Here is a 72,089-nt window from a genome sequence, read left to right as displayed (position 1 = left end):
TCTAAAACTGAAATTGTTAAATCTGTCATGTGGAGGAAGAAAACAAGGTGATGAAAGAACCCTGAATTTGTGAAATGACACACAAAACTAATTTTCCAGAAAAACCATTTTGATTAAAACAAACTTAAGTGTTTTGAAATCTAAATGGGAAAATAGTTTGTTGTCAGGGGGAGTTCTGATTATTTATGCCAAATGAATGGCGAATTGAAGTGATTCGATATCAGTTTGTCATTTTATTTGTACAACTTTCAAATTTTCCTTGAAAATCAAAATTGAAACATATTTTGATTTTAGGGGGAGAAAAATTAAAAAAAAAATTAGAAAATTTGAAAATACCAAAAACATTGAAAAATTAAAAATGAGTTTTGGTGCAAATAGGGGAAATGATAGTACATCAGCTAGACTGGAATAGTACGCTAAAGATTTGTAATGTATAAATGCAATTAAGCAGTCTCGCTAAAGATGTGTCGATAGGTTTTCACAGAATTAGTAGATCAGTTTGGGATATAAACATAAATTTCACTTGCGTCTACGTGGGGAACACCTCCAGGATATATATGTAACCCCTGAAATCCTGTTTGAAGGGTCCCGTATTCTGAGATACTAGGTCTTTATGCTCAGTGATATCTGGAGTATTATCCCGGGACTTCTGCTGTATGGAAGTACTGACCTAGTCCCCAGATAATACTTTCTGCAAAAAGCTTTGAAATACAAGCTCGCCCTCAGCAATTTGATTAAACAATAAAATTGATAATCTTTGCTGTTGTAACAAAAGATCCTCTAAAGGGGACCCACTTAAAGTCGAAGCCGTCATCTCTCTGCGTATACGGAAGTATCGACCTGAGCTCTCATGACCCTCGCACATAACCCCTTAACAGATATCAGCAGTGGTATACTCACCTATAAGACTGAATACTGGGATCTGGATACGGGAGTATATACTGAGGTGGGACATAGGTAGATGTTTAAGTTCTAAAACACTAAATCTGTATCCCGAACAGGTTGAACATTTTGTGAGAATTTTAGTGGATCAATATATCGACAATCAATGCAAACTGTTTAAAAGCTTAAAATGAAATAACAGCTTAACGGTGCTAGTGTCTAGTCGATAGCTGATATGATCCTCTTACACAAACTCACAAAAATATTATTTGTATATATTTGTTTACTGCATTTCATTCATAAAAAAAAAATCCAAAAAGATTTTTGGAGTGTTTTAGCATAAATTTTTGAAAAGTCAAAAAGATTTTTGACAACTGATGTTGAAGAGCTAATATTCAAAATTCGAGTGCTAAACATGATGAACAGGATTGGGAAATTGTGTTAAAAATTCTTTGAATGTCATATACAAATATTTTGAAAGATTGTGAGGTTAGTTAATCAAGGTCATTCATTTGAACTTGATGTAACTAATATATTTGCTGTAAATGATGTCTACCAGTGAGTTTACTAATTCAGTTGTCATAAATTTGTGAAACTTATGTTGAGGTAGAGAATGTGCAGGATAAAAAGGTTTGGACTTTATCATTCCCAACGGAAGCTAACTGTCAAAGCTTGAACCAGATATTTCAGATTCTAGCATATTGAGAGGGGGAGTCAATGAAAGGAGGGGAGTCTGGATCAATAGTCAAAGGGAAGATGAAAGTCAGAGTCCGGTAATGATCCTAAAACCTGTGAAGAAAGATTGAATGATGTGAAGACAGAGAGTTGAAGAAAAGACTAAGACCGAAGACTCAGGAGCTGAAGACTGCTGAAGACTACGTCAACATCCAAGGGGGAGTCCGTTAGTGCACGGAATGTCTGTTGACTTCGTCTACATCAAGTCTTAGGTCAATATAGGTCAACATAGGGTTTAGAAAGTCAAAATCATGAATTATGTTGTAGGTTCGCTTATATGAACATATGTTTGTAGGAGGTCCGCTCATAGGGTCTTAACAGGTTCGCTTATATGGTAATCAGGTAGGTCCGCTTAAGTGTCAAAGTGATAGGTTCGCTTATACGTCATGTCCCTTAGAGCGAACCTACTCACACTATAAATACCTGATGTTTGTGATTCATTGGTAACGTTGGAGCGGACCTAGACCATTGCTTGTGGAACGGAACTCTGTCAAATTGTAATCAGAAAGCAATAAAAGAGAAGAAATTAGAAAGGAATAGCTGTTGTAACTTCCTTTACGTTGATTCCGCCTTCGTACGTGAAGATGAACTGTCTCGGCTGACTTTTCAGGGTCGGAACACGGTCCAACAAAAATCGATCCTGGAAGCTTCACGATTCCCTGCTCGATCGGGGACTCCCCCATTCGTAATGCACTAGCTGACCTTGGGGCTAGCATTAACCTCATGCCTTCATCAATGTTTAAAAGACTCGGCCTAGGAACAACGAGTCCTACAAAAATGAGCATACAACTTGCTGATCGATCCGTCAAATTCCCGCAAGGTGTCATCGAAAACGTCCTAGTAAAGGTAAACAAATTTGTCTATCCGGCAGATTTTGTCATACTCAATATGGAAGAAGACACCGAAGTCCCCCTCATACTAGGGAGACCATTTCTCGCCATCGCACAAGCAGTGGTAGACATGAATGACGGAACGCTCACCCTAAGGTACGGAGATGATGAAGTAAAATTCGGGGTTGGGAAGAGAATAGAGGATGACGACCCGGTCAAGTACATGAAGGTTATTGATTCAAGTTTGGATGCTGCTCTCCGACGGTGCAACATGGGATGCCAAACATCCCACTCAGAAAATATATAACCTCACATTGGGTCTAGCCAAGGACCCTTATAAACGTGGCGCACCACGGAGGCATTCCGCGGAACTATCCTTAGTTTAGTTTAATCTTTTATTTTTAATTTGCAGAATAAAACACACTCATGGTGGTAAAGGATGAAAAAGGGGAACGAGAAACATGACCCCATGCACAAGAACAAGGCAACCCGACATCAATTTCTCCAATACAGAAGGTTCAACACGGGCCGTGTCCAACCAACACGGCCCCGTGCTAAACCCCGTGCAGAAAAACGCCCAATTCAGGTAACTGGACACGGGCCGTGTTCACCAGACACGCCCCCGTGTCCAGGCTTCTGTTTCTTTTCTATAATTTTCGTTACTGGCACCTGAACACGGGGCCGTGTCCAGACTGCCAGTAACATAAAACCTTTGCTTTTAAAACCATATTACACATCTAATCAACCTAAAAATTTATTTTTGGGACACATTGAGGACAATGTGTAATTTAAGTGTGGGGGGGGGGGGATGCTAAAACCTTGAAATTTTGTAAGTCCTAAAAACAAGCCTTACACAAAACTCTATTGGAACCGCTAATCACCCCAAATTTTTTTCAAAATTTTCAATTTTTCTTTACTTGTCTAAAGTTTAAGTTGGGAATTCTAAGATTAATAAGGTTATATTTTTACAAGTTTACAACCAATAGCGTCATGATAAAAAGAACCAACATACAAAAATTACGAAACGACATGACAAGCTTAAGTTAAAATTTGATTATATATACTTGATCACATAGAAAAACCCATTCCCACAAAAAGTGAGTTTTGAGCCTTTATTGAGCATACAAATACACATCTTTAGACTAAGTGCTCATTTTTCGTTTCTTGTGTGAATAGCCGCTTGGTTCTTACGACTCTAGAACTTGCCACGACGATTCATTCCCGGTCCGTACCAACTTAAACCCAAGTAAGTAAATGATGGAGGCATTAGGACTAACCCTTTTTCTTTCAAAACCATTATTTTCAATTTTCTTTTCACCCACCTAAAAACTCCCCCTAGTTAACCCCTTTGAGCCTAAACCTTTCATTTCTTTACCCTAAAAACCCTTTTACCCACCAAAACCCTTTTTATTTTTACCCTTTATTTTAGTAACAAGCTCGGTTTTCGTGTGACTAAAAAAAAATGATGATGAAGTTTGAAATAAACAAACAAATCTCTTAAAACAAAAAGCTTGTTTGAAGAAATACTTCACAAAAAAACAAAAAGTCACTAAAACAAAATGTTTTACGAAAACCGACGCTTTTACGCTTTTCGCCCTTTTCTACTAACCACTAACCCATTCACCCACCTTTAGTCCAAGCCTTTACCCAAAAAGCCCTCTTGATATTTACAAAGGTAACAAGTTAAAAAGGAGGAGGATTGATTGCTTGGCAAGCTTATGGTAGGAATAAGTTCCATGCCGCTCTCAAGTGATTCATTAAAAATACACCTTCGGCCGAGTGTGAGTGATTTCTCCCGTGAGGTATGTGAACTTGTATATAAATGGAATTTTTTAAAAAAAAGGCATGTTATGCCCAAATAAGTAATTTATCCTATGAAACGTTCTAAATAAATCATAACGAATAGGATTGTAAATAAATAAAAATAAAACCTAAAAAATCTTTGATTCCCGACACTCTATGACAAGCCAAAACCTTCTCTTCTACCCATTCCATTTGGGAGTGTAAGCCACATATTAAAGAGTTTTGCTTGAGGACAAGCAACACTTCAAGAGTGGGGGTATTTGATGTGTGTAAAATGCAACATATAAAATACATCAAATAAGGCATAAAACTAACCCTTTTTAAGTACTAATGTTGGAAAAAGAGTGCTTTTGTCTTCCTTTTGTATTTTTAGGATTAAATGAGCTCAAATTCACAAAAGAAGTAAAAAGACAGCTAAATCTAACATAAATACAAGAAAAGGAACACAAGTGGATTGCCCGACCCCTCAACGGCATCCTCCCAAGCAAAATAGAGAAGACAGAAGACTGAACACGCCCCATGCTCAGCCAGCACGGGGCCGTGCCCAAGAAGCAGCAGAAAAGACAAACCTATAGAAGCTTCTATTGCCCACCACGGGGCCGTGTCCAGCGGACACGGGGGCGTGGCGAAAGTACAGCAGGCGCATTAATTGTAATTGCGAATTACAATTAATGAAGAGAGAGAGAGAGTGACAGACAGGCACGGGGGCGTGTCCAGCGGACATGGGGCCGTGCCCAACCTTCTATTCAGCCTATAAATAGGAGTGCTTGGTTACATTGCAACTCATCCCTTGGCACACCACCTCTCTCACACTTCATCCACCACCCCCACCACCATAACACCATCATCCACCACCATCATCCATTGTCCATCATAGAGTGTGTGAGTCGTCTCGGGATCCAAGATTGATCGTAAGAGTTCTTGACAATCAAGGCCATGTTTGCCTAAGTCTCTTATATCACTTGGTGAAGACAAGTGTTTAGTGTAAAAAGGGCTTAAAATATACATCAAAAATATATTACACTACACGCACATCAGGTCCCAAGCAAGAGGAATCTTTTCAAACACTCAAGGACATGCTTTCCAATGCTCCTATTCTAGCCCTTCCCGATGGAAACGACAATTTCGTCATGTATTGTGATGCATCTAACCAAGGTCTTGGTTGTGTCCTCATGCAACGATACAAGGTTATCCCTTACGCATCCAGGCAACACAAAATTCATGAGAAAAACTACACCACTCACGATCTTGAACTTGGTGCAGTTGTTTTTGCTTTAAAGATGTGGTGACACTACCTTTATGGTACGAAGTATGTGGTCTTCATCGACCATAAGAGCCTTCAGCACATCTTCAATCAAAAGGAACTCAACATGCGTCAACGTCGCTGGGTGGAGTTGTTAAACGAGTATGACTGCGAGATTCGCTGTCATCCTAGTAAAGCGAATGTCGTGGCCGACGCTCTTAGTTGTAAAACTCATATCAAGGGTATTCACTGTCCCCAACTCATAGACGATCTTCGAAACTGGATTCGTAAAGCATAATACTCATCCGTTAACGAGGGTAATCTCTACAATGAGATGAATATTGGTGCTGAAGATCAACTTGTAAGCAAATCCGATGGTATTCTTTACTATCTCAATCGCGTTTGGGTACCACATCGTGATGACCTCCGTGAGCTTCTAATGATGGAGGCACGCACGTCTCGACACTATATTCATCCTGGTGCTGACAAGATATACCACGACCTTCGTACGTCTTATTGGTGTCCTGGCATGAAGAAGGATATCGCCACCTTCGTTTCGAAGTGTCTCACATGCTCAAAGGTGAAAGCTGAACATCAATGTCCCTCTAGCCTACTCAAACAACTAGAAATTCCTATCAGGAAATGGGAGAGTATCGCTATGGACTTTATCACTAAACTTCCTCGTACTTCTTCTGGTTATGATAGCATTTTGGTAATCATTGATCGATTGACCAAATTCGCTCACTTCCTCCCCATTCGTGAAGACTACAAAGTCAAGAAATTGACTCGTATCTACACAAATGAATTCATTTGTAATCATGGTATCCCCATTGACATCATCTCAGACCGTGATGGTCGTGTTACCTCTTGTCTCTGGCAAACGTTTCAAACCGCTCTTGGTACTCATCTCTATATTAGTATCATTTTCCATCCTCAGTCTCATGGTCAAACCGAGCGCACTATCCAAACTCTAGGGGATATTCTTCGTTCATGCGTAATCGATTTTGGTGCCAACTGGGATATGCACTTGCCTTTGATAAAATTCTTGTACAATAACAGTTATCACGCGAGTATTCAAATGGCACCTTTCGAAGCATTGTATGGTCGTAAGTGTCATTCGCCTATTTGTTATCACGAGATCGGGGAAGCTCAAATCATCGGTCCCGAGCTCATACAAGAGATGACGGACAAGATCTAGCAGATTCACGACAACTTACTCAAATCCAGAAGCCGACAAAAGAGTTACGCCGACAAGCGACGCAAGCCCTTGGAATTCAACGTTGGTGACTATGTACTTTTCAAGGTATCCCCTTGGAAAGGAGTAGTTCGTTTTGGTAAGAAAGAAAAACTCACTCCTCGCTATGTGGGTCATTTCAAGATTCTCAAAAGGATTGGCAAGGTGACGTATCGGCTGGACCTACCTCAAGAACTCAACAACGTAAACCCAACATTTCATGTTTCAAATTTTAAGAGATGCTTAGCTAAAGAAGGACTTCAAGTCCCACTCGAAGATCTTCAAATCAATGAAACCTTACACTTCGTGGAGAAACCGGTCGAAATCATGGACCGAGGGGTCTAGCAACTAAGGCGCAGTCGAATTCCCATAGTTAAGGTATGATAGGAAGGAAAGCATGGCGCTGAGTTTACTTGGGAACTCGAAAATGTAATGAAGACTAAGTACCCGAACCTGTTCGTTGAGTCTTCCTCTTGAATAAATTTCGAGGACGAAATTTCATAAAGTATAAAGTATGACAGATTGTAATTCTTCTCTTTTTTGTACTTTCCTTATTTAGAAAGTCTATTTGTATTTCTATTTTTGGAAACTTGTAGTTCTTTTGTATTCGTATTTCCTTTCCAATCATTATAATCTGAGGCTTTGATCATAATAAAACTCAATTGTTTCATACGTCATCTAATACATAAACCCCGTCTTTTTCATAAGAAGCTGCTTAGTGGCGTCCTGTTTTTTGATGTGATATTCTTGTTTGGTGGCATGTCATAAAGATCAACTCTTGCTTAATGCTATTTGTAATAATGGAGTCCAAAATAAGATTTTATTCTTGTGTTGAACCCTTTCTTCCATGCCTATAATCATCAAGAACAAAGCTCACATGATGGCATATCACTGTCATCGGTCTCTTTTTCTTGAATATTTGTCCATCTCATTCAGCAAAATATTATTGAGTTAACCCCCTCAGAAAAAAGGATCCATTTCAGTGAAACCTTTGCCATCTGTGGCGTTTTAAAGTGAGTGGTTTCTAGAGGATATGACGTTTTTTGTGTTTTTCTAGGTGATTAATTTCATTGTGTATAGACCCCTCTCTTATAGAAGTTTTTTTGGCGCGTAGTTTAGACGAGACTTTTTATTGTAATAAATGACAGTAATAAAGTAACTGTCTTTTCAGTTACTGTTTTTGTATTTACTGTGTTGATCAGCTTTTATCAGTTTTATAGGTTATAGACGTCCCATCTTCTAAGTTTGGCGTTTTTTTAAATGGCCTTATTGCAGACCAACATGACAAAATACAATAACGGAGTAAATAAAATATTAAGCAGGAAAAATAATTTTTGTTATTTTTGGCGTTTTATTAGGGTTAACCATTTTTAGTATTATTTTGGCGTTTTGCTAATAAAGATAGAAATATATCATTTAATTATCTTAAAAAAAGAAGATTACATAGAAGAAAAAAAAGAGGAAAAAAAATTAAAATCCTTCGTTAGAAGGTACTTTATCTGAATAGTATCCATCACTTGTGTCATCTTCTTCCTCCTCGGAGTCTTCATCTTGATCTTCATCCATGTCATCACATTCACCTTCATCAGCTTCTTGTTCCTAAAGATTCTAAAGCCTCCACCTGAACATGCCTTGCATTAACTCCAATTTTGAGTCTATTTCTGTGTTGGTACAAGTGACGTTATGCAATTCTTCCCTGAAACCAGTCGCTTCTTTGTCATGATGTTCTCTAGCCAGTAGACTTCCAGCTCTCCGCTATCGTATGTAACCGTCACCATGTCTGTTTCATCATCAAAACGCCATGATGTCATTATAGGGTCTGGCTTCACATCTCCTTTGATTGGTCCAAATTTGCTGGTTAATGCTTTCATAAGCATATGCATTTCATGGCGTTCGTTGTCTAGAGCGATGCCAATGGATAAGATTTGCCTCTGTATCTCTTCTTCCATCATCAGAATTGCCCTGACCGTCTTAACATACACCCTCCTTCTGTTGTCAAAATGGAGGACGTATCGCCTGATTCCCAGAGTGTATCTCCACGAAACAATTGTTGCCATTTTTGGTGTTTTGTTTAAATTGGCGTTTTTGGTTAACGATTTTTTTATTTTTTTTTTTTGTAGAAAATGGATAGATTGAAGTGATTATGTAAGCTATGTTTTACCTTTGTTTATATAATGATGTTTTTGACGCGTAATTTAGGGGGGAATTTCTTCTAATAAATGTTAATAGCTGAAATTCAGTTATTTGTGTTGTTTCATCTTCCTGTAATATTCAACGCGTTTTATTTTTAATTTTTGGCGTTTTGTTTTTAATGGCGTTTTATCATTTGATGGCGTTTTGAAAATATGAGTGGTAAAAGACCCTTTTACCCTTAATGAAGCACGTCCCACATAATAATATTGATGTTATTTACGAAAATGCCACTGCACAATCTAGTCCATGGATTGTTTTGATCGGACGATCCACAAGCGTTCTCAACGTTCTCAACGTTCTCACACTTTTCACCGTTTTCTGTAAATTCTGACCCTATATATATATGGTAGGATTATTGCAAGAATCACTTTTATTGCGAGAACCACGAGAACCAATGTGAACATAACAAAATAAACCCACTACATAACCCAAAACCTAAAAAAACCTAACCCCCACCCACCCCCCCAAAAAAACCCAACCCCCCCCCCCCCCCCCCGCGGAAAAAAAACAAAACCTAAACCCCCCAAGCTAAATGTTAAAAACTAAACCATAAAGCTAAACCCCTCAAAAACCTAACCCCTCCACCCCCCAAAAACCTAACCCCCCCCCCCCCCACCACCACCACATCCAACCTAAATGCTAAAAACTAAACCATAAATCTAAACCCCTAAAAATCTAAAAACGCACAATTTTTTTTATTTTTTCATAAAAATCGCTAGTTTTAGGATTAAAAAAAATAAATGTTTTTAATTTTTTATTATTGACAGAAATTAGCGATTTTTATTAAACTATATTAAAAAAATTGTGTGGTTTTTTAGATTTTTTAGGTATTTTGGTTGTGTGTTAACATTGGTTCTCGCGTTTCTCGCAATAAAAGATGGTTCCGAACGGATCATACTACTATAACTATATATATATATATAGGGAGCCGCTAGAATGAAAACCACCCCGAGTTGTAAGAACCGCGAGAACCACACCATCCGGGTCGCCGTTTACCATGATTTTTTTACAACTAGATGTGTATATTATAAACACATCCGTCAAAAAAAAAATTTAAACGCCCCCCCCCCCCCCCCCGAGGGGGTAGTTTTTTACACCACAAGTTCGGTGAAAAAAAAAGAAAACAAAAAAAAAAACACCAAACTTGTGGTGTAAAAAACTACCCCCTCGGGGGGGGGGGGCGTTTAAATTTTTTTTTACGGATGTTTTTATAATATACACATCTAGTTGTAAAAAAAATCATGGTAAACGGCGACCCGGATGGTGTGGTTCTCACGGTTCTTACAACTCAGGGTGGCTTTCATTTTAGCAGCCCCCTATATATATATATATATATATATATATATATATATATATATATATATATATATATATATATATATATATATATATATATATATATATATAGGGAGGGGCTCATGCGAGAACCACCTTTATTGTGAGAACCTTGAGAACCAATGTGAACACAACCTAAAATAGCTAAAAAAACCCTAAAAAAAACCTAACCCCACCCCCCCAAAAATCCTAAACCCCCCACCCCCAAAAAAAAAAAAAAAACATAACCCCCCCCAAAACCTAAACCCCCCCTCCCCCACCCCCCAAAAACCTAAACCCCCCCCCCCCCCAAGCTAAAATGCTAAAATGCTAAAAACTAAACCCCCAAAAAACCTAAAAAAATCTGAAAAAATTTTTTTTTAATATTTTTTATGCTCAAATCGCTACTTTTAGTGCAAAAAAAAAAAATTTTTTTTTAAATTTTTTTGGCTTCGAAAAGTAGCGATTTTTATATAAAAAATATTAAAAAAAATTTTTGTGTGATTTTTAGCTATTTTTAGGCATTTTTGGTGTGTTCACATTGGTTCTCGCGGTTCTCACAATAAGTGGTGGTTCTCGCATGATCTTCTCCCTATATATATATGTGTGTGTGTGTGTGGGGGGGGGGGGGGTAGGGTTCAGGCGGAAACCACCATTATTGCGAGAATCGCGAGGAACAATATGAACACAAAAAATACCTAAAATAATCTAAAAAACACCCACAATTTTTTTTAATATTTAAAAAAAATCGCTATATTTCGTTACAAAAAAAAACCTTTTTTTTCAAGTAACAATTATGGATGCAATATACATATGTATCATTTCTTGGACAAATTCGGTGATATATTACTAGTAGTAGCAAATGCACTTTCATTTACATTACCATCCGCAATACACTACTTTTTACATTACCAATATTAAAAATGCACATGTGCATCATTTGTATAACCATGATATAACGTGTTTTGTTACAAAAAGTTTGTATTTTTAAATGATGAGGCCCATATACCTGTTTTTTGGTTAGTTATATCTACCGGTTGATGGTTTGATTATAGTTGTCACTTTATGATATAATATGTTGTTTGGATGGTATAAAGGGTGTTGATGTACATGTAATAAAGTGAAATGTTGGTAATGGTATTGTATTATGGATGGTAGGAGGTAATGGTATTGTATTATGGATGGTAGGAGGTAATGGTAGTGTATTATGGATGGTATGATAAATGAAAGGGAAAGTGTATTCAAAGTGTTGTACCAAAACACATTATAACATGTTATTACATATAGATGCACATATGCATTTCTAATATTGTTAATGTTATAACAAGTTAATACATATAGATGCACATATGCATTTCTAATATTGTTAATGTAAAAAAGTAGTGTAAATGAAAGTGCAATTGTCTAATATTAGTAATGTATTACGGAATTTGTCAAAGAAATGATACATATGCACATGTGCAAGGATAATTGTAACTCGATTATTTTTTGGTTTTTGTTTTTTATGATGAAATATAGCGATTTTTTTTAAATATTAAAAAAAATTGAGTTTATCTTTTTTTATTTGCTTAGGTATTTTTTGGTTGTGTTCACACTCGTGCTCGCGGTTCTCGCAATAAATGGTGGTTCCTAACGGATCCTTCTTCTACAAACACACACACACAAATATATATATATATATATATATATATAGATAGATAGATAGATAGATAGATACTAGTCACTTACCCGCGCGATGCGGCGGGAGTGGCGATTTACAATAGGATACTCGTTTACCGTTAGTTTATCCGTCGTCGTCTCGTGATATATCGTATAGTACTTAAGTTAGTTTTCTTATTGGTGATCTTCTACAAGAATAGTACAAAACAAGGAAGTAGATGTAATTAAAAACAAGAAGAGTTCAAAACAGTCAAGTAGCTGGACAAAACAATAAAAATAAAATGCGGGGAGTCTTGTATCTCTTCCTGTTTTACCAATACATCCGTTCGCTTATGACTTTCTTGTATCTTCTCCTCTCCTGTACCAGATTTCGACACATAAAAAAATGTTACACGCTTACAGGTGCTTTAAAATAGTAATTAAAAAGTAATTTCTGGAAGCAAATAAGGCACAAAATCTACTAACTTACCTTCGTTATATGGATGCGATTAATTAATCACGCAACACTTCCTGGTAGACAACATTTGATGTGTAAACTCCGCGTTGTTTGAATTCTTTCGCGAGATGTACCAACACCTTCGTACTTTGTCTTGAAATCCCTCTTGATAACGCGACATAAAGTTGTCCATGTGAAAATACAGAATCCGGTAGATAAATACCAACGTTCGGAATTGTTTGACCTTGAGCTTTATTAATCGTCATGGAAAAGCTAAGTCAAATTGGAAATTGTTTTCTTTTCAGCTTGAATGGGAACATGTCATCTTCAGAAAGGGTTAGAGGGATTCTTGGCAAAAAAACTCTTTTTCCGGCATGTTGACCAACTGCAATTTCCGCATCAATAACATTTCGCATGAAACCCTTACATATCAACCGCGTGCCATTACACAGGCCATGTGATGGATCGATATTACGTAACAATATTATTGGGCATCCAATTTTTAAATGAAGCTTATGAGGCGGCAAACCACTAACATTTAGCAAATTTAAGAACTCGACCGGATAGAAGTTGCGCTGATCGTCTTCAGCTTCATCAAAACTGTAATAAACTTTTTCCTCCCCTTGAAAAATTTCAATCATTTGATTATTAATCTCGTCAACACTATCATTTTTAGTGGACAATATTGCTCTAGAGATTTTATAATCTGAAGAATATACATTATCTTCAATTGATGGAAAGATGGCATGGATCAATTCTTTTATAGCGTTTTCTCTGTTGTTGCACTGAATTGTCATGTCATCGGGTATGCGGATATAGTTTCCTTCGATTGGTAATTCAGTTCCATCGCCGACTCTTAAAAGAATTTTAGAAAACCATGGATCTTTCAGCGCTCTCATATTTATGGTCAACCGCATCTTCTTAGTCAAAGACCAAAGAGGTGACATTCGTACGCTGGAGTCTACAATCTGTGCTCGAGTGCCACGTTTAATAACCGGAAACACCTGTCTGAAGTCACCTCCCATAACCATTATCTTTCCACCAAATGGGAGACTAACACCTATAATGTCTTGGAATGTACGATCGACTGCCTCTATCGCTTGTCGTTTAGCCATCGACGCTTCATCCCATATGATTATTTTGGCAGAGCGAATCAGTTTAGCGGCCCCACTCTGTTTTTTAATATTGCACATTGAATTATTTTCAAGATTAAGAGGAATCTTGAATCTCGAGTGAGCCGTTCTACCTCCTGGCATATTATTAGCCGCTGCACCTGATGAAGCTGTTGCGAGAGCAATAAGAACACCTGACTGAATTTCAGCAAGCAAGGCAATGTACAAAAATGTTTTTCCAGTTTCACCTGGACCATCAATAAAGAACACGCCTGGAAGATCATTATCAACATGCCTCATGATCTCAACAAACACGTTTTTTTAGTCCGGATTAAGTGAATGTTTGGCACTCAAGTGTTCAGGTTCCAAAACAATCCCATACTCTTCTTGTAACTCACGATAACCTGCATCTTGTAAGTTAACATCGTCTGTTATCTTAGGAAGGTCGAATTCATTGAAATTTTTACCCATGGATTGTACCAAGACACTTATTTCGGTAAGAACCATATTTTGAACTCGTTCTATACTTTGACAGTGTAACCGATGATCTTCAGATAGTGAATCAAAGTGGTCATTCCATAACTTTCGAATATCTCTCCAGGTTGGCAAAAAATCATTATGGTCGCAAATAACCTTCTAAGAGCATTGGGAAACTAAAACGTAGAGGCTTCTTTGAGACATTGTGATAGATATTCATCGTCTTCTATTAAGCCTAACTCAAGAGCTGCTTTCCGAAATGTCGCACACCGTTGACCATTAACTGTGCAAAGATGTTCAAAAGAAGTAGGCCCTCTGACATTTGTCAAAAGTAGGCGTAAGTAGTACCTTTCTCCTTCGGCTGGATTAGCGGAAACGATACGACCTCTTTGTTTTTACCGAAACGACGACTCCAACGGCGTGTGCTTCCATTCCAAGTAAAGTGTTTTGGAAAATCTTTATACAAATGTACCCTTGCTGTTTCATCGTTTCTATTCTGATCAAAAAATGCTGTTAGCATGGTTCTCTTATCCCTTTCCCTATCAACAATATTAGGCATCAAGTCATCATCTCTAAATCTAACCATCTGATTATTTGGGAGATGAAGTTGTAAGGCTAGAACAGCAGGAAAGATTTGAGAAAGAGAGAAGGAAAAAGTGCGCCACATAGCCTCTGGGGGCGATATGTAGCGTGCATCTTGAAATCTTTTTATCTCATTAATAACAACCCCTGGCTCACTTTGATCGACTTGAATAACCTGTTTGTCATGTCCTTTATAAACATATTTGAAAAGATATTTCACAGATTTTATACTTGAGCAAACTTCAACATTCATGTGGCAGTTAAACATCATCAAAAGCCTTGGGTTATATGGGACCACCCATCTATTATCAAGTGTTTATCCTCGTAGGTCCACTTCTATCCCGGTGTCTCTCCTTCGATACAACGGATACGAATCTTCTCCTTGTGTCGTCTGTTCGTTAAATTGTCTAGGATAGCGAAAACGACAAATTTTAGGATCACCCTGCATACAAGGACTGCTTGATCGTAAATTGCCGCAAGGACCGTGAATCATGTGCTTGACAACCATCTCATGCAATCTGGGATTGTTAGTTTGTTAGGAATTTCAGCACACACAACCTTATCATAATGGTCCGCGTTATTGATCTTGTGTTGCGGGTACATGATTAGGAGAAAATGTGCGTGCGGCAAACCCCGCTTTTGAAATTCAATGACATAGACGTATGCCTTAACTTCCCCGAGGACATGTTTCTTGAAGAGTTGATCCTTAAGATCTTCTAATTTAGCCCGGAACACTCTTGAAACAAGGTCTGGACGATCTGTAGCAGTTTGACCAACATGTAAGTTATCACATATCTCAGGCCACTTAGGATTACATGTCATTGTAAGGAATACATCAGGCTTGCCGTCGTCTTGAACTAACGTCATCGCATCTAGAAACCGACGTCGCATGTCGCGAGGCCCCCCGATGAAAGATGCAGGCAACGCAATTCTTTTCCCGACTCTGTTTGCATGAACCTCGCCAGTATTGACGCAATCCACAATACCTTGGTACAATTCGGCCCGAATCTTATCCTGGTTTCTCTCACAAAATTCTAAGCGTGACGTCTCAATTTTGATGTAAACATCAACCACAAACTGCTGTAGCAGCCTACCACCGAACAAAAGCACATTATCGGTAGATCAAATCTGGAACTTGTAACAGTAGTACTCTCGCATAGCCACGGTTGTTCTACCACTTCGTGTGTTAGCCTCTGAACGATGAAGATGTATTAAAAACAAACAGTTAATAAAAATAAAACGCATTACGCTATTTTTATGATCTTCACTTAAAAAGGATAACAAATTGTTGGTACCTTCCATTTCTCCTTCGATGTTGTCATTGTTGCGAACCTCATTGATTGATACTCCTTGACGTGGTATGTTAGCATGCCAACCCGACTCACCATTAGGAAAAAATAGAGGATACGACAATGGATCGTAACAACTGAAGTACGGCTGAATAGTTTGTCTATATTCAGACCTACCGTACACTACAATACTTCGTTTATACGAAGTGATATTGTCATTACCTTCAACCCAAATACCAGCAACCTATATAATTGTGAACTATAAGTAAGTAAAATAAGCAATACTATTAAATAATTGCAATTAATATAATATTATATACCTCCGATGTCGTTGGTCGGTTGTACACCCTTTGGTCAAGTTCAACCGAAGTATTCAAAGTGACTCTATAGTTGTCCAGAGGTCCTAGTTCCGCAAGTCTTCTAAATGTATCGACATATGGGTTTGTAGAAAGAACGCGTGTTAAAATCTGAGTAATACGCCGATCAAGATTTGGCCATCGGAATCTGTGATCTAACTCAGTATCAGGATCGTAAAAATACAACTGCAAGTACCTAGGAGTCCCATCCCTCGGAACTAATTGGTCGATTCTGTGATATATTCCTTTATGTGCACGAAAAGTATATACGCCGTCTCTCATATTGTTCAATGTATCATCCAATGTCACACCCATTGAGGCAAAAGAAAAATTGGTGTTATAAGCACAGATGTTTTGCCTAAACATATCTCCAATTTCATCTTGAGACGTGAAAAGTCGGTACAATTCCTCTGGAATTTCTAAGTTTGCTAACACGGTTTTCCCACTCATACAACAAAAGGTATCAAATTCAAATTGAAATCGTTTTGCTCCACAATTAGGACATGCGCCTCGTTCCTTTAAAACACGATGCTCTCCAGGTACACCATTGTAAACAAAATTATAAGGATCATCTTCTACGCTCCCATGTTGGAGGGAAGGTTGATCAACTACTTCAGCAAATTGGGGTAATAAAGTACGCGGATGAATTTGAATACCTAAAAAAATTGGTGTATTAAGTAATGAAGGTTGTAAAAGATGTCAAGTTCGAAAAAGAAATCATTGTTAAATAAATAGAAACCTCGTGATGTTCTATGCCTGACTACGTCAATTACAGATGGGAATGTGGTTGTCGGCGTAACATCATCTATCGGGGTTTGGTTGACTTGACTGCCATTTGAAATACGCATTCCATTATCGTTTGGTGTATTAGAACATCCTTTATTGTACTCCTTGCATTTTGTAGTAGAAACACTTGAGGCGTTCTCATTTGTTGTTTGTGGAAATTGAGTAATGTTAGTTTGTAAACTTCTTAACGGTGTCCTTTCTGTTGACCTATTATTCATTAAAGATATTGATGAAGCACTTTGGGGGGCGTCACCACTCCCAAATTTAGATACTTTGTTATTTTCTTTGCGTGCAGCATAGTATCTTTTTTGATACTCTTTTCATTTTTCAGCTTTAGTAGATGCACTCGAGCTAGAAGCATGATTTCGAGGGTTTGAGAGTCCATTAGTCATTGTAAATTGATAAAATGACAAATACCTTGCAAATTAAATAAAAGAGAGTTATCATAGATGATGAAATTCTCAAATCATAACAACATTCCAACACATAACTTAGAGAAAAACAAACCGAATGATAACATTGAAATACATAATGATAACATTTAAATACATGACTTAAACGGAATATCATGACTTAGAGAAAAAAAAAACACAAATCCTTAAAACATTGACATACATAATGATAACATTAAGTGAAAGCCAATCTAAATACTTGGTGAAACAATGGTCTGCACAAACACCGCACCCTTAAAACCTCGAAACCAAGAAACGGGATAAAAACATTCGAAGGGCTTCATATCCATTTCAATTGTAAACAACTTCCCTAATTTAGTCATCACAAACCAATTACCATTTGTCACATAATGTGTTATATCGCACCACAATGATAATGATATCGGGGGGATCGGAGGACATGATAAGACCTTAATCCAGTAATCCCCTTGTAGTGTCCATAGGTCAATTGTCATCTCAAACATGCCAGTGCTAGCAAACATGTGAAGCACATTTTTTACATTAACTAAAACACCTTGAACCATTCCTATAGAAGGAACGGGTGGAAAGATTATCTCCTTGAACTGCTCCGAATTAACATCAAAACAAATCACCCTTTTCGTACCTCCAAGCCAACATTCGCAAACAGTGAAATATAGAGTACCACCACAAAATGTGCCAGCTGACCAATTGAAATGAGGGCTTAGGTACTCTTGTCTTGTTATGAAAGGAATATTTCTCCAAGAGTCTACTTCCCTAGAATAAACATAGACACCAAGTACACCACTCCTACGCTTTATATCCAAGACCTTGTAATCATCGTCAGCGTCAACGTACAAACCAACGGCATCAAGGTTATTTATATAGAATCCATGAGAATCAGGAGTTGACAAACGCTTGAAAGCAGTAGTTGTTGGATTCCAAAGAAGCAGCTCGTATGTATGATTCAAGCAAACACACAACAATCCATTCAAATGTGAAAGTATTGAGACATCATTATTTTGGTGATGGAATGGAAATGTAACTATGGAGCTTGGCCCATAGTCATTGGATTTAGAGATGATCGGACGAACAGAGCACGTTAGGTCGTCAATTAGTAGAACTCTCTGGTTAGATGAAACTAATGAGCGAGAACAATGTATCCTTACGAAATCTTGTGTTGACAATAACGCATACCATTGCTTACATACACTCTTAGAATGACCTACATCCTTTGCTGGCAGCCTCGTTAATATCTCAAACACGATTGTATGAATAGGAAGGTCAGCCATGGTTATACCTTCATTTAAGACAGATAATGATTATTTAGTTGTCCAATCTAAGAAGATTATACTTTGGTGAAAAATAGGTGTAACCATTACATGTAAATCAAGTAATATAACATACTTGTAATAACAAAGTAAAGTATACTTCTACAATTACATCAATATGAGGGAAACAAAAAGCAAAACACGAAACACCAAGAGAGACTTTAATATTCAACAACTAAACAAATAACAACACCAAGTGTTTCTAACTTAAACACAAACTTGGATAACGATCCATAATTTACATATCCCGTGCCACGACCATATCCGGTTCGTACGTAATCGTACTCAACTCCGTAGACTTCAAAATATTAACTGAAATAACAAATAAAATATAACTTTTATTAAACTACATGAGCCATTAAATCTAACTAATTATTAGAATGTTCATGTGTAAAGCATAACATACTATATGGTAGATGAACCAACTTGAGACGTGATACATATATGATAGACCTTTGTTGCACGGCTCGAATGGAACGTATAACATCGGAAGGCTTCAGGGCAGACAAAAACAATTGTATTGTGTGACCACTGTATATTACGATTTTGGGTTAAAGTTCTTCTAATAATAATATTTTCTTACATATAACGTAAATATTATGTTGGTGCGTGTTTGTGACAACAGCTTAGATTTGGTCTTTGGATATCTTGTAATTAGTTAAACGATAAACAGTTAGCGGGTTTAGCTTTGTAATAGTTAGTTGTAATGTTTGGGCTAACTAAACCCAAGGAATTGGGTGATGGGGGCGAATTGGGCCTGTCCAATTCGCAGCCCAAGAGTCTTGACCTAGCCCACTTGTAAACCTTGTGTTATATAAACAAGGTTAGACATTAGGGTTAAGGTTAATCAGCCAAAACAGTTATTAGAGAGCAAATTCGTGAGAGCAATTAGGCTTGGACGAAAATTAGGGTTAGGGTTTGATTGATTGTAATACGTTTGTTTGATAATCAATAGAAACCCGGTTGAAAGTGATTTGCTGTTCTACACGTTTTCTGCTACAATCTGATCTAGAGGATTCCGCATTCTAGGTTAGATAGACGATTCTGTGACGATCCATAGACTCAAGGGGACCTACATATTATGTTTGTAATATGTTAATTGTGACACTCGAGGTTTTTTCCGAACGATCACCTTGTAATATCTTGTGAATATAAATATTATTAAATGAAAACGTGACCTTTGTGCATGATATGTGATGTATGTATGTATTATATATATATATATATATGAGAGCCGAAACCACGACCCGAGACCATGACTCGCAACCGGGCGGTTGCGAGTGGGCCACTCGGTCTCGAGTGGGCCGTTGAGCCGAAACCGGTTGGGCCGAAACCCCCAAGCCCAACTCGTGACCCCTTGTATAAATCCCACCCTTTTCCCCACTTGCTTCATTTTACACACCAACACTTCTTCTAATCTCTCTCACTAGAAAACCCTCTACAAACACCACTTTCCTTCTCCTTGATCTCGGTTCAAGCTTGGAACAAATCGGACAAGACACTCGGTCAAGACCATCACTCGGACACTTCATCTTCTCTCATTTTCTTCTTTTCTTTCGGCTCATCCTCCTTCTTCACAACCGGTTAGTGTTGTTACTATGTGCATAAGATTTATGTATATTGTATGAACTAGAAGATGGTTAGTTAAAAATTGTTGCACATGATTTTTGGATAACTTGTGAAGTTGGATTATGTGTGTTAAACCTTGTGTATGAAAAATTGCTAAACATGTTTAAAATAACTAGAAATGCTAGTTTACTAGTGTTCATAGCCAAACATATGATGCTTTAAAGTTTCTTGCAAAAATGATGATTGTTAAACATAAGTTTCGGATATATAATGTATGATTTCTTATTTTGCATCATGATCTTGTTGTAAATATGTGATTTTTTGGTTCATAAATATATGACTTTGTTAAGGAGAAAACCCTAGAAACTATGAACATTTGATGAACTAGTTGAAGATGGTTTGAAGATTTAAAATGGCAATGTTTGATCCATATTTTAGTAATGGTCAATTTAGGAAAAGTGTTTGTAGAATTCTTATTGGTCATTTCCGGATTTGGGCCTGAATTTTTGGTACAATGTGGACTGTCAAACCTGCATCATCTCGTGTACATGAAAGTGACAGATTACGACTCGCAACGACGGCATTACGACTCGAAACCACACGGTTGCGACTCGCAACCAAAGCATGACAAGTCGAAACCTCGAGATTGCGACTCGAGACCACGCCGTTGTGACTCGCAACCAAAACGTGATGACTCGAGACCACGGTTGCGACTCGCAACCACAGCGTGACAAGCCGAAACCACCTGGTTGCGACTCGAGACCAGCTGGTTGCGAGTGGGCTGTTCATTTTAGTTATTGGGCCATTCTGTGTTGGACTATCTGTTAAATGGACTTTGTGATGTTGTGTTCTGTTTGACTGTTTACCTGTATGTATGTTACGTGCCAGTATGTGTTTTACGTGAATGTTTGTATACCGAACCTGACCTATACCGGTAACCATGTTAGGACGTGGTGACCAACGTGATTGACAAGTAACCTAAACCTACCGAGCAACCCAAGGTGAGTTCACAACTTAAAAGCATGCGTCCCGGTGGTTTGGGACACGAGACTAACAACCCTATCCCCTGGTAAAAGGGGATACTATTTACATACCTTCCCTAGTTATTGGGAACAAAACTTACTTTTTCTTCCCGGGTATTGGGAAACCTTTTGGTTAATTACTGTTTATACGGATTGCAACTAACGGCACTAAACGAAACTCTATCACTCAAGTCCCTACTACAAATACCGATTAGTCGCCGGGTTAGGCGAACGGGTTATTAGTTGATAGCGCTATTTAGGTGTTTACCAGCCTCACACCGTGCCCTGGTTTGGGATCGGTCGTGAACTAATGTACTCAGAAATCCGTCAATGATGATAGAACATTGACATCGGGGCATCCTGCGGATACGCAACGGTTACCTAGTGTTCGGTATTGGAAAAACAGTTTAGTCGCTAACTTTTGGGGTAGCTCCCCATGGCATGTATAAACGGATAAATTAACCGGTGAAACAAAGTTTTTGGTAATTAAAACTGGACAACTAGTGAACTCACTCAGCATTATTGTTGACCCCTTACTGCATGCTTTGCAGGTAACCAGTGACGAAGGAGCTTGCAGCTTGGGGACGTGTAGTGTCTGTTCACCCTTGTGATGGGTGTTACCTTATTTTGAATCATGAACTTTGTTTTAAACTACCGTACTTATGCTTCCGCTACTTAATACTGTTTTGGAACTTAAAACTTTAAACTCTGAACTTAATATCTGCTAAGCTTATGAATAGTAAGTATTACTTTTGTTATCAACTTAAGTATTCGGTATAATTGGTGGCTGGATCCTGGTCAGTCACGCCCTCGAAGCGGGTGTTATCCGCAGGTGGATTTTGGGGGTGTGACAGATTGGTATCAGAGCCATTGGTTATAGTGAACTTGGTTTTAAAAAGGGGGAAAAATCTTTTTGGAGAAAACCAGACTATAACCCGTGACTCGTAACGACACTACACTCCAAGTGCAAGGCTCGGCACATTCGACTTCATAGCTCGGACCAGTGTTTACTTGTTTGCTTTATGTTTCCTGTTATGATATACGTACTAGTGTGCCTAAACTAGATAGATACGCCTCTCTCTTCTATCTCATTCTCGCTACACTACGACATCACACTCATACTGTGTTTTCTGGTTATGAAGACAATGAGTGGACGCGGAAGAGGAAACATTAACATGACGCAGGCTCAGTTCACTAACCTGCTCAACACAGTGGCTGCGGCTTTTGCAGCTCACCCTATAGGTAAGCTCGTTGTTTTAGGATGTTTAGATCCTACCGCCACATCGACTTTTCGCCTCTAAACCTATACGCTTCGCTTCTCACGAACAGGTCAGCATGCACCTGCGCAACCACCAGTGTGTACTTTCAAAACTTTCATGGATTGCAAGCCTCTCCCTTTCAACGGCACTGAGGGTGCCATAGGTCTTCTGCATTGGATTGAGAAAATTGAAGCTGTTTTTGCTGTTTGCGAGTGTCCCCCTGCAAATTGGGTGAAATTTGCTACTGCTACACTTGAAGGAAGCGCGCTTTCTTGGTGGAAGGCGCAAATTCAGATGTTTGGTTTGGAAACTGCTAATGCTACCGCATGGGAGGATTTCAAGGATATGATTAAGGATGAATACTGTCACCGGGATGACATCCACAAGCTTGAAAACGAGTACTATGAGCTCAAGATGGTTGGGTCGGAAATTGAAACCTACACCAAGCTGTCTAACGACTATGCTGCTCTTTGCCCAAACATGTCACGACCAATGTACCGAAGGATCGAACTGTACATCAAGGGTTTGGCTCCAGAAATTCGAAGCCATGTCACTTCAGCCAACCACACTACCATTCAGCCGATTGTTCGACTTGCTCACAAACTCACTGATCAGGCCGTAGAGGAGGGCAGGTTGCCCAAAAGGATCGGTGCTACTGTCGGAACTTCTAGTGACAGCAAGCGTAAGTGGGAAGGAAGTCAAAGCAAGGATGTTAACCCCACTCAGGCCCCAGCACAGCAAAGGAAAACTGAAAACAACAAAGGCACCCAGCAACAGGGTGGCTACCGGGGAAGCTACCCTAAGTGCAACAAGTGTAACAAGCACCACAATGGGGCATGTAACAAGGGCCAGTGTCAGCGATGCCACAAGATGGGGCACGACGCCAAGGATTGTAGAAGCCAGTTCCCAATAAGACAGAATCAGCAACAACCCCAACAACAACAGCAGCAGGGAAACAACCGGGCATGTTTTAAGTGTGGAGCTGAGGGGCACTTTAAGAAGGATTGCCCTGAACTGAATCAGAACCGCAACAACAATCAGGGAGCTGGGAACAACAATCAGGACAACAATGCTGGGAATGGTGCTAGAGGAAGAGCTTTCGTGATTGGAGCTGGTGAAGCAAGGAATGACCCCAATGTCGTGGCGGGTAAGTTCCTACTCGATGATCGTTATGTTTCTGTGTTATTTGATTCCGGTGCCGATGCTAGTTATGTATCCCTACGTATTAGTAAGAAGCTTAAGCGTCCGCTTTCGTTACTAAGTTCTCCTCACCTCGTCGAGTTAGCTAATGGTAGAAACATCGAGGCCTCACATGTTGTCAAGGGCTGCAAACTAGAGTTGTCTGGTCAGACCTTTAGTATCGACCTTTTCCCTGTTACTCTTGGAAGCTTCGACGTCGTTATTGGTATGGATTGGTTATCCAAGCATCGTGCTGAGATCCTCTGTCAAGAGAAAGCAGTTCGTATTCCTCGCCGTTCTGGCAAACCCCTCATTGTACAAGGTGGCAAAAGTGGGGAAATCTCCGGCATTATCTCGTTCTTGAAGGCCCAGAAGTGTTTACGAAAAGGGCACACCGCTATCTTAGCACTTGTTACCAACACGCAGGAAAAGGAAAAGAGGATTGAAGATTTTCCAGTAGTGCGTGACTACCCCGAAGTATTTCCTGAGGAATTACCTGGACTCCCTCCCCACCGTCAGGTCGAATTCCAAATCGAGCTAGCTCCCGGAGCAGCGCCTATAGCTCGTGCACCTTATCGACTAGCCCCCGCAGAATTGAAGGAACTCTCGACGCAACTACAAGAACTTTTGGATAAAGGATTTATCCGTCCTAGTTCATCACCCTGGGGAGCACCGGTACTCTTTGTTAAGAAGAAGGATGGCACGTTCCGAATGTGTATTGATTATCGTGAGTTGAACAAGGTTACCATCAAGAATCGTTACCCTCTCCCGCGAATCGACGATTTGTTTGATCAACTGCAAGGATCAAGCTACTATTCCAAGATTGACCTGCGATCAGGCTACCATCAGTTAAGGGTCCGAAATGAAGATATTTCCAAAACCGCATTCAGAACTCGTTATGGTCATTATGAATTCCTCGTCATGCCCTTTGGAATGACCAACGCCCCTGCAGTGTTCATGGATCTTATGAACCGAGTATGCAAACCCTACCTCGACAAATTTGTGATCGTGTTTATAGACGACATCTTGATCTACTCGAAAAGTCAGGAAGAGCATGAACAGCACCTACGCCTTATCCTCGAACTCCTTCGCAATGAGCAACTGTACGCCAAGTTCTCGAAATGCGACTTCTGGCTTCGGGAAGTCCATTTCCTTGGGCACGTGGTTAACAAGGACGGAATCCACGTCGACCCGGCTAAGATCGACTCTATAAAGAATTGGCCTACCCCTAAGACTCCGACTGAAATTCGCCAATTTTTGGGATTGGCAGGTTACTACCGCAGATTCATCCAGGGATTCTCAAAGATTGCACAACCCCTCACTACGCTCACTCAGAAAGGCGTCACCTACAAGTGGAATGAAGCACAGGAATCTGCTTTTCAGAGGCTTAAGGATAACCTCTGCAGTGCTCCTATTCTCTCGTTACCTGAAGGCACTGACGACTTTGTGGTCTACTGCGATGCGTCTATTCATGGGCTCGGTTGCGTGTTGATGCAACGCGAGAAAGTTATTGCTTACGCCTCTCGACAACTTAAGACACACGAAAGGAATTACACTACACACGACTTAGAACTGGGAGCAGTGATATTTGCGCTTAAGATATGGAGACATTACCTGTACGGTACCAAGTGCACCATTTACACCGATCACAGGAGTCTCGAGCATATCTTTAAGCAGAAGGAATTAAACATGCGTCAACGTCGATGGGTTGAACTTCTGAATGACTATGAGTGCGCCATCAAGTATCATCCGGGCAAGGCCAATGTCGTGGCAGACGCCCTCAGCCGGAAAGACACTGTACCAAAGCGCGTGCGAGCATTGCAACTTACCATCCAGTCTAGTCTCCCTACCCAGATTCGAAAAGCTCAGGTTGAAGCTCTGAAACCGGAAAACATCAGGGCTGAGTCCCTGCGGGGATCGAGACAACAACTAGAACAGAAAGAGGACGGCGCCTACTATGTGGCAGGGCGCATTTGGGTCCCACTTTACGGAGATCTACGAGAGCTTGTGATGGACGAAGCCCATAAGTCCCGTTATTCAGTACATCCTGGTGCAGATAAGATGTACCACGACTTAAGGACCACTTACTGGTGGCCTGGCATGAAAGCCCACATAGCAGCCTACGTTGGCAAATGTTTGACCTGCGCAAGAGTCAAGATCGAGTATCAGAAACCAGCAGGCCTACTACAGCAACCCGAAATCCCGAAATGGAAATGGGAACAGATTTCCATGGATTTTGTTACAGGGCTATCTAGATCTCAACGCGGGAATGATACTATCTGGGTGATAGTAGATCGTTTGACTAAGTCTGCACACTTTCTGGCCATTAAGGAAACAGACAAGTTTTCTACCTTAGCAGAAATCTATTTAAGGGAAGTAGTCTCCAGGCACGGGGTGCCAACTTCTATTATTTCCGACCGAGACGCTCGTTTTACTTCCGAGTTGTGGCAAGCTATGCACAAATCCTTTGGCTCACGTTTGGACATGAGCACCGCTTACCACCCGCAAACGGATGGGCAGTCTGAACGCACCATCCAAACCCTGGAAGACATGCTTAGAGCATGTGTGATCGATTTTGGCAAGAACTGGGAGAAGCATCTACCGTTGGTGGAATTCTCCTACAATAACAGCTACCACACTAGTATTCAGGCGGCACCTTTTGAGGCATTGTACGGTCGTAAATGCCGATCACCTCTCTGCTGGGCGGAAGTTGGTGATAGTCAACTTACAGGCCCAGAACTGGTAGTAGATACAACGGAAAAGATTTCGCAGATCAGGCAACGCATGGCGGCAGCTCGTGACCGTCAGAAAAGCTACGCTGACAAGCGTAGGAAGCCGTTAGAATTCCAGGTCGGGGACCGGGTTCTACTAAAAGTCTCACCCTGGAAGGGTGTGGTCCGTTTCGGTAAACGGGGCAAGCTGAATCCACGGTATGTTGGACCATTCGAAATTACCGAGAAAATCGGTAAGGTTGCTTATAGATTAAACCTGCCTGCAGAGCTGAGTGCAGTGCACAACGTTTTTCACGTATCTAACCTGAAGAAGTGTTTGTCGGATGAAACACTTGTAATTCCTTTTAAGGAACTGACTATTGATGAACAGCTACACTTTACTGAGGAACCGATTGAGATCACGGATCGAGAGATCAAAACCCTCAAACGTAGCCAGATACCCCTTGTACGAGTTCGTTGGAACTCACGGCGCGGCCCAGAGTTTACCTGGGAGCGGGAGGACCAGATGAAGTCCAAGTATCCCCAGTTATTCCCAAACGAAAACCCCAGCACTGAAGCTACAACCGAATTTCGGGACGAAATTCCAAACTAACGGGGGGATGATGTGACACCCCGTTAAAACACGCTAGCTTGGCAGTGGCTGCTTCAACTTTCGGGACGAAAGTTCTTAAAACTTGGGGATAATGTGACACTCGAGGTTTTTTCCGAACGATCACCTTGTAATATCTTGTGAATATAAATATTATTAAATGAAAACGTGACCTTTGTGCATGATATGTGATGTATGTATGTATTATATATATATATATGAGAGCCGAAACCACGACCCGAGACCATGACTCGCAACCGGGCGGTTGCGAGTGGGCCACTCGGTCTCGAGTGGGCCGTTGAGCCGAAACCGGTTGGGCCGAAACCCCCAAGCCCAACTCGTGACCCCTTGTATAAATCCCACCCTTTTCCCCACTTGCTTCATTTTACACACCAACACTTCTTCTAATCTCTCTCACTAGAAAACCCTCTACAAACACCACTTTCCTTCTCCTTGATCTCGGTTCAAGCTTGGAACAAATCGGACAAGACACTCGGTCAAGACCATCACTCGGACACTTCATCTTCTCTCATTTTCTTCTTTTCTTTCGGCTCATCCTCCTTCTTCACAACCGGTTAGTGTTGTTACTATGTGCATAAGATTTATGTATATTGTATGAACTAGAAGATGGTTAGTTAAAAATTGTTGCACATGATTTTTGGATAACTTGTGAAGTTGGATTATGTGTGTTAAACCTTGTGTATGAAAAATTGCTAAACATGTTTAAAATAACTAGAAATGCTAGTTTACTAGTGTTCATAGCCAAACATATGATGCTTTAAAGTTTCTTGCAAAAATGATGATTGTTAAACATAAGTTTCGGATATATAATGTATGATTTCTTATTTTGCATCATGATCTTGTTGTAAATATGTGATTTTTTGGTTCATAAATATATGACTTTGTTAAGGAGAAAACCCTAGAAACTATGAACATTTGATGAACTAGTTGAAGATGGTTTGAAGATTTAAAATGGCAATGTTTGATCCATATTTTAGTAATGGTCAATTTAGGAAAAGTGTTTGTAGAATTCTTATTGGTCATTTCCGGATTTGGGCCTGAATTTTTGGTACAATGTGGACTGTCAAACCTGCATCATCACGTGTACATGAAAGTGACAGATTACGACTCGCAACGACGGCATTACGACTCGAAACCACACGGTTGCGACTCGCAACCAAAGCATGACAAGTCGAAACCTCGAGATTGCGACTCGAGACCACGCCGTTGCGACTCGCAACCAAAACGTGATGACTCGAGACCACGGTTGCGACTCGCAACCACAGCGTGACAAGCCGAAACCACCTGGTTGCGACTCGAGACCAGCTGGTTGCGAGTGGGCTGTTCATTTTAGTTATTGGGCCATTCTGTGTTGGACTATCTGTTAAATGGACTTTGTGATGTTGTGTTCTGTTTGACTGTTTACCTGTATGTATGTTACGTGTCAGTATGTGTTTTACGTGAATGTTTGTATACCGAACCTGACCTATACCGGTAACCATGTTAGGACGTGGTGACCAACGTGATTGACAAGTAACCTAAACCTACCGAGCAACCCAAGGTGAGTTCACAACTTAAAAGCATGCGTCCCGGTGGTTTGGGACACGAGACTAACAACCCTATCCCCTGGTAAAAGGGGATACTATTTACATACCTTCCCTAGTTATTGGGAACAAAACTTACTTTTTCTTCCCGGGTATTGGGAAACCTTTTGGTTAATTACTGTTTATACGGATTGCAACTAACGGCACTAAACGAAACTCTATCACTCAAGTCCCTACTACAAATACCGATTAGTCGCCGGGTTAGGCGAACGGGTTATTAGTTGATAGCGCTATTTAGGTGTTTACCAGCCTCACACCGTGCCCTGGTTTGGGATCGGTCGTGAACTAATGTACTCAGAAATCCGTCAATGATGATAGAACATTGACATCGGGGCATCCTGCGGATACGCAACGGTTACCTAGTGTTCGGTATTGGAAAAACAGTTTAGTCGCTAACTTTTGGGGTAGCTCCCCATGGCATGTATAAACGGATAAATTAACCGGTGAAACAAAGTTTTTGGTAATTAAAACTGGACAACTAGTGAACTCACTCAGCATTATTGTTGACCCCTTACTGCATGCTTTGCAGGTAACCAGTGACGAAGGAGCTTGCAGCTTGGGGACGTGTAGTGTCTGTTCACCCTTGTGATGGGTGTTACCTTATTTTGAATCATGAACTTTGTTTTAAACTACCGTACTTATGCTTCCGCTACTTAATACTGTTTTGGAACTTAAAACTTTAAACTCTGAACTTAATATCTGCTAAGCTTATGAATAGTAAGTATTACTTTTGTTATCAACTTAAGTATTCGGTATAATTGGTGGCTGGATCCTGGTCAGTCACGCCCTCGAAGCGGGTGTTATCCGCAGGTGGATTTTGGGGGTGTGACATTAATAATAAATAATAACGTACGTCTTATCTTGAAGAGAAAGTTCAAAACAACATCGATCACGTTTGCCTTCTATTATTCTCCCAACCACATCTAAAACCAAATCAGTCAAATCGTATAGACCATATATAAAGTTTTATATATTTAATAAAAATTATAGATAGAGAATTAATATGTACCAACAATATCCATTTGAGGTCTCCTGTCATGCTTCAATTCTATAATGGAAGGGACCAATGGATATAAAGAAGCACCCCTTGGAATCGTAAGCATAAGTGAAGAAAGCTTTATATATTCGTTGATGACAATTTTTTTCTCGGACCAAACTAACACGTAATTCTGGTACTTTGGGTACTCAAGATAGTTGAGATTCTCAATTTGGAAATGATTCAACGAAAAAAAACCACCCATCAATGACGCGTCATTATATTTGTGTATCAAATGTTGTGGGACGAATGCAACAATTTTTTGTCTCTAAAATGAAAAGAAATTTAGTGGTGGAAAAACGCTTACTCGTATAACACAAAGTAAATTAAAATAATGTTCTTACGTGTTGATCAAGAAATATAACCACTAATCTCTTTCCATCGACGTCATGCCAAATAAACTCAACCTTAACAAAGATTATATTATACCATGCTCTATCATTTCTCAATGATGAAAATTCTTCAACGGAAAAATGATCAGACATATCCTATTAAGTGTTCAATATTAGTTAACTAAAAAAATAAAAACTCCAGAAATAAAATTTAAACTAAAACATGATTAAAATTAAACAACAACAAATTTAAGTTTAAACTAATACATAATTAAAAACTACAGTCATCATAAAAGTTGTTCTAAGGTTCCCAAACCATTTTTTCATCCAATGGTGGTTCGTAAACCGCCCCAGGGTCAGTTTCGTACCCTTCAGCCCAGGTCGGTAGTTCTTGTGTTTGGCTGTAGTTTTCCACATAAGGGGGGTTTGAAGGTGGAGGATGCATAGGCAGTATAGGAGTGTTTGGCACCGGACGATGGCACCCCTCAATTTGTAGTCCACTAAATTGTAGTTGAGCGAAGCTATAGTCATACGCCCAATTCAACTCTTCATCCGTCCAACCAAATGGATCATCATGTTCAGGGTTTGCCACTGGAGGTGGGGTTGAAACCGAAGGTGGGGTTAAAACCGGAGGTGGGGTTGACACCGGAGGTGGGTTTGCCACCGGAGGTGGGTTTGAAGTTAGAGGGTTTGAATCAGGAAGGTTTAAATGGCGATGGGATGATCGTCCGTGGTTTGTTGATCCTAGTGATTCAACGGGAATTGGATAACCACCGCCCATACCTCTCAATTGATATGTGTTTGGAGTGATTTGTAAACTGAAAAATACAAAAAGACAAATAGATAATACTTGAATTTAGAGTATCCAATTTATTTGACTACTTACTTTTTAGACTTATATGGTTAGAAACTAATGTTGTTAACGGAAGATTATGTTGTACCGCTAACTATTCTATCGCTTTGTACTATAAGAAAAAACCCCTATAGGGACGACACCTATAGGGATAATACAACTTGTCCAAAACCATTTTCTGAAATTTCTAGGCATGTAGAGTGTAGAAAGCTTTAAAAAAATAAACCATATCTTGTAATAGTAATATAACTTTAAAAAAAATAAACCATATCTTGCGTGTTATTAATCCTTAATTAACTTTAAAAAAACTCATGTAACAGTAATATAATATATTAATTTTAGTAAATGTTTTCTCTTTATTTGATGTGATGTTGTTATCCGATCATATAAAATTGTAATCTTTGAAAATTGTGAAGATGACATATGATTATATCTCATGCGAAAACGTGTGACTGAAAATGTAGATTTTTAGAAAACTTAAATAGTTTTTTTTTTCATTATTATTAGAGTTTAAATAATAAATTTTTGTGTTGTTCGAATCGAAATGTTTGTAGGTTGATTAATTAAAAGTGGATGTACATTTGAACTGGAACTGAAATTCGGTTCATGTTTGGGTCGATCAAATAAACCGAATTTTGTAAGAATTGTTACATATTCTGTTTTAGATACTACACATGATGAATGATACTTTTAAATCTTATAAATGGGGTTGGCTAAAGGCACCTCCTTTTTTACTTTCCATACCTCTTTCTAAAAAGGGGTAGGCTAAATGCACCCCCTTTTTACTTTTCATACCTCCCTTTCCAAATATATTAGTTTGAAACTTGTCAAGTTTCACCCCCTTAGAATCCCTATTTTTATAATAGATGCGGAAGTTAGGGCCAAGAAGTTCATACTAAAATTATGTTATTTTAAAATAAAATATTGTATACATATAATATAAAATACATAGCTATTCACGTCGCTATATTTTTACAACAAATATATATGTATAATACTCAACTAATACAAGATCTTAAAATTCTGCTAAATCATAAAAAAATTATTGTTTACTGTGAGAAGCCATTGTTATACCTTAATTATCTAAAATTTATGATCTTCATTATGATTAAGGATTAAGAAAAGGGAAAAACCTGTAGTCATACAATCTTTTAAAATGAGAAAAGCAAATGTGTAAAACGAAAAGAAGTAGCGAACATCTATTTCTTGGTGGTGGATTGATGGTACAATTTTTTTTACGATATTCAATGATTCAAATTGTATTTTGAAACTAAAATGTTTAATATAGCCTCTAAATTTTAACGCCAACAATTAATATATTTTTTAGGGATGAATATATATGCTCTATATATTTGCATCAACTATTCTGGTCATGGTTGATTTAATAGATTTTTTTTTCTTTTTGGAATTAATATGTAAATGACAACCTGAAGTTATCGACCAGAACAACAAAATTGTTTACACATAACTATTCTGGTCATGGTTGATTTAATAGATTATCTTTTTTAAATTGAGATAGATAATGATCACCTAAAATTTGGAATAGAATAATAAATTCTAAAATCGTTTACAAAGAAATAGAAAGGAGGTTTTCTGTTTGTAACAAACAACAAAAACCTACGTTATATAGGGGACTCGACCGAAATAATCCTTATATATTCAAAATTCAAGTTATTGAAAGTGGATAAACCCCTAAAAAGCTTGAGATGTTTACAAATATAATTTTATAAGTTCAAGTTATTGAAAGTGGATAAACCCCTAAAAAGCTTGAGATGTTTACAAATATAATTTTATAAGAATTAGAAAATAAAAGGTCTTACTGTATTTTTTTTAACTTTGAGGGGGGAGTATAAACAGTAAAAATAGAAACAATGGAGGTACATTTAGCAACACCCTTCTAAAAATATGAAATCTAATGTTAACCTGGTATGTAACAATACTCAATTTATATATGTATTTTATTTCATCAAATATCATTTCTAATAAAATAGGGATATAAATTACCCACATGACTATAACTACATTTGAAGAACAATGAATAGATTCGACAAACATATATACACATCGCTTAAACTTCTACAAAAAATTGATGTGTATTAATAACCAACTGAACTTCGAACAAAAAATTGATGTGTATTCATGATATACTATGAGATTCCGTAATGAATAACATATACAAACAACATGATTATTTTTTATTTGATGGTATCACATCAGTGTAAGTTTTATATTATTGCAACTGTGTAACGGTTTTTATTTTTTTTAAATGCAAATCTGGATCTAAAACTAATTTTCAATAGGAGATATAATCATGGGATAATATCAATTACAAAAGGTTAAACAAATACGAATTCAGTTTGTATAGAATTTTCGATAAACACACATTCAGTTTGTATCAAATCTGGATCTAAAACTATTAGCTCGACTTTTTAATAAAAAAAAGAGGCAGTTAAACAATACAGATCCAAAAACCCCAGTTATTTCAACATTTACAACCTTCTAAAGTTAAAAGCTACAGTTAAAAGTTACAAAAAAACCAAGAAATTTGAAAGAACTTACAACAATGCAAGAGGGAGATGTGAAAAGCCGACAAAAAATTTAAAACCTTGATGTGAGAGCCGAGAAACAACGCAAGATCCAGATGCAAAGAGTCGATATATTCTGAAATCGAAGTAAATAGAAGTTGTTAGGTTGATGTTTTGAAAGTAGGATTAGTTCAACTGAGATAAACTTACAATTTCAGTTGAGTGTAGTTGAGGGTTTGTAAAGTGTTTGTAGAGTGTTGATACATCTGAATTATTTATAGAGACTGAAGCAAGCATGCTGTCTTTCAAACAGTGTTTGTAGAGTGTTGATACATTATAGAGACTGCAGCAAGCAAGCTGTCTTTCACACAATAGTAAAATGTTGCTTTTTCAGCTGTAGATTGTACTTCCCTGCTGTGGGCCCACCGGAACAACCAGTTATTTTGGCATCCATTTTTGTCTGTAGCATATGTCAAATGGGTTAAAATATTTATAAAAAAAAATTTAAAAATGTCACACCCTGGCTTTGCGGAAGCGTGGTTAATTTGGTGTGACTTCTTAATACCATAGCTTAATCATAACAAAGCTATATGAATTAAAAACATGCAAGAATCATCCATTAAGTTTTAAAACCAAACATAGTATCATTGTTTTAACGGGAAACACGCCCTAACAACCATAACCTTGTTCAACAATACCAACAAAACATAAACACAGTTTACGGACTGTGACTTGTCCAGGAAAGAGTCACATTCCCTAAACCCCGGATGACCTTGGAAACTAGTGCAGCGGGAAAACGTGCCATACCGTGCCAGATCTTTAATTCCCTGAAATACATGTAAGTTGAAAAATCAACAATAATGTTGAGCGAGTTCATGTGTAAGTGAGTAAATAAACCTTTGTAGTTATCAAAATCCTGGTATGTAGCAAATAAGGAAAAAAGAGATCACCAATGGTTTGCAAGGCCATTGATATGTGTGAAATGCAAGTAGGAAGGCTCAAACCTAGCAGATTTATGCGTCGGGTACAAAGTCATCCCAAGGTCCGTTATGCTGGGCCTGGGACTGGGCTCGCTACACCCAAATAGATCTATCGCTCCTGCCCCTCGGTCCTACCCTGAGGATTAATAACCTCAAGTTTCCTCCTACCCATTCACATGATCTAAATAGTAACCCTCCTTACGCTAACCATACCATGTATAAAGTATTCATAATCAAAGTAACATGTATTTCACCCCCGTAGTTTAGAAAACTGAAAACAGTTAAGAGAAAAGGGGGACATGAACTCACAGTCAGTGCGTCTCTACCAAGTACTCCGAATGTTAGCTGTGCGACGACCTACATGTACTAATTCTATTAGACGGATGGCCGTGCCTTAGCTTTATAGTTTAGGTTTTTGGGAAATAGTTAGACAACTATTTCGTGTTTATATTTTGCATGTACTTGGTAGTTAATCTCCTTCCCAAGGATGGGGGATTTAATACATGTGCGTTCAATTTATAATATTAAGTCTCACTTAATATATCTTCATTTCTAATTCCAAATATAAATATTTTTCTCAAAAATATTATATTTCCATTTCACATAATTTTTCCCCAAAAATAATACATTGATAAAATATACGTTCATAATCATTTCCGTATAATGCGTAAGTTACGTTTTAGTAATCGTGTGGTAATAATAATTACCGTTGTAACTTAGATGTTTATCGTGAAAGCGTTTGTATTATTTTGGATTCGTCAACGTTTGTAAATATTATTTTTACTCTAAAAATAATATTTGTGTATTTTCACAAAATAATCATAAACAGTGTTGTGAAAAATATATTTACCAAATATATATTTGTCACGTTTAGTTTTGTGAAAATCCCACCTCCGAATATTTGTAAATAAAGTCGTGGCGAAATATATTTTGAAACATATCAAAAATAATTCTAACACTTGTAAATAATTCTAAGTGTTATATTTTTAGAAAAAATTTCGCCAGAGTTTCCCCTGTAACTGGAGGTGGCCACGCTTTCAAGCGTATCATTTTCTTTTACAAAATCATTTCAACACTTCTTTAAATCAACCAATCAATTTCCGACACATCAAACTAGTCGACAAGTATGTAAATCGTATAATCGCATGAACTTGTAGTTTTTTCCGAAAACTATAGTGTAGATCCCGTTATATTTTGTGGATCTATGTGTAAAGTAACTAAATCTTGTAAAAACCTCGTTTTTAGAATAAATCTATCTTTACATCTTCCCGTCATCTTTTACAAAAATTGTTATTTTGCCGGATCTTTCATTTCACAAGTGTTTAGACACTTGTGGTTTGTAAAAATGATATTTGTTAGTGTGTTATCCGATTTTTAGGAAACATGATTTTTCTCGACACTTGGTCCTTTGAAAATACCACTTGCAGATACGTAGATCCGCTAGTTTTAAACACTATTTTGCAAGTAGAAATACTTTTACACAAGTTCATGTTTCTCGTGTGGTAGAGTTTCACCTTTTAACCCTTGTACCGATAGAAACAAGCTTATGTCAAGATCTATGATCTTAACAAAGTCGGGTTAAACGATGATCCGAGCTACCACAACGTAGATCGGGCCTAAATAATCATCACTTCCAAGTACTACAACTTTTACACAAGTATTAAGCTTTTAACCAACCATATTCATGTTTTAGTAGACTTTAAAGATTCAAAATGCAAGTTTCCGAGTTTTAACCGTTACAAATCTTATTAACCACCTTAGAATGATCCGAGTATGAGTTTTAAGTGTTATACCTCTAGCTCGGGGCTAGGGAAGAATCTATGCGAAAATGTGGTGGATAAAAGCAAGATAACGAGGTCCTTCCACTTCCGTTTGCTCCAAGGCTCCTAATGCGTGACCCGAAAGACTTGTATGTGCTTGGAATGTGGAGAGTGGAAGTCGAAAATGGATGGATGGCAAGAGGGGTGTTCGGCCGTGAGCTAGAGAGGGCAAGGGAGAGAGAGTTTTGGTGAAATGTGAAGTGTGGATCTCTTGTGTTTAAGCTAGGTACTTATAGACAAAATTGAGGTGATTAACCCTTGGATCATATGTTCTCTAGATTTTAAGCACAACCAATATAATAATCAAGTCTTATACTCTTGTGTTCCCCTCTAGTTGGGCCGATTACATGAGGGGGGGGGGGTCTAGTTCGATTTCAATCACATGGTTAGAGTTTAGTTATGTTAAACCAAGTTAGGTTTAGGGGTTAACTCGGTTAGTGGTGTGATGTGTTATAATGCGGGTGTTAGGGTATTCAGGGACCCTAACTGGCTCAGAAAAAGACCAATAATATCATTGTCAATATTTTTATGTTCCGGGTATAGTCCGGTTGTTCGGTTGGATAGTAATCCGTTAAAGTGCTTAAGTAAGCTTTTAAGTGTCGTAAATAATACTTTTAGTGACACAACTTATTCTACAAAGTGTCAGGAATATTTTCCTTATGTTTTGGCACTTTATTAGTTAGCCAGAAGCTAGTATGTTAATAAAATTGCTGTGGCTTGTGCTTAGAGTACGTTTTAGGCACATCCAGTCATTATATCTTATTCCTAGAGATGCAGTTTTACAACCCTTGTATCCCTACACTCACTATGGGTGTAGTAAAATATTTCTGGCTCATACAGGCCCTTAGAGGCAGTGTCTGCCTGATGCTGGCTTTATCAGCATGTTCAATAGGTTATCCGTTCTAATGCTACTGTGCTTTAGTGCATCATGTTTGTCACTAAGGTTCAACGTGTAAATAATGTAGTGACGGAAATCAAAGTATGATGCAGGAATATACAAGTACTAGAAATCAAGTAGCAGTTCGTCAGCAATTTCAGTTAAGCACAGTGATTAAGCAGCAATTAGTTATTAATTAAATCGTACGGTTACCTGGTTTAGTGAGGGTTGTCACATTCTCCCCCCGTTAGAAAAATTTCGTCCCGAAATTTTAAGTTCTGTTTGTAGAAGCAGGGTTCTTAGGAAATAAGTGGGGGTATTTCTCTTTCATTCGGTCCTCACGCTCCCAGGTGAATTCAGGACCATGTCTAGCATTCCAACGAACTTTGACGAGCTTGACACTGCTCCGGCGGGTCTTGTTTACTTTCCAATCCGTGACCTCAACAGGTTCTTCAACGAAATGGAGCGTGTCGTCAACATGAATTTCGTCGGTGGGAATGGCAACGGTAACTTGAGTTGGACTCTTCTTCAGATTGGATACATGGAATGTATCGTGAACACCGTTCAGTTCAGCAGGTAAATCCAACTTGTAAGCTACTAACCCGATTCTCTCCAAGATCTTGAATGGTCCAATATACCTCGGGTTCAACTTTCCACGTTTCCCAAAGCGTGCCACACCCTTCCAGGGTGATACCTTCAACAAAACCATCTCACCAACCTCAAACTCTAGAGGTTTCCTGCTTCGATCCGCGTAGGCTTTCTGCCTGTCACGAGCCGCACTGATGCGGTCTCGTATCTGTGCGATCTTATCTGTGGTTTCCTGTACCACTTCAGGACCAACCAATTGTCTATCACCTGCGTCAGCCCAACAAAGCGGTGATCTGCACTTGCGCCCATATAAAGCTTCAAATGGCGCGGCACCAATACTGGTGTGGTAGCTGTTGTTGTATGAAAACTCAACCAGAGGCAAATGTTTATCCCAGCTACCGCCTAAATCCATAACACATGCTCTCAGCATGTCCTCCAATGTCTGAATCGTCCGCTCGCTTTGACCGTCGGTCTGTGGGTGAAACGCAGTGCTCAGATTCAACTTTAAGCCAAAAGCTTCCTGGAAGGATTGCCATATCCTTGACACGAACCTTCCGTCTCTATCAGAGATAATCGAGAGAGGTACTCCATGGCGTGTAACAATCTCTCTCATGTAAATTTCGGCCAGTTTGCTCGTATTATCCTTCTCTCGGATAGGTAGGAAGTGTGCTGACTTCGTTAAGCGATCCACTATTACCCAAATAGTGTCATGGCCTCTTGGCGTTCTTGGCAACTTTGTAATAAAATCCATAGAGATTTGTTCCCACTTCCACTTGGGAATCTCTGGTTGCTGCAGAAGTCCCGAAGGCTTCTGGTATTCCGCCTTAACCTTGGCGTATGTTAAACATTTGCTCACATAAACAGCAACATCGCCTTTCATCCTAGGCCACCAATAATAATCTTTAAGATCCTGGTACATCTTATCCGCTCCAGGGTGGATAGAGTACCGCGATTTGTGAGCTTCATCGAAAATAACCTTCCTTAAACCTCCAAACAAAGGAACCCAAATCCTTTTCTCAAAACACAACGTTCCTTCCCTGTTTGGTACCAATAACTTCTCCATCCTACGGAGATACTCTTCTTCAAGGTTTTTCTCCTTGAGGGCTTCCTTCTGCGCGGCACGAATGCGCAGAGGAAAGTTGGTTCGAATAACCATTTCCAAAGCCCTAACCCTTATGGGCTTGATCCTCTCTTTTCGACTTAGGGCATCGGCGACCACATTCGCCTTCCCTGGATGATACTTAATCTCGCAGTCGTAGTCATTCAACAGTTCTACCCATCGTCTTTGCCTCATGTTCAACTCCTTCTGGTTGAATATATGTTGGAGGCTCTTGTGATCTGTGAAGATTGTGCACTTCGTACCATAAAGGTAGTGTCTCCAGATCTTTAAAGCAAAAACTACTGCGCCTAGCTCCAAATCGTGTGTGGTATAGTTCTTTTCGTGTACCTTCAGTTGGCGTGACGCGTAGGCAATAACCTTTTGATGTTGCATCAACACACAACCCAATCCTTGACGCGATGCGTCGCAGTATACCACAAAATCATCTGTACCTTCCGGTAGGGCTAAGATTGGCGCGTTGCAAAGCTTATCTTTCAATATCTGAAACGCCTCTTCCTGTTTGATTCCCCAATCAAACTTCTTGTCCTTCTACGTGAGGAGCGTCAATGGTTGAGCGATCTTTGAAAAGTTCTCGATGAATCTGCGGTAATAGCCAGCCAAACCCAATAATTGCCGAATCTCGGTTGGCGTCTTTGGCGTTTCCCAATCCTTGATTGCCTCGATCTTGGTTGGATCCACATGGATTCCATCTCCATTTACCACGTGTCCAAGGAATTGCACTTCTCTTAGCCAAAACTCGCACTTAGAGAACTTGGCGTACAACTGTTCCTTCTTTAGCAGCTCCAGAATGGCTCTTAAATGCTGCTCGTGCTCAGCCTTCGTCTTTGAATAAATCAAAATATCATCGATGAACACAATCACGAACTTATCCAAGTACGGCTTACAAACTCGATTCATTAAATCCATGAATACTGCAGGTGCGTTTGTCAAACCAAATGGCATAACGAGAAACTCGTAGTGTCCATATCGAGTTCTGAAGGCTGTCTTTGGGATACTCTCCTCCTGTATCCGTAACTGATGGTATCCAGATCGAAGATCGATCTTTGAATAAAAGCTTGAACCTTGTAGTTGGTCAAACAGATCATCGATTCTTGGCAGGGGATACCTATTCTTGATCGTCAGCTTGTTCAACTCTCTGTAGTCAATACACATACGGAAACTACCGTCCTTCTTCTTGACAAACAAAACTGGAGCTCCCCAAGGCGAGAAGCTCGGTCGGATGAATCCATTGTCTAACAACTCTTGAAGTTGTGTCGACAGTTCCTGCATCTCGGACGGGGCAAGTCTATAGGGTGCCTTAGCCACAGGCGCGGCGCCTGGAACTAAGTCAATGCGAAACTCCACTTGTCTTTGAGGCGGCAAGCCAGGCAAATCTTCTGGGAAGACTTCTGGGTACTCCCTCACGACAGGGATGTCTTCGATCTTTGTCTCAGCAGCCTTCTTATCTACAATGTGTGCCAGAAAGGCAGCACATCCCTTCTGCAAACACTTTCTTGCCTTCAGGCAGCTAATAATCCTCAACGGCGTCTCACGCTTCTCTCCATGAACAATAATGGTCTCACCATCTTTACTCGGGATACGAACGACCTTCTCATGACAAACTATCTCGGCCTTGTTACTCGATAACCAATCCATCCCTACTACCACGTCGAAGCTTCCCAACTGGACTGGTAGTAGATCTAGAGCAAACTCGCGCTCTCCCAACTCGATTACGCAACCTCGAATCACCTCATTAGCTTCTACTAACTTCCCATTCGCTAATTCGATCGAGTACGGAGTATCTAACTTACTAGCGGCTAAACCAAGCATATTCTTAAATTCTAACGATACGAAGCTATAATCGGCGCCAGTATCAAATAAAACGGATGCATAGCGTTGGTTTACAGGGAACGTACCAGTGACAACATTGGGATCCTGGCGCGCTTCCCTTGCTTCTATGTTGAAAACCCTTCCGCGGGCTTGGTTCAACTCCGGGCAATTCCTCTTGTAATGCCCAATATCACCGCAGTTGAAACATCCGGGCCTCTGCCCGTTCCCACCATTGTTTCCCGCTTGGTTGTTTCTCTGATTACGATTCATGGCGCCCGCTTGGTTTGCGTTGTTGACTCGGTTTCCATCACCTCCATTGTTCCCTTGGGGGCGATTTCCATTTCCGCCTCGGTTGGTGTTTCTGTTTCCAAATCCTCTCTGGCCTCCCTGGCCCGCAGTAGCCCAACAAGTCTCCTTCAGGTGGCCAGTCTTTCCACATGCTTCACAAACCTTCAACCCACAACGGCCAGAATGATGGCGCTGGCAGCTATTACACTTGGGCTGGGCGCCCATGTATCCCTTTCCTTTCTTCCTACTACCAGCTGTATCTTGCGCTGGCGCATTTGATTCCCCTTTCTTAACCACCACCCCGGTGCCCTGCTTGAAGTTTGAAAACTTCCGCTTGTTTCCTCCAGATGACTCCACATGAGTCTCCTTCTTCTTAGGCTCCACTTCATCAAACTTGTTCAAATGAATCGCCTCCTCTGTAAGAGCCACGCTCAAATCGATGGCTTCTGTGATAGTCGCAGGTTTGGAGGAGGTCACCATGCTTATGATTTGAGGAGCTAATCCCCAAATGAAGCGTTCGATTCTTTTAAACTCAGGAGTGACCATGTAGGGTACCACATGCGACAAGTCGTGGAACCTCTGAACATACTCTGCTATCTTAGGACCTTCCATTTTCAAATGCCAGAACTCGGTCTCCAATCTCTGAATTTCAGCGCGGGAACAGTACTTCTTGCGCATGAGTTCCTTCAGTTCAGCCCAAGTCAGCGCGTAAGCAGCAGCTTCACCAAGTGTCTGTACTTGTAGATTCCACCATGATAGGGCTCCATCCAAAAATAGCCCAGAGATGTAAGTGACTTGCTGATCCAATGCGCATTTGCTCATGCGAAGAACGGATTCCGTTTTCTCAGTCCAGCGGACAAAAGCGACAGCACCTCCTGTGCCATCAAAGTTTACGGGCTTGCAGTCCAAGAACTGTTTGTAGGTGCACCCTGCACATACATTACAACGCATGATTGGCATTAGCACTCTTGCTAAGGGGATCCATTTAGGTCATGGTATGTCTTAATGACTTAGGGTTACCATGAGGTGGATTGTTGTTGTTGCCAGTGTTGCCAGAGTTGCTTCCACTCATTCCTCCTTGAGAGGCAGCATATTGAGCAATAGCAGCAGCAATGACTTGCTGTAGTTCGGCCTGAGTCGTAGGCATCTGTTGTTGTTGACGTCTTGGCGGCATCTTCTAAAGATGTGTTTACCTTGGTCAGGCCATAATAACGCGTACGTATATAGTAATAGTAGTAGCACATAACATCTCATGTTATCAATACTTTACAAATACTAATCACACAACATCCCATGTCACAAATATTATACACACAACATCCCATGTCATAAAAATATACACACAACATCCCATGTCATAAAAATGTAAATAAGCAATCAAGCGAATCAAATATGATGAGAATACTGCGATTGCCATATATATATCCACAACGTAAGTGTATCAGTACATCGCTGTGTCATACAATCATCAATCAACTAGGGGCTACATCACCCCTGTCCAAAAGCTATATCAAATCAGTGTCAAATACATCAAATACATCAAGTATGTGTCAAAAGTCAGTATCATCATGTAGTCTCCAAAATGCTATGCAACCAAAAGCAATCGCGGTCCTCTCACCAACGTCTACACAAGCAGTACTGATGAGCTCTATACAGACGGCAGTGGAGGAGGGGGAAAGTAAGTGTAAAGCAAGCGACGTAAATGGAGCCAGTCCTCCTCCATAGCTTGCTGAGTACGGATGACAAAAGCAACCTGCTGCTCTAGTGTAAAGAGACGAGCAGCATAATCTGGGGGTAATGATCGACATGGCTGAAGAGGAGAGTGTATCTGACCATGGCATGAACATGGTGGCAGCTGAGCTCTCTCGAGCTCCTGGAGAAGCTGCGTGTGTGACTCGTGCTGATGAACGAAGGACATCAAAACGTCCTCTATGGTGTGTCCCACATGAAATGAATGGTAAGGATCAGTAGGTGGCATGACTGGTGGTGTCGACCAAAGCAAAGGCTCACTGGTGGGGTCAAACGGTGCCACATGAGACGGTGAAGTAGAGTGTGGAACAGATGACATCTGGGGCATGAAGGGAATAGACATCGGTACGTGCCCAAAAGGATGGGCTGAAGAGCCCTCTCCAGGCCTCGCTGGAGGTACGAACTGAGGAACCTGAAAAGTGAAATCAACAGGTCGTGTAATAGGGATCTGAGGGGGCAAAGGTGGAACGTCCTCATCAGCAGGTATCCAACCGTGCTGTGCATGCTCATCCGATGGATCCATGTGGTCTGCAAACAGTGCGTGCTCAGGCTCAAGTGGAACGTGATCAAATGGGGGAGCAACAATAGGATCAACTGGTGCAATGTGCTCAACAGGTATATCAGCAACAAAAGGTGGAGGAACAATAGGATCGACAGCAATAACATGATCATCCTCCAGATGATCATCAACGGGCGGGTCAGCTAGAACGGGCTCAACTGGGATGCCAGCATGTACGGGGTCATGCTCGGGCATAGGATCTAGAGCAGCTGCCTGCTCAGGAGCCAAGGCAGGCTCAGGGTCATCAAAAGCCATCTCGAAATCAAAATCGGGATCAATAGGATCAACTGGATCAGCGGGATCCTCCATGGGCTGGTCCATCGGGATAAACTCAATATCATGATCCGGGTCGAATCGAGGAGGAAAAATGGGATCAGAATCCTCTATGTCGTCATGCTCAAATGCAAAGCTCGGAATAGGTGCAGCAGAGGATGCCTGGTCAGGATCCGAATCGTGTGCAAAGTGCTGTGTGCTCACCTCGTGAGAAGGTGCGGAAGCCACAGACTCAAAGGAGTCTGGGATCGGTGAATGTGCGGGTGAGTCCTCGGCAGGGGCATCAGCGATCATCAGAAGATCGCCAGCAGGAAGTAGGGCTGCGTCCGGGATCTCATCCTCTATAGGCTCATCCTCAAACAGATCGATACCGCCGTCAGCCTCGGCGTCAAGTAGTAAGTCATATGCGGGATAAACAGCTAAAGGTATAGGAGCCGGAATCGCAACTAGAGGTAGGTACTCAGCAGGGGGGCCATCCGCAGGCTCATCAGCACCCTCGGGTAGTGCGAAGGGCTGGAAATCGTCGTCGTCCGTGCTGGTGGAATCAGATGTATGCACCTCATGCTCCGAAGATGGGAGGTCATCAGATAAGATAGGTAGGGGTCCGGTGGTGTCCGAGTCACCTGTGCCTGGTGAGTCCATGTGTCTGTAACACAAACACAAGTATGAACAAATAATCAGTCATACAATCGAATAATCACATAAGCTACCAAGTAAGATATCACATAATTCTCCTAATCCCACTAGCCTCCCAGCCTCCCAGACTGCTTTTCCTAGTCCCACTAGCCAATTCTCCCAGCCTCCCAGACTGCTCTTCCTAGTCCCACTAGCCTCCCAGTCTCTCAGACTGACTCCCTAGTCCCACTAGTCAATTCTCCCAGCCTCCCAGACTGACTCCCTAGTCCCACTAGTCAATTCTCCCAGCCTCCCAGACTGACTCCCTAGTCCCATTAGACAACTACCTCGATCCATTGGATCAAGCCTCGACCTCCCAGACCGAGCCTCAGCCTCCCAGACTGAGCCTAAAAATAATAAATAAAATGCGCTCAACATTTGTTTATAAAAAGGTTTTGGATCTGGGCTTAGGTGGTATGCAGTAAAAATGTTTTCGTGAGAGCCCTAGTGATCATAGTCTAGACTCGAGAAGGAATCCTAGTTCGCTATGATCAGAGCTCTGATACCAAGCTGTCACACCCTGGCTTTGCGGAAGCGTGGTTAATTTGGTGTGACTTCTTAATACCATAGCTTAATCATAACAAAGCTATATGAATTAAAAACATGCAAGAATCATCCATTAAGTTTTAAAACCAAACATAGTATCATTGTTTTAACGGGAAACACGCCCTAACAACCATAACCTTGTTCAACAATACCAACAAAACATAAACACAGTTTACGGACTGTGACTTGTCCAGGAAAGAGTCACATTCCCTAAACCCCGGATGACCTTGGAAACTAGTGCAGCGGGAAAACGTGCCATACCGTGCCAGATCTTTAATTCCCTGAAATACATGTAAGTTGAAAAATCAACAATAATGTTGAGCGAGTTCATGTGTAAGTGAGTAAATAAACCTTTGTAGTTATCAAAATCCTGGTATGTAGCAAATAAGGAAAAAGAGATCACCAATGGTTTGCAAGGCCATTGATATGTGTGAAATGCAAGTAGGAAGGCTCAAACCTAGCAGATTTATGCGTCGGGTATAATGCGTAAGTTACGTTTTAGTAATCGTGTGGTAATAATAATTACCGTTGTAACTTATATGTTTATCGTGAAAGCGTTTGTATTATTTTGGATTCGTCAACGTTTGTAAATATTATTTTTACTATAAAAATAATATTTGTGTATTTTCACAAAATAATCATAAACAGTGTTGTGAAAAATATATTTACCAAATATATATTTGTCACGTTTAGTTTTGTGAAAATCCCACCTCCGAATATTTGTAAATAAAGTCGTGGCGAAATATATTTTGAAACATATCAAAAATAATTCTAACACTTGTAAATAATTCTAAGTGTTATATTTTTAGAAAAAATTTCGCCAGAGTTTCCCCTGTAACTGGAGGTGGCCACGCTTTCAAGCGTATCATTTTCTTTTACAAAATCATTTCAACACTTCTTTAAATCAACCAATCAATTTCCGACACATCAAACTACTCGACAAGTATGTAAATCATATAATCGCATGAACTTGTAGTTTTTTCGAAAACTATAGTGTAGATCCCGTTATATTTTGTGGATCTATGTGTAAAGTAACTAAATATTGTAAAAACCTCGTTTTTAGAATAAATCTATCTTTACATCTTCCCGTCATCTTTTACAAAAATTGTTATTTTGCCGGATCTTTCATTTCACAAGTGTTTATACACTTGTGGTTTGTAAAAATCATATTTGTTAGTGTGTTATCCGATTTTTAGGAAACATGATTTTTCTCGACACTTGGTCCTTTGAAAATACCACTTGCAGATACGTAGATCCGCTAGTTTTAAACACTATTTTGCAAGTAGAAATACTTTTACACAAGTTCATGTTTCTCGTGTGGTAGAGTTTCTGTAGGATCGTTTGCTGACCCAACCGAGTCGTTCAGAGATTTGCTCTTGCGTTTCAGATGCGGAATTATAAGAAAAGCAAGTAGAAATAGCACAATCTTCCTTCTAACTCTCTTTTGTATTGAATATAAACGTTTTACAGCTCAAACATCACACCGGCAGAGCTTCAGCGTGGAAATCAAGATCTCTCACAACTGAATCGCTCATGGACTATATATAGGAGTTCTGGACCGCTCATGTGGTCATGTGACACATGAGCGGTTCAACATTGTCCTTATAAGCGACCCAAGACTGCCACAAAAGCGGTCCATGCTCTCTATAACCATATAAGCGATCCAACACCCTAACACCTATACAGACTTCCGTTTTCTCGTATTTCGAGCCCTATGCTATACAATATGATGTAAAACTTGATCCTAGACACCTAGACGGAATCAACAGATGCAGTGCACTAACAGACTCCCCCTCAGATGTTGATGGAGTCGTCATCACACTCTGAATTTAACGCTGTATCTTCACCTCGTCAGGCTAGATCAGTCTCTGGGCTTTCTCATTCTCTCTATTTTCAGACTCCCCCTCTCGATTTACTGGTATTCTTCTGTTCTTCAGTAACATCTTCAGGATCGTTGTCTGATCTACACAAGCCTTCGGAATCAAATAACCTAGCTCTAAAAACGCTTTAATTCTCTTGATCAGATCTCTTGATTCCTGCACAATCTTAACCCAGAAATAAATTTCCTAGATTCATCACATATCAACAACCTGTGCATCAACCCATGACTCTCTCTTACCAAACTATGATGAACCACTTGAAGAAGGTTAGATTTAATGAAAACAGTTAGATTTACACAAACACTCCCCCTCAAATACTGCTCATCATGTTTAGCACACGGAATTTTGAAAATCAGTTTTCCAATATCAGTTGTCGAAAAACTTTTTGACTTTTTCAAAATTATGCTAAAACACACACAAAATCTTTTTGGATTTTTCGAAGAGAGAAAATAAAATGCAGAAATAAACTATTTACAAACAATATTTTTGTGAGTTCGTGCAAGAGGATCATATCAGTTTATGAGACAAATCAACACCACCGTTAAGCTAGATTTCATTTTAAGCTTTAAACAATTTACTTAGATTGTCAGTATGTTTGTCCTCTTAAATTCTCAACACAAATTTCAATCGATTCGAGATACGATATTAATGTTTTAGAGACTTAAACTTAATTGTGTATCACTCCACTTGAATATACTCCCGTATCCAGATCCCAAATATTCAGTCTTACAGGTGAGTATACCACAGATGATATCTGTAAAGGGTAGATGCGAAACCGTGAGAGCTCAGGTCAGAACTTCCGTTCAGCAGAGAGATGACGGCTCGACTTTTGGTGGGTCCCCTTTAGAGGATCTTTTTGCATTTCAACAGCAGCGACTATCAATTTTATTGTTTCATCAGCATGCTGAGGGCGAAGCTTATGTTTCAAAGATTTAGCAGAAAGTATTATCCGGGGACTAGGTCAGTACTTCCATACAGCAGAAGTCCCGGGATAATACCCCAGATATCACTGAGTATAAAGACCTAGTATCTCAGAATACGGGACCTTTCAAACAAGATTCCGGGGGTTACCCATATATCCAAGAATAGTTACCCACGAATTAAGCAAGTTTGATTTAGGTTTATATCTCGTTTCAATTTACTAAATGTGCGAAAATCTACTTTCACATCCGCAGTAAGATTATTTAACACTTTTTAACTTTACATTTCTTTAGCGTGCCGTGATAGTCCACTGATGTACTATCATTTCCTCTTTTTCGCGACAAAAACTCATTTTTGAATTTTATCATGTTTTTGGCTTTTTCAAATTTTCAAATGTTTTTGGATTTTCTGAAATTTCCCTACTCCCCCTAAAATGCAAACACATTTTAAAGAAAATTTGAAAACTTCTAGACTTTTGACTTACTAGAAACATAAAATGCAAAAACAAACTGTACAGAACCTTGACAACTGACACTGAATCACATCAAATCGCCATTCATTAGGCATAAACAATCTGAACTCCCCCTATCACAAATCATTTTCTCATTTAGATTTCAAAACACTTAAGTTTGTTTTAATCAAAATGATTTTTCCGGAAAATGAATTTGTGTTGATAACAACCACTTGTAGGTTTATCAATCTTAAAAACGGGGATGTGGTTCATCATCTTGTATATCTTTTGTCATGAAAAGTAAATCAAGTACAAATTAATGTCCCTGATTTACCATTTGCCTCTAAGAACCTTCTGTACCACTTGTAAATGTAAACACTTCAAAGTATCCAAGCATCTCAAAATTTAACCACAATTACCAATTGTGGGATCAAGATTACCACTTGTAGATACAATGGTTACCGCTTGTAGGAATGTGACCTCTACATTACCATTTTCAACCAAAATGCCGATTCCTGCTTCACAATTACCCATCTGGAAGCTCCGGCGTAGTCCTTCAACCTGTAAACAAAAACATTTAAACATTGAACACAAACATTCAAACTTCTCAAATACTAGAAGGATGCCGATTCATGATCCACGATATAAACTTGGGATCTCCGGCGTAGTCCTTCGACTATTCTGGGAAGCAAACTTCTCTCCAAGTCTTCTCAGACTTGAGGACTTTCAACTCTTCAGCTGTAGGGTTTATGTCGCCTTTTTAGTTGCATAAAAATCTTTCACCCCTTTAGCTTTTCCACTCAACATTTTCTCAAATATCTTCTTAACATTCCCGTTGAATGTTTTCTCAACATCAAATTCCTTTTCATCATCATAAAATTGATTTGAAATTTCAATTTTTCCAATTTCCTTCATAACCTCCTCAAACTTCAATGATGGAAGAACATCATCATTTTCTGAACTTTTCTCCATAATTTGTGGCTCTTCTGGCTTTGTGGAACCAGATTCATCGCCGTCTTTCACTTCACCTTTCTTCGCAACCCACACTTGGTTGTCATTTCCTTGTCTTTTGTAAAATGTTGTTTTTTTCTTTGAACATTCTCCAACTTCATTTTTCGAATTCTTAAAAATTTTGGATTTCTCGGCTTTTTCTTCAACTTTGTCTTTCATCTTCTGAGAAGCTCCCTGTTTAGCTTTGATATCTTTCAAACAATCCGATGCAATGTGACCATCTTCATTGCATTTCAAACAGGTTTGAGCATTTCTCGGATGAAATACTCCAGTTCCATTCTTTCTCTTTTCAACAAGAAACTCTTTGTTAGTTTGTCTCCAAAATGGTTTCTGCTGTTCATCTTCCGAGCTTCCACCTGTCACAAATTCAGATTTCTTTTTAGAATTTTTCATATTTTTATCATCTTCTGGTGGAATAAAGCCTAAACCTTTCTTTTTGTAGCTACGATTTTGGTTGGTTTTCTTAGGAAATCCATAACCAGAATTGTAACCCTTTCTTGTTTAAACGTTGTTGAACTCTAGAGGTATATTTTTTAGGTTGTTCAAAATTTTTAAAAACTTTTAACTCAGGAATATTAACCTCTATTAGTTTAAAAGTTTTGTTTATTAGATCCGTTTTAACACTAAAAATTGGAAACTCTTTGTTATAATATAATTTGTCAGAACCATTCAAAGTATAAACAACTTCGAATGCTTCATCATTCAAATCAGCTTTTGATAACAAAAACTCTTTACTATAAGACTGTTTAACCGACGAATTTTGATTGTTGACTGACGACTTTGACCCTCCAGACTCAGATTTTGACTCTGTCTCCTCATCAGTATCCAACACCTGATCGACCACCTTTTTGATTAGAACAGACTCATGATCAGTATCGGACGAGGTAAACGTCACATCAATATTTTCTGGTAAAACGTCAGTTGTGTCGGTTTTAAGCTGTATATTGACTGCTTTTGCAAGTTGTTCCTCATTTGGTTTCCTAGGTGAATACCCATCCCAAATTGGAGGCGGACACTTGTTATAGCTAACGGTCGGTTTCTTACCACAGTCTTTCTTCTTCGTTAGCTTCTCGTCTTGAAAAACTTCCAAACCTGCAACAGTTGGATAAACTCGATCAATAACATAATCAGAGGTAGAATAGCTCAACAATAACCTCCTAATCCTCTCATTTTCAATCTTTTCCTTCTCCAACTCTTGCTTCCATTTGGCACTTTCTTCAATGTAGAAATTTATAGCTTTTTGCTTCGACATTAAAGTTGCATTCATCATTGTCATCGCCTGTTCTCTTTCTGTGTTTGTCTTTTGGAGACCAGTAACTGTTTTGTTCAACACGTCGTACGATTCCTTCACATAATTGGGATTGAACAATAACTGCTCTTTCTTTTTCTCGTACTCAGCTATGATTTCATCTTTTGCTGTACACTCTTTGCAAGCTTCTAGACACTTCTCACATGGCTTGATGACTTCAACTATTTTTTCAACTTCGACTGTTTTCACAACTTCTACCACTCTCTCGACTTTGATCACCTTTTCCACTTCGATCACCTTTTCTTCTTTCACAGTTTCAGTAATCTTCTCAGCAACACTTTCAACATTCTGAAATTCACCTTTAGATTCAGATTGTTTATCATTTTCAGCTCGTTCCTCCACTAGTTTCTCCACTTTTTCTGCAAAATAGAAATGAAAACTATTAGGAGACAATTGAGATTTTGCAATATTTATATGTTTCTCTTCCTCATCATCACTGCTGCTTAGATCAGGTGATCGATCAAAATGTACAGACTTATCAGAATCACCATCTGATACATCAGAATCCGATGGTGTTTTGTCAAATACAACATCCTGTTCTTGCATAGTTTCATCTTGTACAATTTCATCTGAACTATCTGAAACATCTCCAGAGTGTTCTGAGATTCCATCAGTACTATCTGAACTATTATCCGATGACACAGATTTTTCATCTCCACTTGATACATTCTCTCCAATAGATCTCATCCAAGTAGCAAACAAATTTGGCTCTCGGACGATCTTTGCAATGAAAGCTTTAAAACCTCCCTTTTCATCTACGAACATATCCCAACTGAAACCTTCTGGTAGTTTCTCATCATCTTGATCAATAACTCGTTCTGCTGGAGCTTCAGATGATATGTAATCACTCCAGCTGAAATCCACCACACATGCTCTTTTGGAATCTTCAATTTTTCTTCCGTGAGCTGTCTGAGGTTCCTGGGATTGACCAACTTGCTGATAGATAGCTTTGCGGTAGTAGTCATCTTTCCCGAATGGATTCTGTGCTCCGCTAGCTTCTCTTCCTTTGCATTCCCGTTTGAAATGGCCCTTCTCCCTGCATCGAAAACAAGTAACTCTAGATTTATCAAAACCTAAAGTAGAAACATGTGCATCAAGAAAGTCATTTCTCCCGGTAATGGTTTTGAATTTCTCAGCCCGACGAAGAACACTAGCTAGACACCATTTTATATCCATAAGTTCCATTTCCTCAGCGTTTATTTGATCGTAATCCTCTTTGGTGAGCATAGGATTTCCGATCCGACCAGCAACAAGACCTTCATAGGATAACAGAACTGAACCCAGAAGTGCCATGTGGTCTTTAGCAGTGTCTTCAGAAAAGCTTTGACCTTCTGGAAGATTGAGAGCTATGTTGCACTGAATTATGTATCCATTTCCAGTTTTTGTACTCTGAGACTGAAAGCTTGTGTTAGTCTCTTTCGGATTCACACTCAGAAACGATGAAAACCCGCTGCTGCTCTTGTTTGAAACCTGATCAGCTTTCTCAGATGAATCACCAGCACTGAAAGCGGTTTGAATTTTCGGACTTCTTTCAGCTTCAGAAACTGGAATACTACCTTTATAGTACATTTTAACATCTTGTTGACCACTAGGATTATTCATCCTCGCGATCTTTTGCTGTTCAAGATCCTGACTCTCAATTTTCTCAATAAACTGACCAATTGTAAGTTTCTCATAAACGCCCGTGTTTTTTAGTATCATCAAATACGTTCCCCACTCTTTCTGAGGTAACGCGTCAGCCAATTTATCAACCCATTCCTCACGACCTTTTTCAACTCCCAACATTGATAACGAACGCACTAAGTGGCAGTATCTCTCAATTAGCTTTTTAGTATCCTCTCCCGGCAAACTGCTAAACAAATCAAATTCCTTTTTAAGCAATGCCTTCTTGCTTTTGATCATACTTTCACTACCCTCGAATTTCACTTTAAGAGCATCCCAAATTGACTTTGCAGTTTTGTCGTGTTGTAGCAAAATGAATATATCTTCTTTAATCGCCTGCTGTAACAAACTGATCATCATTTTCTCTGCTCTGTACATTGCACGTTCTTGTTCTGAGAATTCAGATATCTGTTTAGTGACTTGCAATTCTGTTCGAGGCAATGTGTACTTTTCCAATATGCACTCCCACGATCTGAGATGATTTGCCTGAACCCATTTTTCAAAGCGATCTTTCCACCCGTAATATTCTTCAATACTCATCAGTTTCGGGGGTTTCTGGGTGGTTCCCGTTTCGTTTTCAAGATTCATGGCTTGAGCAATCGCGGCTGGAGTAGTTGATGTAGCAAAAGCGTTGAAGAATTCAGAACTCATGTTGACTAGATTCGGATTTCAAGATAACAGACAAATAAGCGATTTAACAATGATCAGATAAGCGATCCAGAAACAATGCCACTCGAGCGATCCAGAACACAATCTATGAGCGGTCCAAAGACAGACTTTTGAGCGATTCCAAAAATTGATTTCGAGCGGTTCAAGACTTAGATTTTCAAGCGGTTCAAGATATGTCTGAATAAGCGGTTCAGACAATGAATTTTGAGCGGTTCACAAAAATTCACACAAGCGGTTCAAATTAATTCTTTCGAGCGGTTCATGAAATTCATTTCGAGTGATTCAACACAATCTTGTCCAAATGAGCGATTCAAACACCAAATTTTGAGCGAGTCAAGGTGTCGTCATAAACGCGGTCCACTTTTCGAACAAGTTTTGAATAGTTTTTAAGCTAAAATTCGTTCTAAAACTCCCAAGGGTTTGTCTCGGTACTATGATGAACAGTCTGTGAGAGTTTGAACGATTTTTGACCGTGAAATCTTCTTGAAATGAGAAAAGAAGGTGTAGAAGTAAGAAACAACACTGAAAACCGGCTATATTCTGTAGAAAACCTCCTCCGTGGCTCTGATACCACTTGTAGGATCGTTTGCTGACCCAACCGAGTCGTTCAGAGATTTGCTCTTGCGTTTCAGATGCTGAATTATAAGAAAAGCAAGTAGAAATAGCACAATCTTCCTTCTAACTCTCTTTTGTATTGAATATAAACGTTTTACAGCTCAAACATCACACCGGCAGAGCTTCGGCGTGGAAATCAAGACCTCTCACAACTGAATCGCTCATGGACTATATATAGGAGTTCTGGACCGCTCATGTGGTCATGTGACACATGAGCGGTTCAGCATTGTCCTTATAAGCGACCCAAGACTGCCACAAAAGCGGTCCATGCTCTCTATAACCATATAAGCGATCCAACACCCTAACACCTATACAGACTTCCGTTTTCTCGTATTTCGAGCCCTATGCTATACAATATGATGTAAAACTTGATCCTAGACACCTAGACGGAATCAACAGATGCAGTGCACTAACAGTTTCACCTTTTAACCCTTGTACCGATAGAAACAAGCTTATGTCAAGATCTATGATCTTAACAAAGTCGGGTTAAACGATGATCCGAGCTACCACAACGTAGATCGGGCCTAAATAATCATCACTTCCAAGTACTACAACTTTTACACAAGTATTAAGCTTTTAACCAACTATATTCATGTTTTAGTAGACTTTAAAGATTCAAAATGCAAGTTTCCGAGTTTTAACCGTTACAAATCTTATTAACCACCTTAGAATGATCCGAGTATGAGTTTTAAGTGTTATACCTCTAGCTCGGGGCTAGGGAAGAATCTATGCGAAAATGTGGTGGATAAAAGCAAGATAACGAGGTCCTTCCACTTCCGTTTGCTCCAAGGCTCCTAATGCGTGACCCGAAAGACTTGTATGTGCTTGGAATGTGGAGAGTGGAAGTCGAAAATGGATGGATGGCAAGAGGGGTGTTCGGCCGTGAGCTAGAGAGGGCAAGGGAGAGAGAGTTTTGGTGAAATGTGAAGTGTGGATCTCTTGTGTTTAAGCTAGGTACTTATAGACAAAATTGAGGTGATTAACCCTTGGATCATATGTTCTCTAGATTTTAAGCACAACCAATATAATAATCAAGTCTTGTACTCTTGTGTTCCCCTCTAGTTGGGCCGATTACATGAGGGGGGGGGGGGTCTAGTTCGATTTCAATCACATGGTTAGAGTTTAGTTATGTTAAACCAAGTTAGGTTTAGGGGTTAACTCGGTTAGTGGTGTGATGTGTTATAATGCGGGTGTTAGGGTATTCAGGGACCCTAACTGGCTTAGAAAAAGACCAATAATATCATTGTCAATATTTTTATGTTCCGGGTATAGTATAGTCCGGTTGTTCGGTTGGATAGTAATCCGTTAAAGTGCTTAAGTAAGCTTTTAAGTGTCGTAAATAATACTTTTAGTGACACAACTTATTCTACAAAGTGTCAGGAATATTTTCCTTATGTTTTGGCACTTTATTAGTTAGCCAGAAGCTAGTATGTTAATAAAAGTGTTGTGGCTTGTGCTTAGAGTACGTTTTAGGCACATCCAGTCATTATATCTTATTCCTAGAGACGCAGTTTTACAACCCTTGTATCCCTACACTCACTATGGGTGTAGTAAAATATTTCTGGCTCATACAGGCCCTTAGAGGCAGTGTCTGCCTGATGCTGGCTTTATCAGCATGTTCAATAGGTTATCCGTTCTAATGCTACTGTGCTTTAGTGCATCATGTTTGTCACTAAGGTTCAACGTGTAAATAATGTAGTGACGGAAATCAAAGTATGATGCAGGAATATACAAGTACTAGAAATGAAGTAGCAGTTCGTCAGCAATTTCAGTTAAGCAAAGCACAGTGATTAAGCAGCAATTAATTATTAATTAAATCGTACGGTTACCTGGTTTAGTGAGGGTTGTCACAAAAAATATGTCAGAAAAGATATAAAGTTGCTCAAAAGAGCTCAAAATCTTACAATTTGTTGAATCTTTTTATTTAAGACGAATTATTATGTAAGTAATTCAAAAATGTACAAGAGTTGACCGGTCAACCTAACACCAGCATGACCCATTTGCCCATTTTAGTTCATGACCAACACAAAGCACCAAGTTTTATATCATATCAAAACACAAAATATAGTCAAGTTTATATTCTCTCAGTAGCATAGCATGTTAAAAATTAATATTCAAGGTTTAGAAATTACCAAAAAAGAGCGAAAAACCGACTGAATTCGAATCGCAGCCCATTCTTGCCTAACAAACAAGAAATCTTTAGGCGGAGCTCTAACCACAGTAGCCACAGCCGCCGAAAACGAAACCTCATCCGAACGTGACGCATCCGAAGTCGACAACCGTCCCACGCCTTTCATCGCCTTAGAAGATGAACTCGTCGAAGAAGACGAACACCCGGCTGACGGGCTCCTCCACAGCTTCCATGTTCTGCTCTTGTTACCCCAGGCTAAAATCGTAAGATCGACGCCCAACCTCTTTCCAGTACGTACTTTGACACTAATGCTCCGTTAGTTCTCGCAAAGTCAACCATCATAAAATGCATTTCAGAAATCAAGTATTAGAAAAAAACATAAACGCGTGAATTTATATAATTTAGGTCAAATCATTAAACTTTTATAAACACATATGACAACTTGATAACGACAATAGCAAAAAGAAAACACTAAAATAAAAATAAAACTTACATTGGGAGTGTCTTTAATTTGAACACCCACAAAGTGCAACTTCAAACGGTAGATCCGGCCACCAAACGGTAGATCTGTGTCATCGCCACCATCTTCCACCCACAACCACCAGGTAAGGTAATCTGAAATATTACATAGATCCGATTCAAATAACATGATAACATGACATGATACAACAAGTCTAACAATCATTAAAACATATACTAAAAAAATTTACTAAAACAAACAATTTACTAAAAAAATCAATTTACTAACATGACATGATAACATGACACAGATCCGATTTTTTTACAAAAAAATTACTAAAACAAACAATTTACTAACATGACATGATAACATGACACAGATCCGATTTTTTTACATATATACATTTTTTGGATTAAAACAAACAATTTACTAAAAAAATCACTTAAAACTTATAAAAACCAGTTTTATTTAAACTGTAAAAAAACCAGTTCTTTTTAAATATGATATTTAACCAAATACAATTATAATATCATCTCTAAATCTTTGCATAAAATGAGAATTTACTGTAACAAATATGAAAATGTTGGTAAATATGATATTGTTATTATTATGATGCAAGTGATATATGAATTTATTCCGCTAAACAAACCGCAACTTAACACATACACTATGCGAAGTGCACTCGAAAGGGAGCTTCTTGTGAACGATAATAGGATGGTGAAGTTACTCGTTTGTTTACCTTTCGCCTCTTGAACTTTCTTTCTCTGCCGTCTAAATACATGAAAGACGACATTTGCCCATCAACACCATCCTCCAGAGGTAAAGATTTGATATCATCCTCAAAACCATAAGCTAAACCATGCAGCCTGAATACAAAATCACTTTTAAAAAAAAAAATTCACATAGAAGACTGCATTTACAAAAGGAAAATAGAGGCTGACCCGTTACTTGATTCGCACACGTGTTTCAACCGCTTTTTATCCATTCTTGTAAGAGGCGCTCTGGTGAAGAGCGCCTCTTCTCTCCTTGCTCGTTCTTCCACACAAACTGGTATGTTTTATATAGAAATCTGTACATGGACACAAATCAGACAAAAAAAACTTCTAATCTCAACAGAGTAACATAATCAGCATAATCATTTGATGAAGTCTATAAAAGTAAACATGCAAAAGATTTCAAGAATTTCATAATCTCAACAGAGTAACATAAACTTGAAACTGGATGGATTTGTGTGTTTACCTTCATCTGAAACATGATTCCAGAGAGATTCATGGACAGACAGTCACCTGATTCCGGCCATTCTCCAGCAAATCTGTGGATCCCTTGTTCAAATCTGTGGATCCCTTGGTGCCTTCGACATCTGAAAAGCATATAGAAACTACCGTCAAACATCATAACTTGCCAGATATATTCATTAAACGGTTTCAGTTCTTACCAAGTTGCCAGATAAAGCTTGTGATAGATCTCATGAAACCCTAGATCTGCTCATCAAACGGATCTGGTGATAGATTCAAACGGATCTGGTGATAGATCTCATGAAACCCTAGATCGCCGAGAGAGAGAGAGAGAAGAGAGAGAGAAGATCTGATGTTATTTTGTGAGATGTGTGAGGAATGAGAGAGAAAGCAATTGGTGATCCGTGTGAAGTCAAATGGACAGTCCAGACGATGATCCGTGTGAAAAAGTTAAAAAAATGGACGGTTGAAGATGATCCGTGTAAAGGGTAAATGGTTTGTGTTTTCTTGTGCCTTAAGACTTGTACACTGTGCATTAAGTGTTTTTTCAACACCTTGTTGAATTACCATCTTGTCCTTCATATATGCTTATTAAAGTAGTATAGATGACTCTATTTTTTTTGGTTTTTGTTTTTTTATGATGAAATATAGCGATTTTTTTATATATTAGAAAAAAATTTGAGTGTTTTTTTTATTTTTTAGGTATTTTTTGGTTGTGTTCACACTGGTTCTCGCGATTCTCGCGGTTCTCGCAATAAATGGTGGTTCCTAACGGATCCTTCTTATACATATATATATAGGGGACCGCTAAAATGAGAACCACCTCGAGTTGTAAGAACCGTGAGAACTACACCATACGGGGCGAGGTGGACCAAAATTTTTTTTCATAAACGTAGTTGCGTGTATTATAAACACATTTGTAAAAAAATTCAAAAAAAATGTCGTGTGTGGAGTTTTGAGCACCACAAGTTTGTGTTTACGGGTACCGTAAATCTAATCGGAAAATTTACGGCTACCGTAAACACAAACTTATGGTGCTCAAAACTACACACACGACAATTTTTTTTTTGAATTTTTTTTACAAATGTGTTTATAATACACGCATCTACGTTTATGAAAAAAAAAGTTTGGTCCACCTCGCCCCGGATCAAAAAGTTCTCACGGTTCTTACAACACGAGGTGGTTTTTATTTTAGCGCAATTATATATATATATATATATCGTTACGCTTCGCTTTTTAGTCCTTTCCTTTGTTAGAAAATCTGTTTGTATTTCTATTTTTGGAAACTTGTAATTGTTTCATATTCGTATTTCCTTTCCAAAACATGTAATCCGAGGCTTTGATCATAATAAAACTCGATTATTTCATACATTATCTAATACATACTTGTGGCATACGTGCAACTTGAATACATACTCATATATGCAAACTCATACATGGAATACTTGCAAATCCAATTTATACATGCATTTTATTTATACTAATACATATACGTTACACTTGTATGTTTCAAATACTTGAAACCGGCTAAAATACGCGGAAACTGTCAAACGTAAGCCTTCGAGTGACTCGACAAGCTTCTTCGTGCGAATGGGCTAACCCATTCGTGCGACTGGCCCCTTTATCCCAAGATCATTCGCACCAAAATCATAATTTTAACAGATTAATGGTTAAAGTGTCACAAACAGGCCCCTTTGCACGAACAGTTCATTCGGACGACTGGGAACCTCCCACCCGCATGAACTGACTATGTTCGCACAGACACATGTTCGCACGAATGGAACATCCATTCGCATGAACAGTGTTGTGATGTTTCGGTTATCTGTTTATCTTAGTTCTGAGTTCTACATTGCTGATTCTAATGGGCAAACCAAGACCCATGAAATCACGGTAACTTAGTGTCACAACTAGTGCTTAGACGAATATTTTTCGTGTTTTTATATTCATACCTTCATACTTCAATCCAAATCCGAATCCTCCGTTCAACTCCAAAAGACACACCTTTGTTTACCCCATATATGCTAAACTCAGTGTTCCAACGCTCTCAACATTCGACTTGCGGAATTAACAAAGGAAGCTTAGCAAAACCGTGAGGATACTCAACCTCGTTTTTACCTTTAAATACTCTGGGTGCAACACATTCATGCTATTAAACTTACACATTCACACATACTTTTATGCTTAAACATAAACTAACAATAATTCATACATGCTTAATACGTTATTCTTTGATTCATGCTTACTGGAACATTCTTATGTGGTATACTTGTCATTAACTTGGTACAAGCCCCCCTTAACATGTATAGCGCTATAGGAGTAACGCATCGCCCGTATTCTTGAGGTCATGTTATGTTAAAACAGAACGGTCCTATCGTTGCTACGATAGGATTACGCTAGCGGTAATCTCTGGGTTGACATTTATAGTTGCATGCAATTAGTATGTTAATATTAGATAACAGATTTTACCATGTTGATTGTTTAAACATTTTATACTTATTCTATTATTCAAACTTGTATACTCACCGATACTTTTTGTATTTAACTATACTTTTAAATGTGTTGTAGGATTATGGCGATGGCGATGATGAAATCTACTAGAGTTGACTAGATAGACACATTACAAATCTAGTTTGATGTTGTACTTGTTTTGAGAATTATGTTGTATTTGTTTTATGAACTTGTTGTACTTTCTGATTCAAATGTTGTACTTGACTTTATCAATGAAATGAAATTTTGTTCATTTAAATATTGTCGTAAATAGTGTTATGAAGTTTCAAGCTATCTCGTTTTCGTCTCACTCTGAGGTCCGCCATCGGTTGGGGTGTGACAGATTGGTATGAGAGCCATAACTATAAGGAATTAGGTAAAATTGCCATGATTTGACCTAGTCTATAGTTTAGGTGACCAAAACTTGACCATTCTTGATTCTTGCTTAAAATGTTATAATCTTCCTACCTTGCTTCTATCTATTCACTTTGTCTAAATTATACGTACGTCTTTCCAAAGACATTACACAAATACACACTTGAAGACTTGAAGACATTTGTATCATACAAACGAGACGATTTCACCAAAATAGACGTGAAACCCACACTTTGGTGAAAGACTCTCAATCCGCGCTATTTGATTTTGCACAAAATTATGCCATCAAGTTAGGAGTGAAATCCACATCTTATGGAACAATTTCCAATTCAAACTCTAGTGGACCCTTACCAACTAGTTGGAATTTATTTTCTTGATCCGTTTGGTGAGTACCAATCACACTTAGGGTACGATGTTGCCAAGTTATGGGTGACACTCGCATCTTGACAACTCCCACTTCTCCATTTTCAATCCTGCCAAAGTTTCGAATTTTCAATCGACTAGGGACTTGTAGTATCTAGAAGGGTGAATACCGTTAACCGGTTCTCGGTGAGAGTATTCTACCTAATAGGCCAGAACACATTTCCCTATCTCGAAGGAACTTTTGATTCACTTTGGAATAGTCTTAGCTACATTCCGTGACATTCCAAGTTTCACGTTAAACTCTCTTTTATGCTATCTCAATTTTAGTGTGTTGTATACTTGATCCTTCTTTCATTTCAAAACTGATGCACAATTCGCACGTTTCCCGCAATCTAAAACAATAATGATACTCAAGAACAAACTAAATTTATACTCCTTTCATCCTTATACGTGATAATACTTTGTGAATACATGTTATACTTATGCAATTTATGTGAATCGTACGTTCAATGTGAAATACTTGATGCTCATTCGTGCAAACAAACGTGATTTTTATAAACATATTATGATCAAGTATCATCCTTTTCCTCAATTTCGATTCTTTAGATGTCTTCCAACCGCCTCTCAAAATCTCGCAAAGGCACCAAGTCAAGCTCAAAGTCAAGTGTGAAGCCCGACTTCGACCAAATGTCAAAGAAGGACATGATGAAATTCATGGCCAAGTAGATGGCCAAGGTGATTCCTGATATTGTTAGAAAAATTCAGCCAACACCTAACACCTAACACCCAACACCAAATCCCCTCACGCCTCGGTTGACTCAAAGGTCGATCTGCCTAAGTCGACTTTTGCCTTTAAGCAGTTCAATTCGTGTAGCACGATGCCTTTCACAGTCGAAGAGGGTGCAATCAAGATGCTTCAATGGTTTAACGCCATTGAAGTTACATTCCGTCAAAGCGGTTGCCCCAATCACCTTCGAACCACCAACGCTACTGGCGTCTTCCGATCGAGTGCTCTCGATTGGTGGACAGATGAACGCGACACGATGTTACTTATGCCCTAACTTGGACCGAGCTGAAAAAGCTCATAAAGGACGAGTTTTGTCCTCCACACAAGCTCCAACAACTTGAAAACGAGTTTTGGAACCTAAAGCAAGTCGGGAGCGACAATGTTGGCCTTACAGCTAGGTTCAAGCATTTGAGTGCACTGTGTCCTGGCCAAGTCGATTCCACCAACAAGGCCATCACTAAGTACATTTGTGAGTGTAGTATGTTTATCACTTTCGTCAATCATGTATCGTAGCTTAATCATGTAGGATCGTTTTCGGCCCTGTTTGAGTCGATTAGAAGACTTCCTATCCAAATCAAGAGGCGGAAACAAATGATTTGGTGCGATTTCAGCCGGATTCACTATTAATTTCTGTTGTATTGATCTTGATAACGTTTACAGACTCTGACAGCACTTCGGCAGCACTTCGTGGCTCACCGGAAGAAAACACCTACAACACACCCACTAGTTTCGCTTGAATGGCCACATATATATAGTTGTCATGGTTTCGCTTATACGGACATGTACGTATAAGCGGAACTATATCACTGACATACGAGCGGAACTATCTATATGACACATATGCGAAACTAAGACTATGACACATAAGCGAAACCTATTCTAACACACGTTTCTAGGATTTCGTGCCATATCTAACCTATACATCACTAGACTCGATATAAGACGTAGTCGACAGACGTAGTGCACCAACAAACTCCCCCTCGGATGTTGACGGAGTCTTCAGTGTCGAGTCTTCGATTATCATTCTACAGTCTTTATCAGTCTTCGATCTTCCTCTGAAGTATTTGTCATTGCAAGAATCCGCAAACTCTATCTTCATCATCAACAAACTCCTCTCTCTCAGATGTTATGTTGACATGGTGTCTTCAGACTCCCCCTCTCAATCTGCTGGGATCGTAGTCTGGAATTTACAGCTTCATGAATCATGCCAAGATCGATACCTGGCTCTGTTCCAGCACAGGATTGTCACCTTGCATACATTTACCTGCACAATCTCTACCCACACATAAGTTTCTTCAAATATTAAACCTTTTCAACAATTAGAAACTTTTACCAGAAACTATATTCATGATTTTATATACAAGATCTTTTACTGACTCTTTTCAAGCAACAATATCACATACTCTCTCCCAAACATGTTCTTTATGTTTAGCACTTAGAATTTCGAAAATCAGCTTCTCAACACCAGTTGTCGAAAATCTTTTTGAATTTTCTGAAAAGATTATGCTAAAACACACTAAAATCTTTTTGGATTTTCTGAAAGAAAGTAACTAACACCACTTGTAAAAAAACACGAGAAAATTTTTGCGAGTTTGTGAAAGAGGATCATATCAGTTTCTGAGACATATCACCAACACCGTTAAGCTAGATTTCATTTTAAGCTTTAAACAATTTACCTAGATTGTCAGTATGTTGGTCCACTTAAATTTTCACACAATGTTCAACTGTTTCGAGATACGCAATTAGTGTCTTAGATACTTAAACTTATCCGTGTGTCCCACTACTTGAATATACTCCCGTATCCAGATCCCAATATTCAGTCTTACAGGTGAGTATACCATAGATGATATCTGCAAAGGGGTTATGTGCGAGGGCCGTGAGAGCTCAGGTTGATACTTCTGTATACGCAGAGAGATGACAGCTTCGACTTTTGGTGTGTCCCCTTTAGAGGATCTTTTGATTACAACAACAGTGACTATCAATTTTATTGTTTCATCGGCTTGCTGAGGGCGATGCTATGTTTCAAGCATTTTGCAGAAAGCATTATCCAGGGACTAGGTCAGTACTTCCATACAGCAGAAGTCACGGGATAATACCCCAGATATCACTGAGCATAAAGACCTAGTATCTCAGAATACGGGACCTTTCAAACAAGATTTCAGGGGTTACCTATATATCCAAGCAGTTTTGTTAACCCACAGAATAAGAAGTTTGATTTTAGGTTTATATCTCGTCTCAGTTTACTAAATGTGCGAAAACCTACTGACACATCCACAGTAAGATTGTTTATCACATTTTGACTTTACATTTCTTTAGCATGTCGTGATAGTCCACTGATGTACTATCATTTCCTCTTTTATGCAACAAAAACTCATTTTTCAGTTTTATCATTTTTTAGTTTTTCTCGAATTTTCTGATGTTTTTGGATTTTTCTAAAATTTCTTACTCCCCCTAAAATTCGAATACATCTAAAGAAAAAATTGAAAACAAACTACACAAGACATGACAACCGATATTGAATCGCTTCAATTCTCCATCCGCTTGGCTTAAACAATTAGAACTCCCCCTCACAACAAACTATTTTCCCATAATGATTTCAAAACATTCAAGTTTGTTTTAATCAGAATGGTTTTTCCGGAAAATAAGTTTGATTGATTTTATCACTTTTAGGTTTGTTAATAATAGATTCGGGGATGTGGTTCATCATATTGTCTTTCAACCACTTGTAGGAAAAATTCAAGTACAAATTAATGTCCTAGATTTACCATATGCAGATATTCACAAACAAATCTTCAAACCTGTTTTTCCAACCAATTACCATCTGTTGGTTGAATTTTCAAAGTGCCGATTCCTACTCCTCGCTTACAAACCTGGGAGTTCCGGCAAGTCCTGCAAAACTTCTCAAACACATTATATAAACATGATAAAGAACGATGCCGTTCATGATCCACGATTACCAACTTGGGATCTCCGGCAAGTCAGGTTTTTACTCTTTGAAAAATATATCCACCCAAGCCTGACCTTCCTTGGGTGTAACTGTTTCTTCATCTTTTCTTTTAACGGACTTGTGAATCCCTCTTTTAGCAGCATAAAATTCTTTAACACCTTTGGCCTTACCATTGACCATTTTGCCAAAAATACTTTTCACATTTCCGTTGAAAGTCTTTTCAACATCAAAATTTCTTCTTGTCAGAATAAAACTGATTTGAAATTTCTACCTTTCCAACTTTCTTCATAAAATTTTCAGCACGCAACGGTGGAAAATTTTCATCGTTCATAGTTGGAACTTTTCTTTCAACCTTTTTCTCAACACGTGGCTCCTCTGATTTTGTGGAATCAGATTCATCACCATACTTGTTACCTGAACTTTTCAGAACCGATTTTTGATTTATTACATTTTCTTTTCTTTTCAAAGCACTCTTTGAACATTCTCCCTTCTCAAAGGTTGAATTTTCAAAGCCTGTAAACTTTCGGGTTTTCAGTTCAGTGTTCTCTACAACTTTTTCTTACATTTTACCAGAAACTTCCTGTTTTGGTTTGAATGTCTTCGGACAATTCCTAGCAACATGACCAACAATCTTGCAGTGAAAACAGGTTCTCTTTTCAATCTTCTTTGGAACATCATTCTTCTTCAATTCTTCTTGCTTCTTGGCAAGGAATTCCTGATTTGTCTGCTTTCTGAATGATTGTTCTTTCTCAGCTTCTGTCGTTTTCCCTGAAACAAACATAGTTTTTGGTTTATACATTTTTTCATTTTTATAGTTTTTCGGTAGTACAAAACCTAATCCTTTCTTTTTGAAATTACGATTATGGTTTGGTTTCTTTTGGAAACTATAACCACAATTGTAACCCATTTTCTTGTTAATTCTTTGTTGATCTCTTGAAGTGTATTTTTTAGGTTTTCCGATAAGATTTAAATCTTTTATTTTAGAAATATTAATTTCTGTTATTTTGAAAACCTTTTGAATCATTCCAAATCTGACACTTCTTATTGGAAAAGCATCATCAGAATATAATTTGTCAGAATCTTTCAAAGTATATGCCACTTTGAATGATTCGTCCTTCAAATTAGATTTTGATAACAAAAACTCTTTGTCATAAAGCCGTTTGTCCTTTTTGACTGTTGACTTTGATGTGTCGAACTCAGATTTTGACTCGGGTTTGGACTCCATGTTTGACTCCTCACTGTCGTCTTTATCTAACACCTGATCGACCACACTTTTTATCAACTTTGACTCATGATCAGTGTTGGATGACGTGTATGTGACATCAATATTTTCCGGCAAGTTATCCGATGGCCCAGACTCCCATTCTAAGTTTATTGCTTTTTCGACTCTCTCGGAATTTGGATTTCGAGGTGAATATCCATTTTCGACCGGGGTCGGACATCTATTGTAGACCACACTTGATTTCTTACCAGAAGTCTTCACTTTATCTTCTTCTTTTGTCACAGATTTCTTCTCTTCGGACGTCTTCACTTCTTCAAACGTCTTTAACTCTTCCACGACTGGATAAATCCTGTCAACAACAAAAGTAGAACATGAGTAACTTTCTAATAACTTTTTAACTTTCTCAGTTTCTATCTTTTGTGTTGCTAACTCCAACTCCAGATCAGCACATTTCTTTATATGAAAATTGGCATCATCAAGCTGTCTCAGGTACGCTATCTTCAGTGTATTCATTGCCAGAGCTTGTTCACCGTTTGAATCAGTATATTTGTTGATTTCTCTGTTCATTGTATCATATGATTCTTTCAATCTGTTTATGTTATGCAGCAACTCATTATTCTGCTTGATTAAAGAATCACAGTTCATGCACTTTTCGGGAACTTTGACTGTTTCAGCATCAACTTTTACTTCAAATTCAGGAACCTCTTTGACTGTCTGTTTGATCGTAAAAATTCAGCTCTTCTTTTTCTCTCAGCTTCAGCTTCAGCTTTTAATCTCTCTTCCTCTTCTTCCTCTTCTTCAAGCTTTCTCCGTCTTGCTTCAGCAGCTTCCATGACTTTCCTGCATTTTTCAGCACATTTCAAATTGTAAGCATTTGCAATGAAAGTGCTAACATTTGAAGTGTTTTTGGACATCTCTTTGGCCATAAGTTCTTGATCTGGGCAAAAATTATCCCAACTGAAACCTTCAGCCAATTTTTCATCATCTTGTTCTGCCAAACACACCTTGCTGTTTGATGGAAGATACTTATCCCAGGTAAAATTATCATATTTTCCCAGGCATGCTCTTTTTGAATTATCAATCACATCTCTCCCATGAGCAGTTTGTGCCTGATGCTGTGCTGGTGGTATGACTTGATGATAAATCGCCTTTTTGTGATAATCGTTGTTTCCAAAAGGATTCTGGGCACCAGTAGGTTCACGATTTTTGCACTCCCTCTTGAAATGCCCCTTTTCCCTGCAACGAAAACACGTAACTTTAAATTTATCAAAGCCTAAAGTTGAAACATTTTCATCACTGAAATCATCTCTTCCCGTAATTTGTTTAAATTTCTCAGCTCGTCTCATCACGCTAGCTATGCACCATTTAATGTCCATTAATTCCATTTCCTCAGCATCAATTTGATCGTAATCCTCTTTCGTGAGCATTGGATTACCGATCTTTCCAGCTACAAAACTACTATAAGACTCTAACACCATTCCCAACAAAGACATTTGATTTTTAGCAACTTCTTCAGAATAATCTTGATCACTTTCAAGATTTAGTACAATATTAAATTGAAGTCTTCTTCCATTCTTTGTTGCAGAAATGTTTGGATCGAATGATGAAAATCTTGTGCTGCTTGATCCTTGGGATGATTTCTTTTCAGAAGAATCTTTCACACTAAAATCAGTTTCAGTTTTTGGAGAATGATTTGCTGTTCCAGTCACACCACTTTTGTAATAGCTGATGTCCTGTTCTCCATCATAGTTCTTCATCCTGGCAATCTTCCTTTTCTCCATCTCTTGAGCTTCCAGGTGTTTGATGAAATCTCCCAGTGTTATATTTTTATAATCTTTTCTAGTGGATCTCATCATCATATCATCATCGGAAACGTTCCCTATATTTCATGTGGTAGCGCATCTGCAAGTTTTTCAATTAATTCGTCAGTATCTTTCTTAATTCCAAGTTTTGTCGTATTTCTCACCAAGTTACAATATCTATCAATTATTTGCTTGGTGTTTTCAGATTTTAAACCACGAAACAAACCAAATTCTTTCTTCATGAGAGACATTTTGTTTTTGAGCATATCATCACTTCCAACAAATTTTGCTTCCAATTCTGTCCAGATAGAATAAGCAGTTCCATCATGTTGAAGCAGTATCAAGATATCTTCTCTTATCGCTTGCTGAAGCAGACTCACCATCAATTTCTCATCTCGATATTTCTTTTTATCTTCCGTACTCATTTCTCGAATTGTTAACTGCACACCATTTGTTATGGGTCTAGAATATGGTTCCTCAGTGTGTTCCCACGCGTCCAAATGATATACCTCAACCCAGTTTCCAAACCCTTCAGACCACGCATTATAATCATCAATATCCATGAGTTTAGGCAGTTTCTGAGACGTTCCGGTTTCGTTTTCAAGCAAAGCATTCTGCGTCATTGTGATCGGGCTAGCAAAAGCGTTGTAGAATTCGTTGTCCATTGTTCGATTGTCCAAAGTTCACAAATTTCCAAGTTTAGGCAAAGTTGTTCACAAAAGCGAAACCACTGGATGTACAGAAAAGCGAAACCCTGAGTGTACACAGGAGCGGAACTACAGGATACTCTATGAGCGGAACCTTTAAGTTGTTCACACAAGCGGAACTTCAAGTGTCACAAAAGCGGAACTCCCAAAGTCTCTTATGAGCGAAACTCCTAGGATGTCACTTGGAGCGAAACTACAATGTCACTGAAGCGGAACCTTAACTTGTGAAACCCTACGAGCGAAACTCCTGAACAATTTGGAGCGAAACCAGGTATTTATGTCCTCAAGAGCGAAACTACTTGATCTTGGAGCGAAACCAACTGATTTTTATGTTCATAAAAGCGAAACTATCATGTTCCTTAGAGCGAAACCTACAGATGACGTCACTTTTTGAACAAGTCCGTAAAAGCGAAACCACAAAAATCCTATGTTCTAGATTGATTTTAGCTTTGAAACTTTCAAGGGTTTAATAATACATGATTCCGAGTGCTGTGTGTGAATTTGAGCTGGTTTTACCGTGAAAATTTTTAAAATTTTGAAGAAAGTGTAGAAAATCAGAATGAATGCAGCTGAAATGGCAAGAACTCTCCCTCCTGAGCTCTGATACCACTTGTAGGAACGTGAAACGACCTGACGAGTCATTCAGAAGAGTGCTCAGACTGAATCAGAGGTGGAATTCATTGATTCAGTCTTTGTTTAGCTTGATTTAACTATTTAACGTCTCTTTTATTGATCTGCTAACACTGTACAAGCGCTGGAGACAAACCGGCAGGGCTTCGCCGTACCATACAAGATCACGACTCAACTGCTCAAGTTTCGCTCAAACAACCCTTATATAGTTGACATGGTTTCGCTTATACGGACGTGTACGTATAAGCGGAACTATATCACTGACATACGAGCGGAACTATCTATATGACACATAAGCGAAACTAAGACTATGACACATAAGCGAAACCTATTCTAACACATGTTTCTAGGATTTCATGCCATATCTAACCTATACATCACTAGACTCGATATAAGACGTAGTCGACAGACGTAGTGCACCAACAAATCAGATGAGAGAAGACTGGTGCTGAACTGAGGAAATCTTAAGGTTCATATATGATAAAGTCCATCCGTACGAATGGAGGATGTGCATCCGTACGAATGGAGCTCCATTCGTAACTGTCTATTCATAACTATCAAATTCCATCCATAGTTATGTTCATCCGTAACATCAAGGTCCATTCGTAACATGTCCATTCGTAGACTGTGCATTCGTTCGGATGGAGGTCCATCCGTAAGTAGATAGTTACAAATGGGGAACTTCTATAAATAGCTAGCATGTCTTGTTATTTGTAACTTTGCTGACTTAGAGGGGAAACTCTGTCAGTTTGATTTCACGGTTTTGTATTCTTACAATATCAATAGAAATCAAAGTTAATTACATCTTTGTGTTCAATTCACACACGTACTTGATTCTGCATAAGATACATGTTCTTCGCATTCAACGGTTACGGAATCGATCTTGGGGGTGAATCCACAAATGGTATCAGAGCGGGTGATTGATTGTACGGATTCAAGACACAAGGATTCAAGCTGATTCATCAGACTCAGAGACAAATTTCATCATCTTTTTTCATATTCATCTTCTACGCATTCTTTTTGTCTTTCAAACTCAGATTCAAGACGTTTTCTTCATCAAAAACTTTTGATTTTTAAACAAGTTGTGTAAAAAAACGTTTCTAAACAATTCTTCAAAGTTTCAAATCTAAATTCAATCTAAAACATTAAAATTTTTTGAAAAATCATCAAAAAAGGAACATGTTTGTTCGCTGATGTTTATCTACGAATCTGCGTGTAGATTCATACGAATCTAGATGTCATTGATCAGCTGGTGTAAAGTTAGTTAGTACGAATCAAGAGGTAGTTGATCCGTACGAATCAGGGGCATTTTTGTGTTATTTGTTTTTCAAAGTTGAATCATGTGTTTGTTTGATTGTTTGCAGGAATCATGAAGGAAGAATTCTACAACACGTTTTACAATGCAATCACATCTGAAGCTATAACCGAAACGACATCCACAACAAAGAGTGTTTCAAATGTTATTTTCAAGAGTTTGAAGTATGATAGTATATATGGAAATCATCAACGACCACCGAAGCTAATGAATATAGAAGATTATCATTGGTGGAGCACTAGATTTGAACACCGGGTGAAAGCTTATGCTTATGAAAGTTAGATGATGTTAAACTCGGGATATGAAAAAACCGAAAAACGATAAACATGAATTACTTGTAATTAAAGCTTTATCAGATAATGATAAAAAGGAACACTCTAATGAACTAAGAATCATAACATTGTTACAACAATCTGTTAGAGAGGATATTATATTCCTGCTTCAGCATGGTGAAACGTCTAAGTCAATGTGGGAAGCATTGAAAGTAAAGGCCGAAGGTGGAAAGGATAGCAAGAAAAACAAAATATCATTGTTGAAAAAGGAATTTGATCTGTTCGGATGCATGAAAGGAGAAACTGTCCGATAAATGATAGAAAGATTCTATCATTTGAAAATCCAGCTAGAGAGGTTTAGGATCAAGAAGGACAGAGAAGAAATTATCGACAAACTAATCAAGGCAATACCACACATCGATGATTGGCAAATGTTTGTAATGATTTTGAAAAATGATGCCAAGTTTGACGAAATCACTTTGGAATTGAAAAACTTGAAGGTCATGATTTGGAGTTACAGAAACACAACAAAATGACCAGTTCAAGTTATCAGCAGAATGTTGATTTGTACTATCGAAAAAGTATGCTGATAAACAATCAGGCACCAAAGATCAGTACGGATTTTAGTGCTGAAAACATTGGTGATTCTTCAAAGAGCAAAACTTCGAGCTATGATTCTGGATATCATTCATCGTCTGCATCAGCTAAATCGAACCTGAATCAGAATTTGAAAGATTCTCCAAACATGAATACTGATCTTGCTAGACAGCATATGAGTTTCTTAGCTTCTATTCTGGAATCTTATGAAATTTTGGTCGTAGGAAAAATCGGAAATCCAAATATGACAAAGGAGGATTACGACCAGGTAGATCCGAAAGAGATGGAGCTCATGGATATTTGATGGTGTATGGCTAGCGTAATCAGGAGAGCTCAATGGTTCATGGAGATTACTGGGAGAAAATGTCTTGAAGGTCCAGATATGAAGCTGGGGTTGGATAAAGCTAAGGTCACTTGTTTCAAGTGCAAACAAAAAGGGCATTTCAAAAGAGAGTGTACTAATCGGCAAGCTAATGATAGTGTGAATCTATTTCATGAAGACTATTATAAGAAAGCTATCTATGATCACATCAATGACCATCCATCGAGAACGAACCAAAAACAAATTGGTGAAGGGTCGTTAAAAGAGATGAAGCAAGCCCTGATAACAATTCAAGAGGACGAAGGGTTTAATTGGAATAAATACATTCCAAAAGAGAAATTTGCTTTGGTTGCTGAGACGATACCAAGCCGAGAGGAACGTCATGCGCGGATGAGATTGAGTGATGTGTATGAGATATTCATGGAAGCAAGACGGGCAAATAGATGGGATGATGAGAGGAAGTGTTTCATAGATCCTCAAGGGAATCTAGCACTTGATCCTCAAAAGGTAGATTTTGAAGCTCTTGTCGCTGTTATTCCAACTGTAGGAGTATGGGCTGCAATTTATGAGGATCTGAACTATAGAAAAGAAGTAGAGGATGACATAAAAAGAGTGATCTATTCCAGTGTGGAGAAGAAGAAGACTGTTGAAGAAATTGTTAACGAGAGCAAGAAGATGGTGGATGGGTTGAAGAAAACCGAAGAAAAGGCTAATAAAGAAAATCAGGAGAAGTTTGATGAAAAGTTGAAAAGTTCAGTAGAGGAAGTTGTTGCTTGCTGAGTAACAACAAGTGATTGAAAAAGATCAGAATCAAACTCAAACATCAAAAGAAGCCACAGTGCCAAAAACTAAGGTAATAATTCAAACTAAATCTTCTGTATCATCAAATAAAAGTGATAATAAAACTGATGATCAGTGCGAGAAATGTATGGAATCATGCAGTGCTTGTACTGAGAAGGATGAAAATTTAAGATCCATAAACATTGAATTCACAAAAATAGAAAGTATTTTTAAAGAAAAATGTATCAAAATGCTTGAAAATGAAAATTTTTTGAAACAAAAAGAAGAAGAGCTGACACAGAAATATGATATTCTTGAAAAAGAAAACAAATTTTGAAAACAAAAGTGTTCAACAGATTGCAACGAGTGTATACAAAAGGATAATATTATTTAAGAGTTGCAAAAAGAATATGATATGAAATTTTCCTACCATACTGTAAAAGAAGCTTATGAAAGTTTGAAGAGTCAAGTTAAAAGTTAAAG

General features: G+C 38.8%; 2 protein-coding genes and 3 long non-coding RNA genes across 5 annotated transcripts; all 5 read right to left on the bottom strand.

Moving 5' to 3' along the window:
* Positions 1 to 12,607: 12,607 nt before the first annotated feature.
* Positions 12,608 to 13,741, bottom strand: LOC110943481 (ATP-dependent DNA helicase PIF1-like). Its single transcript, XM_022185229.1, has one exon. It carries the CDS (start codon positions 13,739 to 13,741, stop codon positions 12,608 to 12,610), a length of 1,134 nt encoding a protein of 377 aa, XP_022040921.1.
* Positions 13,742 to 17,574: 3,833 nt separating this feature from the next.
* LOC110943482 (putative F-box only protein 15) lies at positions 17,575 to 18,633 on the bottom strand. Its single transcript, XM_022185230.1, has one exon. It carries the CDS (start codon positions 18,631 to 18,633, stop codon positions 17,575 to 17,577), a length of 1,059 nt encoding a protein of 352 aa, XP_022040922.1.
* A 467-nt stretch (positions 18,634 to 19,100) lies between these two features.
* On the bottom strand, positions 19,101 to 29,717 carry LOC110939057. The gene is made up of 3 exons (XR_002591928.2): positions 29,636 to 29,717; positions 29,480 to 29,549; positions 19,101 to 19,203 (listed from the first exon to the last, which is right to left on the bottom strand). It is a non-coding gene; the product is annotated as an uncharacterized LOC110939057 (long non-coding RNA).
* A 3,591-nt stretch (positions 29,718 to 33,308) lies between these two features.
* Positions 33,309 to 33,731, bottom strand: LOC110939056. Its single transcript, XR_002591927.1, has 2 exons — positions 33,583 to 33,731; positions 33,309 to 33,508 (listed from the first exon to the last, which is right to left on the bottom strand). It is a non-coding gene; the product is annotated as an uncharacterized LOC110939056 (long non-coding RNA).
* Positions 33,732 to 56,769: 23,038 nt separating this feature from the next.
* LOC110939058 lies at positions 56,770 to 57,260 on the bottom strand. Its single transcript, XR_002591929.2, has 3 exons — positions 57,201 to 57,260; positions 57,005 to 57,125; positions 56,770 to 56,834 (listed from the first exon to the last, which is right to left on the bottom strand). It is a non-coding gene; the product is annotated as an uncharacterized LOC110939058 (long non-coding RNA).
* Positions 57,261 to 72,089: the final 14,829 nt, after the last annotated feature.

The sequence above is a fragment of the Helianthus annuus genome, chromosome 5, assembly GCF_002127325.2.
Source record: "Helianthus annuus cultivar XRQ/B chromosome 5, HanXRQr2.0-SUNRISE, whole genome shotgun sequence".
Taxonomy (NCBI): domain Eukaryota; kingdom Viridiplantae; phylum Streptophyta; class Magnoliopsida; order Asterales; family Asteraceae; genus Helianthus; species Helianthus annuus.
Note: the sequence above shows the minus strand (reverse complement) of the source record. Positions and strands in the feature narration are given on the sequence as shown.

Excerpts from the sequence above, each read along its gene's own strand:
- LOC110943482 (XM_022185230.1), bottom strand. The coding sequence starts at position 18,633 with ATGGCTGACCTTCCTATTCATACAATCGTGTTTGAGATATTAACGAGG.
- LOC110943481 (XM_022185229.1), bottom strand. The coding sequence starts at position 13,741 with ATGAGGCATGTTGATAATGATCTTCCAGGCGTGTTCTTTATTGATGGT.